At 37.9% G+C, this 52,871-nt stretch overlaps 2 protein-coding genes across 3 annotated transcripts; one reads left to right on the top strand and one right to left on the bottom strand.

Annotated features, from left to right (window-relative positions):
* Positions 1-10,231: 10,231 nt before the first annotated feature.
* On the top strand, positions 10,232-16,751 carry LOC133302894 (uncharacterized). Of its 2 annotated transcripts, XM_061502725.1 has the most exons (4): positions 10,232-10,696; positions 10,863-12,150; positions 12,190-12,662; positions 15,976-16,751. In XM_061502725.1, exons 2-4 carry the CDS (start codon positions 11,049-11,051, stop codon positions 16,312-16,314), a joined length of 1,914 nt encoding a protein of 637 aa, XP_061358709.1. In that variant the 5' UTR covers positions 10,232-10,696; positions 10,863-11,048; the 3' UTR covers positions 16,315-16,751. The 2 variants fall into 2 exon arrangements, with proteins under 2 accessions (XP_061358709.1, XP_061358700.1); XM_061502716.1 differs by having other exon boundaries at positions 10,234-10,696; positions 10,863-12,662.
* Positions 16,752-19,863: 3,112 nt separating this feature from the next.
* LOC133302914 (uncharacterized mitochondrial protein AtMg00860-like) lies at positions 19,864-21,071 on the bottom strand. The gene is made up of 2 exons (XM_061502746.1): positions 20,805-21,071; positions 19,864-20,211 (listed from the first exon to the last, which is right to left on the bottom strand). Exons 1-2 carry the CDS (start codon positions 21,069-21,071, stop codon positions 19,864-19,866), a joined length of 615 nt encoding a protein of 204 aa, XP_061358730.1.
* Positions 21,072-52,871: the final 31,800 nt, after the last annotated feature.

Here is a 52,871-nt window from a genome sequence, read left to right as displayed (position 1 = left end):
TTTTTCAGGAGTCCCAACTATATTTAAATCGTCAACATAGACTGCAATGATGTTAAATATAAGTATTGATCTTTTAATAAAAACATATAGACCTATAGAATCATTTTCAAGTTATTCTTTGATAATATATTCACTAAAATGATTGTATCATATTCGTCAGCTTTAATCTTATGGAATACAACTCTTGAGGTTTTGAATTATATGCTTCGGGAATTTTTAGTCCTTCTGGGACTTTTATGTATATATCGCTATCAAATTATTCATATAAATAAGCAATAACAATATTCATAAGCTGCCTTTCGAGTCTTTAAAAAATTTCCATATGTATATGTCATTACTCTATGATCCATTAAGTATGTTATCACTCCATCGATTAGATGTACGTAAAGTCCTTAAGGAACTACCAAACTAATTAAAAATAAATAAAAGATGTTGCACCATAATAAAGGAATAAATCTTTTATATAATTGAGATTTGTGAGATGTAACTCCCCGTTTGTAGCCAGTTAGTTAACATACATATGGTACAATAGCGTGTCACAAATTATGAATTAAGCAGAGGATTTAACATAAATATTACCTTTAATTATTGTAAAAAGGTTGATAATTTTTTTTATCCAAATACTATTTGATTACGTTATTTCAATGAATTAATGCATTATTATCATTCCCTGCATTGCCACATACAAAACCTAATTCCAATTATTGTAATATGTGCAGTCTGTATACCTGTAAAAACTTCTTGAACGATCTACCTGTGTCTATTAACTCATATTTGTACTTGATAGATATATTCCATTCAAACATGATCATATAGACCATCCTTAACAGAAACCTATGGACAACATAACGACTATAATTTCGATAAATCCAAATTCCTGCAATACAGAAAAATCTAGACAAAACATAAATATACATTATCAGGCTTAGAATTCATCCATGAATTCACATAGAATCTAGCTCAGTGCCAGTCCAGAACATAATTAAATCTGTGAATCTTAAACTTCCAGCAAACAAACACACAGATTTGAAATACCTCGTATATTGAACTATGGCTTAGAGCCAATACACAAATACATACTGAAATTCATAACTTCAATACAAATAATCAAAACAAAGGCTAAACATGCCTATCAAAATGATATCAACTATCAACATGCATGGATACTACACATGCCTCAAAATAAGTATATGCAATATACACATAAGTCAAAATACATAATCCAGGTCTAACTCTAGCCACTTTGCATAGGCTTTTTTTGCCCTGAGATGACTGATCAACAACTGTTGGAATACCTTAAATATATTCATACAACACGGGGTGAGAAATAAATCTCGTAAACTAAGGATTTATGGAGAAGTCTCCACAATGAGTTTGCTTCCTGCATGAAAGGTTAGATACATAGTATAACATACATCATACAAGCACAAAATAACATCAGACCACCTGTCTGTATAGATAACGCCGAGACCTAAGTCCCCAAGGAGCAACCAGAGCCAACCAGTCCAGGTGCATTCATATCCTATCTGATATGTTCCTTGTATAAGAACTAACATATATCACAACTAAATCCATATCAAATCATGTTATCACCTATATGAATGCAACTACACTATATATTCGACTATCACAAAACAAAAACATACAGATATACCTCCAAGATCATGAAATCATGGTAGAACAAACAAAGAGAAAGAATCCTCCTAAATTAAGAGCTTAACTCTTGTAGCTCCTAGCAAGCTTACTTGTACCACAAATAACTTAAGTCAAATCCTCTGAACACTGATAAGGAATCACTATATTTCCCGATTCACACCTATACCTAGATATACATTAGATTTGACATATACGCAATAACTTGTAACATAAGATTCACATCTTGTCCATTTCACATTACACTCTTAACAATTCATTTTCAACAATTCATGCACATACCACAAGTCAGACCTAAGCCTTTACACTTGGCATTAGGTTAAACCTATATTCAAACTTACTTGAACACCTTTGATTTAAGTTTCTAGGATTTAGTTATCAATTAACTTCAATTCCAACCACATAGAACCCTATATGGCCGAACCTTAACCAACATATTCACACACATTTTCATACTTTTTATTCATCCCACCTTAGTTGGTGTCCTTATGTAAAGAATGACTACGTAAAAGATAATATTGAAATGAATGTCGTAAACTAGTATATTTGCCAGTTGTCTTTACATCTTTGAAATAGGTTGTGATTTTTTGAGGGTCTATGATTGTTCTCCTTTGGATACTGAAAGTACATTGGAGTATGTTGCTGATAAAGATAAGCTTTTGATTCTCAGGGTTAATCCCTTGTATGATCCACCAAACTTCATGGGATGTTGATTTATATCCATGGTATGCTGTTTTGGAAATTAAATTGAGATATTGTTTAGTGTCTTCCTATGTATGTATGTGGGGTAATGTGCTCCACACCTGAGCAGGGTTCCTGAGCATGGTGGACTCCATGCAAGGGGTAGAACTCCAGCAGTGTGGGTATAAGTTGAACTCCTTATATTTTGATATGTAGCAGGACACTGTGTGAATCATATATTATTCTCTGGCTAGTAAGATTGTTATAGCACACCTGCATGATATACATATGATGATGCATTCTGTTGTTTTATATTGTTCGTACTTATATTATATGTAATAGCCCGTCGTAAACCGGTATTGTTAATATTAATTATGATATTAAGCGCAATTACAATCACAGGAATTCATATATAAAAATGCGAGTAAACTTTTTCCGTTTATTACGCGAGCATTTAAAACCGTAAAAAACGTAATAAATAAAAGCTGTGACCTTAACTATAAACTCTTGCAGAATACTTATTTAAACTATTCCTATATCTTATTTTACTTAATACAAGTCACTAAGGGGTTCCCATAAACCCACTTAGCTAATTTCTCAATTTTACGTTTTCTACCTATCCGAACATGGTTTGGTCTTTATTTTTCTGCTGACAAACTGCATTCTAAAAGCCTCCCATATTTTGATATATTATTCTACACTAAATTAAATTTCTAGGAAGCTATCACACGAGTTATTTCGATCTCGTTTGCTCCGAATATCGCCGTTTGAAGTTGGACAAGCAAAACTGCCAGCCAACCCCAAAATAACACCAAACATCCCTCACTCCATGAATTACTGCAGCAAATCCACTCAACCAATTGCTCTCACATTTTTATAAAACAAACTAGACACATCAATATTTCATTTGACATATCATACACTTAATTTGACTAAGAAACGAGGCAGGAATAAATTTCTCAAAACCGGTCCAGAACTGCCACAAGTGCAGTGAACAATTGGGCAGTCTACACTCTCTACCTTCTCTAGGCCGGATTTCAACCAAGAATTCTGTCAAAATTTATCACAAGATAGAGGATATCTCAAGCTTCAAAATGGCGTATGGCACGTCCCTATCGGACCTTTGTGGAGCGAGATATGCTCTCCCAAAGTTTGCCTAAATTCTGCCAATTCTACTGAGAATTCGCCAGAGTTTCCTTTGTTTTTACAAAAATCTCAAAGTTTGCAAATGATTTCTAATACCTCAAATATACCTAATAACCAATAGGTGGAACACACAAGGACCAACAATGCCTTGGGGCACTTACAACCCAACTCAGTTTATAGTTATTACACAATTCATATCATATTGCTCGCTTTATTAATCCTTGACTTATTCCAATCACCAAGGTCCATTTACATGCATTTTCTAAACATACACATAATCATAATCCTAAAATAGGCCTAAAGCCCTTCCATCATATTACATCAAGTATTCATTGTGTAACTACAACATCTCAATTACATATTACAACTTACAAATTCATAACTTTAAATTACAACTTGAAACATAAAGCTTAAAATGCCATATACAACATGTACCTAGACTTAGGCAAAAATAACACGAACAAATATGACATGAAACTCATCCTACATACATATGGGATGTTCATGCCCTAAGTCTATCCTAGGCCTAATGGCCATCAAAATGCAAAAAGTATAAATGCTCTCCAACACTCATCCTACGGGCCTCTTGCTCGCCGCTCCTGTGCCACTGCTACCTCCTGAAATAAAGCCCCCAAGAAGGGGTGAGATATACGAATATATCTCAGTAACCCAGAGGTTCTGGAGAAAACTCCGCCCAATGGCTCACTTCGATGCATATAAATAATATAAAACAACATCTTGAAAAACGGGATAAAACAAGGGATTTAGAGAAACTGGGGAATATAGGAATACAAAATACGACGAAGCTGGAATGGTAGCTACCAATACCACGCAACGCCCTGCCTAATGGCTTGGCATATAAGCCTACGGGTCTCATCTAAAGCGTGTTCCAAGAACAACTAACCAAGGTACCCCTCCCATCCGCATACACCCGAGACTTCCTAGTGTGCTCATATCCGGATCAGACACCACGCCCCTGGGTCAACTGGAACTCCCTCTCGGAGACCTATCCATTGAAAGTCCGAAACGCCCGAAGGCAAAAATTGTCTACTGGCCAGAGACTCGGTACATCTAGTGTACCACTAACATACATAATAAATGCATGATCATGTTATTCTACACTACTCATATACATTTCCTACCATCACCCTCAACGGGTATGGTGGAACACACAAGGGGAACAAGCCCCAGTACCAAGAGGTTACCTCAATAAGCCTCTTTACTTAGCTCCACAGCAGTATATTCTCCGAGCTCATTACTCAATAGAATGCCTACACAGAGGACATTCCCAATTACTCAAAACTCATACGTACACATGCCAATTAACAATCATACAAGCATGATTCAATCACTTACCTCAATCCCACTTGGTCCAAGACCAAGGGCAATCCACCGACTCACGGTTCGAGGTTCAAATCGACGTACAACAACCTACAACAACCATGTACGAATCGTCAGTACATGACAATTCTATCAAAACGCGAAAAATGTCAAAAACCTCCCCTACACCCTTGTAGGTTCGGCCAAAGTAGTGTAATTTGAGATTTATTTTTCTAAATTTTCTTTCTCATTTTATTAAGCATCCTTAGGTTACCAAAATGCCATATCAAGTGCCGTTTTTCATTTTACGTCTTTTAAACGTCGTTTTGCTTAATATTTCACTCTAGGGTCCTTTATGACTCTCAACACCGTTTATTATTTTTCATTGATTCTCCAATCTTCCAACCACCACACAACCCATCTAAATACCATTTAACACATGATTCATCATCCAAGCCATGCCAACAAGATCAAATCCCTACAATTCCCTAAATGGCCGAATTGTAGCGTAAGCAATTCCAAAGGATCTTTACTCAATTTTAACCATTCTACACCTCATACAATCCCATTAAATCAACATACAATCATAAAACAACTCACCAATACAATCCTAACACATTTCCAAAACTCAAAGTCATGATAACCTAAAAATTTTCTAAGTTAAAAGTCCACATTTTTCACCAATAATTTTTATTGCATTTATGGCTAATACACATCATTCTAAGACACATTCATGTACAAACATTTTCCATTTGAGCTCTCTAAACACATCAATCAACTAAGCCCTCTTTAGGGTTCATAAATCCAATCACATGATTCAACCGTTTAAATGCAAGGAAACTTACTCAAAAGCTTGGCATAAGGCTCCTCCTAAACATACTCCACCATTGGAGCATCTAGAAACTCCATGAGCACAAATCTCTCAAGGTGAGCCGCGGCCTTTGGGGAGAGATATCTCAAAATCTAGTGATTTTCATGGTTCAAGGGTACCACCAATGGCTTTAGAAGGTGATTTCCAATGAAATTCAAGTTAAGAATCAATGGATTTGATGAAGTTTTGTGTGAGTTAGAAGGAAAAGAAAAATCAAATGGTGATGCTCCAAGGGGAGGGGGGGGGGGGCTGTCGCGGTTTCTAGGTGAGAGAAGAGAGATGGGAGTGACAATGAATAGTACAAGCTTAGGTGTCTTAAGTGCTAAAGAAGGGGTGGGTCCCACCGCCACCTCACGCGTTTTCAAACTGATTTAACTCTCGTTTAATCCACTAAACGTCCGTAAATTCACAACCTATTTAGAAACTATAATTTTTAACATTAACCATTGTCCTTTACTTATACTTGATCAGATGAATCCTGAGTTTTCCGGTTATTCGGAAATACTGTAGTTTTAAGCTGTTGCGCGCGCCGTTGGCATGCTTTCCCAAACTAACTTAATTCCATCAAATTTTATCAAAATCATATTTCTTAGTTCTATAGACCATTTATAACTCATATTCAAAACCTAGAGCTCAAAACTCAATCGACACGCTTTACGGTGCAACTGTACCGCGATACTTTTACCCGGTAAAAACACTATTCACTAAATTTTCTGAAACTTGCCTATCCACTCAATTTTTCGTTTTGAATCCATCTCCAGGGTTACTTTTACCATCTGAGACCTTCTACTCAATTTTTATCTTCCTAGGGTTGCGTGTTGGCTAATTACTATTTTGCCCTTTCTTTGTATTTTGGCCTAATTTTCAGGATTTTCACTAATCCTTCCCTTTAATTCTAATTTAATATTTTAATATTTAAACTTAGAAATGTGAGGTGTTATATTATACCTGTAAGTGAACTTGAGGCAGAGTGATCCTTCGAGAACCCTAGTTTACAGATATTTTCATCTCATCCTGTTTGGGAAATTTTTTTTTCAGGTATTGAGATTATTGATGTTGATGCATCTCGTGGCATGAGGTCGGCGTAGTGATTTTAGCATGACATGATGCATGCATTGCTATCATTTGAGATTTATATATATTTATATGAGATATGGGTGCCAGTTTGATACATATTGTATATGTTTATATTTGATGTAAGCATAGTGGTTGTCTATGCCTTCTTGAATAAGCTTATATTATTGAGTAATTGTAGTTGGTCATATGATGTTATGACATGTTTCATTAAGTGATGATAATTGTAATAATGGTATGTATATGATAACCTATGCAATGAATTGCTAGGCATTATCAATTAGTATGTATGACTTGTATAATTGCCTTGAAATATAATGACATGACTATTACGAAATGTATGAATAAGACTAAGTAAGACATCTAGAATTCACATGTCTAAATTAATGAATAAGTAATGGATGAAATGGGTAAAAATTGTATAAAATGTAGAATATAAGTAATGAAGTGCTAAATATGGTTAAACATGAAAAATAAAAGGTAATTTGATAATATAGATATCAAGACTTGTATGTTTTAAAAGGGGACATTAAGTTTAAAGACGTCTTCTCATAAGATAAAGTTCATGAAATTTGTAAATAATCATGTATGTAAATTGTAAATAAAATAATTGGAAGAACAAGTAATATACATTGCAACTAACTTGACACCCAAGTAATTATTATAAGTTAATGTAGAATGGAAAAAGTTTAGTCACGTTCTTATATGAGATTAATCGATTAATTAATATGTTCAGCTTCCGCATTTATTTGATTAATTAACTACGCTTAATACCATAAAGTAAGATAAAAAATCGGCCGTGAACGGGGTGTTACACTACAAGATATTAGACATGAAATATTGTAGAGAAAAGGTAGAGCTACTGAACCAATTTTATGCCTAATGATCATCCTTGGATGATCAAAAAATTCCTCCAAGGCAACTCTATAAGGAGATGTATGTGTAAGCACAAACAGAGATGATTCTGTTATCAATTAGTAGATTTAGAACTCACAAAGAGGTTGTAACTAAGTAATATAGTTGTAACAAAATATTTGTTAGTAGAAGTTGTTGCTAATTTGGTTGTAGGTTAGGTCCTTTAAAATTGTAACTCTTTATATGATAAAAAAATAAAAATGATACTTATGACTAAATGTTTTTGTAGATTTTAAAGGGAGAAGAATTAGATGATAAAAAAGGGATAGGTTATTCTGCCTACTCTTATTTTGCCTACTCCTCTCAATATCGTTAGATTACAATCTCATCCAACGATGAATATTTACAATATAAAATAAACTCGTTTATCCCCTTCTCTCTTCCACTGTCTCTCACTCTTTCTTTTTCCTTCCCTTTCTCTTTCTTCAATGGCGCTTTTTTTCTCAATTCATCCAACTCAACCATTGTTACGAGCATTTACATAAAAAATTAAAACGGGGGTGTCAAGAAGAAATAAACCCAGATGCCCTATGTTATGGAACCAGGTAGGCCTATTGTTGGGCGTAACATAGAGAGAATAGAGATCCTTTTTCTTATAGTCAATTGAACCCTATTTTTCACAGTTTTTATTTTTTTTCCCTTTACCTATTCTCTAATTAAATGTTTGTGTAGAAAAAAATATCAAGAGAAGTTATTACTAAATAAGAGATTAAAAAAGACAAAATAAAAAATTCATCATTGTTATTCTTGACACTTGATTCCATAACATAAGGTATCTGAGTTTGTTTCTTTTTGACACCCTATTTTTATTTTTTTTTTATATAAATGCTCGTAACAATGATTGTGTTGAATGAATTGAAGAAAAAGCTTGCACCTTTTTTTTTGATATTGAAGCCCCACTGAAGAGAGAGAATGAGTGAGAGGTGGTTGGAGAGAAAAAAGGGGTAAAATGTTTATTTTATATTGTAAATCTCCACTATTGGATGAGATTGTAATGTAACAATATTGAGAAGAGTAGGTAGAGATAGGTAAAATAAGAGTAGACAAAATAACTTATTCCGATAAAAAATTAAAAATAATACCTTTTTAAAATATTTATATAAAATTGAAGGTAGCGAATGTCTTCGCTGGCCCTTCCTTCGTTCCACCATTGCCTACTATGTTTTCAATGGGTTTTGATTGAAAATTTTGTAAGCAGTGTGCTAAAAAGGGGTGTGTATTAGGCATGAAATTAATTATTAATTTTCGTAAAAAAATAAAATCAAGTAAAAAACAAGTATTTTGTAATGATTATTTTGTTACTAATAATTATATGACAAATGGAGAAGAATATGTCTACATTCAATTTAATTTTATTTCAAAATACATTTTGTTATGTTGTTATTTTACCGTCATGCAAGTACCTACTAATGAGTTAATTAGCCGGTCACATTTTTAATAAAGGCCGAGGATACTTAAATTTCCCCAAACTCATAAATGACAGTCAAACATAATCAAGTTATATTTTTAAGTGTGATTTGTATAACTGGCACAGCCTCTATTTTGTATACGGAGAAAAATAAAATATCAAACTTATAACAAATATTATGAAAATTAATAGAAGGAGTTAATTATTATAAGTATTTTGGAAGAATGAACTAATCACAAATAATATAATAAAGATATTATTTTTTGTATATATAATAAAAAAAATGGAAAAGGGACAACAGTCAATACTTACTGCATGATTTGTAGCATAATAAAACATTCCTATAAGTAGATTACCAAAAAAAAAAATAATATTCTTATTAGTATTTAAAAAAAAAAAATTCATATTGAATAATAATTATATCTAATAATAAGCGAGTATAAGTTAACTTGTAAATATAACTAAAATTCAAATTTAAAAAAAGAAAGAAAGAAAAAAAAGAAATCAAGTGACGACCGTATTTAAAGTGTGAATCTCGTGATAATAAGGTGGGGACATATTAATCAAATGATCGAATAATCTACCCCAGTGTAAAATTCAAGACAGGAATTAACATTAAAAATGAAAAGGAAATAGGAAAGCAGGTTCCTTCTTTTCTGGTTCACATGCACGCTGCCTTTTTCCATCATTTCTATCCAATGGACCCTTCCCTTCTCTGACTGACTTTTCCTCTGCCTTTTTCTCTCTCTTCTAAACACATTTTTCATAAAACTTGGTCAACAAAAATGTAAACTCTAAAATTAATATATCAATTAAATCAAAATATAATGACGTTAATTTTATAAGAGATAATTAATCTTAATCTTGATTCTAATTGTATCCAACAATTTTAATTTATTAATTACATAAATCATTAAATATAAGTGGAACTGATAATTAAAATTAAGAATATAACTCAACAAGTGATCTCTCTCATTTAATAATGCTTTAAACAAAGATATAAGACGATAAGTTTATTTAATGTTTTTTTTGAATTTTATTATTCTTAAAATAAAAAAATTAATTAATTTCGGAGATTAGAAATTTCTATTATCTTGTCTTACACCCAATCTTTAAGACCTTGACTCTGCATTATTCTTTTCTTTTCCTTGCAATTATCTCTTCTTTTTTAACTTCTCTCACTTTTTAGTCCTTTTATCCATTTTTAGCTATACTATACCTTTACAACATAAACAAGTTCCTCTTTCTTTGCTTGGGTGGTGGGGATATTCTTTTTCTTTATCCTTAGTTTTGTTATTCCTTCCTTCACTATTCTGTTAACAATTTCCCCCTTTTTTTAAAAAAATTTTTCAAGTGTTTTTTGATTTTTGATTTTTGATTTAAAAAAAAAATTAAATTTAATATTCATATATTTCTTTTTATTATAGGATTTTTGGTTCACGCACCCACATGTATGCTCTCTCTTGTTGCTTGTCTGATCTGGATTGGATCATAAGGATCTTTGCCATTTTTTCCTTTTTGTTTGCTACTTAGAGGGTAAGTGGTGGGGTTTGTTTGAGTAACCCTTTAATCCCTGAACTCTTGGGGCAATCATAGTACAAAGCAAAACACAGCAAGAAAGGAACGAGGTTAGTATAGCATCTTCCACCACCACCCCTTTTGAATGCTTGATCTGGGACCCCACAAGATGCTTTTCTTTGTTTTTGATTTTCTGTTGTGCTTTTATGTTTCTGATTCGAAATGGGTATTTTTAATTTTTGATTGATAGTGACATTTTTTTTTGTTGTATTGTAGAGGGAAATTGTGAACAAGGGTCTGTTTCATTTGTTTAATCAACAAACCGTTGTGGTTTGAGCGCTGGTTGGATTTTTGCTAGTTTGTGTTACCCAATTGAGAAAAGTCTTGATTTTTTATGGTGGCATGTGTTTAAACTCGTGATTGTTAGTGTGGGTTGGTGGTGGTCCCTTGTGCTCTTGAGCTATGGCGGGGATTGATGTTACGAGATATGCTCATAGTCCTGTGCACAAGGCCATAATTTTGAAGGATTATGCTGAACTTAAGAGGATACTTGGGGGCCTCCCACGATTGTGTGATGTGGCTGATATTCGTACTGAAGCAGTTTCAATTTTAGAGGAAGAGAAGGCTGATGCCATCTCTGCTGTGATTGATCGGCGTGATGTGCCGAACCGTGATACCCCTCTTCACTTGGCTGTGAAATTTGGGGATGGAGTTGCCACTGAGATGCTTATGGTTGCTGGGGCAGATTGGAGTTTACAGAATGAACAAGGGTGGAGTGCTCTTCAGGAAGCCATTTGCAGTAGAGAAGAGAGTATTGCCAAGATAATAATTAAGCATTATCAGCCTCTGGCTTGGGCAAAATGGTGTAGAAGGTTGCCTCGCTTGGTAGGGACCATGCGGAGGATGAGAGACTTCTACATGGAGATTACTTTCCATTTTGAGAGTTCTGTGATTCCTTTCATCTCAAGGATTGCGCCTTCGGATACTTACAAGATTTGGAAAAGGGGTGCAAATCTAAGGGCAGACATGACGTTGGCTGGTTTTGATGGTTTTAGAATTCAGAGATCAGATCAGAGCATTCTTTTTCTGGGTGATGGTTCAGAGGATGGGAAAGTCCAGCCCGGGTCACTCTGCATGATTTCGCACAAGGAAAAGGAGGTAATGAATGCTCTAGACGATGCCGGCTTTCCTGCAAATGATGAAGAGGTTCAGCAAGAAGTGGCTGCAATGTCGAAAACAAATATATTCAGGCCCGGTATTGATGTTACTCAGGCAGTTCTTTTGCCTCAGTTGACTTGGAGGCGACAGGAGAGAACAGAAATGGTAGGGTCTTGGAAAGCTAAGGTGTATGATATGCACAATGTAGTTGTTAGCATTAAATCTAGAGGAGTTCCTGGAGCTATGACAGATGATGAGCTCTTCTCATCTTGCAATGAAAACGAAACAGAGAGTGAAGAACTTAATGATATTTTGACTGAGGATGAAAGAAGGCAATTGGAAGATGCACTTAGGTTGGATTCGTCAGAATTGAACAATGAGAGTGATGAGGGGATAGTTGGGCATCGTCATAGCTGTTATCAACTTAGGGATATTCCTATTGAAGATGCAAATGGTAGCATAAGTGGAGAAAATAAGCAGGAAAAGAAAGGATGGTTTGGGGGATGGAGAAAAAAGGATTCTAAACATGAAGTGCCTAAGAACATTGCTCCACCAAGAAGTTCTCTCTGCATAGAAGAAAAGGTGAGTGATTTATTGGGGGATTCTCCTTCAAGGAATCAGAGTAAGCCAGGAAGACATTCTGTTGAGATATTTGTAAGGGGTGATGAGCAGAGAAAGAGAAAAGATGCCAAAGCTTCTTCTGCAAATTCTGATAGCAGAAGTCGTCACAAGGATGGAAATCGTGAAAATGAATATAAGAAAGGGTTGAGACCTATTCTTTGGCTTTCTCCAAACTTCCCACTAAAAACTGAAGAACTCTTGCCGTTGCTTGACATTGTTGCAAACAAAGTTAAAGCAATTCGCCGATTAAGAGAACTCCTTACAACAAAACTTCCAGCGGGAACTTTTCCTGTTAAGGTCTGTGCTCGTCCTCTTCAATTTAAGATCTGTAACTAGAAATATGAATATTCCGGACATGTATTTAATTCTTAAATTGTTTCCATTTTGTTTTCTTTTGTATATTCTCGATAGGATAGATTATATTGTTTCTTGTTTATTCTGCCTATGCTGTAGCGTGCATATCATGAATTGGCCTATGGATGTGGAACATGTAGGGAAAAGGGAAAGAAAGGAAGAAATTGAGGGAGAAATGGAGTAAGGGAGAAAAACCAGAGTACTATGGGGAAAGGAATAGAGGAATGTGAGTTACAAATAGATCTGAGCTAGAACAGAATAATGACTCAATTCCATCTCAAATTGATGTATATAAATCATCAATACTCAGTTATAGCAATATTTAAATAGGGAAACTGATGAAACTGTATTTCTATTAATGAAGAACAGAGGAGACTCGATCCTCACAGCAAGTCATACAGAAAAGTGATTTGCAGAAAACATGAAATTACAAAAAGAAGAAACAGAAAATTCAAAAGAAAACTGCAGAGGTCTGCCAGCTCAGAACCTCTATCCCTTTCCTAACCCATTTACTCAATTCATGCCTACCTTGCAATACCTATCTTTCGCTCTTACATTCTCATTTTTTTTCCTAACTGAATTCACACTTCCCTTTATTTCTTGCCCAACTCAGCGTTCAGTTACGCCTAGACTTAACAACCTGAATATTCTCTCTCTCTCTCTCTCTCTTTTTTTGTCCTTCTCAGTCTATCGACAACTTGATAACCAACTAATACTAATCACTAAAAATTTAAAACCCCAAGTAGCCCTATTTTATTAGAAAAAACCCTATAACAACAACAAGCCTTTTCTCACTTGGTGGGAAAAACTAAATAAGGTTTAAATGGGTGGAAAAGCCAGTAGCTTATTCCATTAGTAACGAAGAATCTAGTTTTTTATTTTATTGTCATCAAAATAATTGGATTTCAGAAGTCTTGGTTTCACTATGATATGGAAGAAACAATTTTAAGTTTATGCTCCTGGTTATAATGCTAGAACCCTGCCAGAGTACTGGCAGAATAGTCCTGTCTTAGTATTTTGTACAATCTTTGGAAGTGGTAACTATAGTTGCTGTTCCATTCTTCTATGTGTAATTTTTTTTCTTTGATTTATTAGCTTCTTGCTCTGCTGCTTATTACAGGATAATTAGTGAATTCCTAATGATTTGTACAACAAAGATAGCCTTCCTCTGTTCAATTAATACTACTCCTTAAGATATTTTATAATTATTTATTTTAAGTCAAAATTGCACATTTTGTCTCTTAAGTTTGGAACCAGTTTGAGTTTTGTTCTAAAACTTTTTTTTTCCATTCTTTCCTACATATTTCATGGAATACTGTTAATTTTGTCCCAAGCTGTAACTTCATTATAATTATTGACAGAAATTTCCTACATGGTAACATTTTCTTACGGTATTTGGAAAAGTGACCATACTAGCAACTGAGCCATTAAAATAGGGAAAAATAAGTCAGCTGTTTGGAATTTTAATACCTTAGGCTTAGATTATTACTTCAATTGGTCAACTAAGTGGTCACAAAATGCAGCTGGCTTTGCCACTGCTACATCCTGCCTCTATTTACTGGAAATTATCCTAAATGTGAAGAATCAATCATTTACAGTCAGTCACATGCAATGTAATAAGGTCATAAACTACAATAGTTCAGATCATGATCTAAAAATGTCATTAAATGTAAGAAATAGAGAGGTTCTCAGACTTGAGCTTGATGAAGCTATGGGACTTAGAGTGAAGGGAGATTGGATCTTGAAGATTGGTGTCCTAAAACATTGCTTTGGCGGCTAAATATCTAAAATGCTCTTCTCAGAGATTACTTCATTATAACACCATGTAATTCAGAACAAATATTGGTTAAATGATAATTGATTGGATACCAACCCAACATTCAATGCAACTTATGATACACCCTGGAAAGGATACGTTTAAGCCATCTTATTTTTTTAGGTTTGTGATGTTACTAATATCTGGTTTTGGGAGGGTGTTTGGGTGGGTGGGGAGTATTACTTTCTTTAAGGCTTTTCCTTGCCTTTATCAACTCTGCATAATATACCCATTAACAGCTTCCTTTCACTTCACATCCATTTCATTTTCGTATTGACTTGAATGATAGGTAAGCTAGTGATCTAGAGTAGACTCCCTTCTTAATAGATTCTGCTCAGTTTTCTACCAATCAAGAGAGAAAAACTTGGACTAATCATATTTGGAAGTCCAAAGCTCCCTTAAAAATGAAGCCCTTTGTTTTTTGGACTGCTTTACTCAGTAAGATCAAAGCAAACAACTTGTTGCAAATTAGTAGTTTCAAATTAATTGGCCTCAATGTTCTCTTTATCTGAATATGTGTTACATGTAGTTATAGTTTAGAAACAATTGGACACTTGTTTTTGCATTGTAAGGTAGCTACTTTCTTTAGGAACAATTTGCTCTGGGTTTCTGGGGGGCACTACTTTGTCCCACTTTGGAGCAATCTATGATGATTAGATACTGGATTTCAAGCCTTTGAGGGTGAACCTTGGAGCAGCAGTAAACTTGTTCTTCTTTTATCAAAAGGTCTGGGGTTTGAGTCTGCGAAACAATCACTTTGCAGAAATGTGAGAGTAAGGCTGTGCATACAATCGACTCTCACCCCTACCCTCGCAAGTCAGGGAGCCTTGTGCACCGGGATCTGCCTTTTATTCTAACAATGTTGATAAGAGCTGAGCTATTAATTATTTGACTAGAAAAATCCAGCTGCAAGAACTTGGATAGGATCATGGATCTTTGCATCTTTTTATTGTTACAATAATGGATCTTATTAACCTTTTCTTCATTTAGTTTAGATTTTAGAAGCATTGACAATAAATACCAGCCTTAAGGATTGTTATTGAACTCTTGAAGTTAGATTGACTGATTGACAGATAAAAAATCTTGTATGTCTTCAGATTCGTCACATGCATCTTTGTTGGTAGATCCTTTGATCGAGGTCATAGTGTTTTGCATTAGTTCATGTGATAAATCTTGGTATAAAGATGGGTCTTCCATAATAAAGGTCAATGCTTAAGTGGTGCAGTTGCCTTGCTGGCCAAGATCTGGAAAGCTCTTTTTATAACACTCTTGAGATGTGGAGTCAATTTTTGTCGATTATATATCGTTTGTATTGAAGGCTTTTCTTTTTAAAAATCAGAGAATTATTGTCATTGTTGGCATATTTTTTCTCTTGCATGTCTTTTTTTTTTCTCTCTTTCTTCTTATATGAATTTAAACCTATTACCCTTGCATGTTCAGGTTGCCATCCCTGTGGTTCCCACCATCAGAGTGTTGGTTACTTTTACAAAGTTTGAAGAATTACAGCCATTAGATGAATTTGCAACCCCACCATCAAGTCCATGTGCTACTGGCCAAGAGAGTCCTTCACTGACAAGCTTCTCAGCTTCTTCTTGGTTTCAGTGGATAAAGGCTCCTTACCGTGCTAGTTCATCTGCTGCAGGTTCCAGCAGTAGTAGGATTGAAAATATTCAAGACCCCTTTGCAATTCCCTCAGACTATACTTGGGTTACTGCTGCAGCAAAGAAAAAAAAGATGCAAGAGAAAAACAAATCAAAGAAAGGGAAAAGTCATAGCTAATGATGTCATTTCTCAAAGGGAATTACTTTGGTTATTTAGAGAACTCGGGCTATTAAATAGAAATTATATTTGTCTGGAAATTGAAGCTGTCTTTGATCCTCCAAGCATTTATGCTTTGATCATTTGGGGGAATGTGTCATAAGGAAAAGAAACATTGTGATTCTTATTGCTGGAGTTTTCAAGTTTGTTTCATTATATGTGGAAACCCCATTAACTCAAGAAAGTTGCAATCACAGTGGGGAACTTTCTTCGTCATGATTGGAGTTAAAATTCACCAGTGTTTGATTAAAATTCTTTCTCTTGATTTTATTAATGTTGTAAATAAATTGAAGAATTGATTTACTAGCTTTGGGCTTTATCACAATATGTTTCATCAGCATTGACATTGGTGAAATTTGGTATCATGTATTAGTTCACTGCTTCACTTGAGTATGCAACTTGCCTTGCGTTCTTGCTGTGCTTCACTTGAGGATGCAACTTGCCTTGTGTTCTTGATGTGCCATTGGGCTTGTGCCAATCTAGACGTACCGGTCTACGTGTAATTGAAATGTCATGAGTTTGAATTCGAGAAACAGTCTTTTTACAAATATGTAAGGATAATGTTGCATATAAAAATTGCTTTTATTCTTGTTCTCCCTAATTGGGATTTAATGGAGAATAACTTATTTGGGTTTTGAACTTGAATAAGAGTATTTTAACAAACAACATTATAAAAGTTTTGAATATGGCTGATAACCAAATTTGTTTTCAAAAATCACTTGGTAACAATTATGGTTACTCCATTATTAGTTTTGATGTGAAAAAAATGGCTATTACTTATTAATGGTGTTTTGAGTGTAGGGTTGAGTACAATCTACGAATTATATGGGTGGTGCTAAAGATAGCGTGCATCATTGATGGCAATTTATGTTTCCCCATTTGCTTTTATAACCAAATCAGGAAACATGACTTTTTTTGAGACCAAATCAACAACTCCAACATTAAGTATTTGAGCTTTTCATGACACTTCTTGAAGTGTATTATATATGATGAAAGAGCTATCTTGTTTTATCTATAAAAACATATATTTTTTAATGATTTAGATTTAAAAGCCCTGTAAAAATGATGAGATATGTTTTAATTTGAATTTAAATAAATAGTATTTTACTATTAATCTGGATCCATTCCACGCGGGATTATAGGCCCAACTAGTAAAAGGTCATAAGACCTAAAGACTTTTGCTTCCTCAGAAAGAAAACACGGTCGTTTCGTGTATCTTAACAATCCAACAACCTCCTCACACACAACATTAGCTGCTCAATCAATTGCGGCCATACAACATCAACTATTTAGAGTAATGAAACCTTTTATTGCCAATGGCCAGAGGATAGACACATGCTTACCACTGCGTCACAAGGCTTTAGCCTAAAATTAGGCATCCCGCACAAGGGATAGCCTGCGAAAACCACTTCTGTCCACCAATGAGAATGAATACCATCATGTAAAGATGACATAACTAGGACGTTCATCTACTATATATACTGTAACATCCCATTCCAGACCGGTTTATTATAATCAGAATGGTATTAAGCTTAATATATTTAATTAAGTAAATTGCAGAAGCTATACTCATTGATTCACAATTAAAAATATGAAAAGGTGAATAAAATTTCTATTTTTCATTATGTATTGTCATTTACCTAATTATTCAAATGATTATTCAGTGACATACGTTTTAACCATTAATCGCTTTAAGTCGTCCACTTAACATGTTTCTAAGCATCATGCCCTAGTCCATATCTTACTTCATATCTAATTACTAAAATTTCGTTCATACTTAGCTTATCTTATAATACTTATTAATTTGTTATCTAGGTCATTTACTTTCATACATCTTTACCAAATCCTTTCATGATTAACTCTTTATGATATTTACTATTTACCTCTTACATTCAATTATGTGAGTGTTCATTTCTATCATTGTTTTAATTATCCGTAAGACATTTTACAAATCTCGTGCAAGGCAAGCTGATAGGCCACTAATCCCACTCTTTTTATTATTTGATACGGCCCAATAAACTGAGGACTCAGCTTCCTCACACCCAATATACGGTTAACACCCGTAACTGGAGATAACCGCACAGTTACATGATCACCTTCTTCAAATTCCAGCGGTCTGTGTCTATTATCATAGTAACTTTTCTGCCGATTCTGTGCCTGTTTAAGTTTTTCTCTAATCATTTCAATCTGTGCTGTAGTTTCTTGCACAAAATCCGGCCCCAAATCTCTCTTTATCACCTACCTCAGTCTAACAAGTAGGAGTACGACATCTCCGTCTATACAATGCCTCATATGGTGCCATGCCCAGACTGGAATAAAAACTGTTATTATACGAGAATTCCACCAATGACAAGTACTTGTCCCAAGCATTACCCTGCTCCAGTGTGCAAGCTCTCAGCATATCCTCCAATGTTTGTATGGTCCTCTCAGTCTGACCATCAGCTTGCGGGTGATACGCAGTGCTCAGCCTGAGCTGAGTGCCAAAAGCCTGCTGTAAGGCTCCCCAAAAGCGAGAAGTAAATTTCGAGTCCCGATCACTGACAATGCTAACCAGTATCCCATGGAGCCTTACAATCTCCTTTACATATAATTTTGCTAATTTCTCCGTAGAGAAAACCACTCGCACTGGCAGAAAATGTGCAGACTTCGTAAGCCTGTCTACTATAACTCAAATTGAATCGTAACCATCCTGAAACTGAGGCAAACCAACAACGAAATCCATAGAGATGTTCTCCCATTTTCACTCTGGTATATCCAGTGGCTGAAGTAAACCAGCAGGTTTCTGATGTTCTATATTGACTTTCTGACAAACTAAGCACCTAGATACATAATCTGCCACATCCTTCTTCATCCCAGGCCACCAGAATTTTTCTTTCAGATCTTGATACATTTTTGTGGCACCTGGGTGGATAACATACTGACCCTTATGGGCCTCAACCATTACCTCATATGCTAACTCCTTGGGAACAACAATTCTGCCCTGATACAACAACAACCCCTGTTCATTTACAGATATGCCACTCTGGCCTTTTAAATATTTGATACTGTCATTCCGTATCTGAGCTTCTTTAATTTTCTCATGTAGTTCATTCTCAATTCGTACCATTTCAAAATCACAAATCCTACCCTCAAAGAAATCCCTTACCTTTAAATCACAGAACTTTTCGATTACTTCATTATCCCACATCATCAGCTGGGACACACTGACCGACTTCCTACTCAAGGCATCTGCTACCACATTAGCTTTACCCGGATGGTATTTCAGCTCGAAATCATAATCTTTTAAGAATTCTACCCATCTCTGCTGTCTCATGTTCAGCTCTTTCTGATCAAACAAATATTTCAAGCTCTTGTGATCACTGAACACAGCAAATTTCATCCCATACAGAAAATGCCTCCAGATTTTCAAGGCGAATACAATAGCAGCAAGCTCCAAGTCGTGCGTTGGATAATTCTCTTCACGAGGCTTCAATTTCCTAGACGCATAAGCAACCACCTTCCTATCTTGCATTAATTGATCCCCAGACCTTTCTTGGAAGCATCACAATACATCTCAAACTCACCTTCCAGATCGGGAAGGGTCAACACAAGAGCAGTAGTCAACTTCTCTTTGAGTGTCAGAAAACAATCTTCACATTCCTGGATCCACACAAAAGGAGTATCCTTTCGTGTCAATCGGGTCAATGGCAATCCCATAGTAGAAAACCCCTGTATAAACCTGCGATAATAACCAGCAAGACCCAGAAAGCTCCTGATCTCAGTCACAGTCTTAGGTCGTTCCCAGTCACTTATCGCTTCAATTTTACTTGGATCCACCGCAACACCACTAGCAGAAATTACGTGACCCAGAAATTGCACCTTAGATAGCCAGAATTCACACTTAGATGGCTTAACATACAACTTTTTATCTTTCAACACCTGTAATGCAATCCTTAGATGCTCTGTATGCTCCTCTTTACTTTTGGAATAAATCAGGATATCATCAATAAACACTATCACAAACTGGTCCAAATACGGTTTAAAAATACGATTCATATAGTCCATGAACACCGCAGGGGCATTAGTAAGCCCAAAAGGAATCACCTGATACTCAAAGTGTCCATATCTGGATTGGAACACCGTTTTAGGCACATCCTCCGGCTTAATCCGGATCTGGTGGTATCCGGACCGGAGGTCAATCTTAGAAAATACACAGGCACCCCTCAACTGATCCATCAAGTCATCAATACGTGGCAATGGGTACCTGTTCTTAATTGTAACTTTGTTCAATTGCCGATAATCCGTACACAACCTCATTATATCGTCCTTCTTTTTCACAAATATTACCGGTGCTCCCATGGAGACACACTCGGCCTAATAAAGTTCTTTATAGATAGCTCTTCAATATGTTTCCTCAACTCAGCCAGCTCTAGTGGCGACATCCGGTATGGAGCCAAAGAAATAGGCCCCACACCAGGTAACAAGTCAATTGAAAACTCAATCTCCCTCTTAGGTGGAAATTCCGGTATCTCATCAGGAAATACATCCGCAAATTCATTAACCATCGGAATACTAGAAATCTCCAACTCCATATCACCAACCAATCCATCCAAGAAGACATAGCCCAGATCACCAGCCTTCAAGGCTTTAATAGTTTGACAGACAGACAAATACGGAGACGGACAAACTGAGGGCTTCTCGTGAGATAATATCAACCTCTTGCCGCAACAATCAATCATTGCGTAGATTTAAGACAACCAGTCTATACCCAAAATCAAATTAACAGAGGCCAGGGGAAAGATAATTAAATCAATAGTGTAACCCCTGCCTTCGTAGACAAACCCAACCTCTTTACAAATAAAGGAGGAATTACTAATCTCTCCTGTAGCAGTCGTAATACGCATAGGAGGGAATCATCTGTGTTACTCTTAAACCCAACCCTTTAGCAATATATTCTGCCACGAACGAATGTGTCGCTCCCGAATCAAACAAAACAGATAAATCAGTATTAGAAATGAAAATTATACCATTAACTAGATCTGGTGCCTTTTTCGTCTGCTGCGCATTAGTAATATATACGCGTCCAACCGTAGGAGCAGAGGGCAAGGTTTGCAGATTCGCAGCCTGCCCAATATTGCTGTAACACTCTCTGGCAAAATGCCCAACTTTACCACATTTAAAACAAGAATTCAGAGCCATAGTACAAGGACCCCGATGATACCTCTTACATTTATCACACTGAGGAGCAGAATTTCTATCATTGAACCCACTCCTCTGACCACCACCTCTCTTGAATTGACCTGGAGGCTGCCTTACCTGCAACCCCCTACCTCTATTATTATTCTGATGTTAGCCACCTCTGTTATTATTTCCAGAAGGACCAGATGTCCTCCTAATTTCCTGCTCCCTCGAAGAACTAGACTTCAGATACTTGCCGTAAACAGTTTCAACCCTTTTACACTGGGTCACCAGATCAGCAAAAGTTCTCACAGCAGTATTAGACATCCTCTTGGAAATTTTCTCATTTAATTCTCTCTGAAATTTAGCAGATAAGAATTTCGGGGTAGGAAGAACACCCTCATAATTTGCGAACTTGACCAATTCATTAAACTTGGCCAGATATGCATCAACATACATGGTACCTTGTACCAATTTCTCAAACTCACCCTGTTTAGCATCCCGGACATTCCTGGAAAAATACTCCTCATGAAATAACCTCTCGAATAGAGTCCATGTCGATTCCTGTCCCTGAATAGTGAACGGGCGAGATGCACTGTGCCACCACTCGTGGGCATCTCCCTCAAGCATATAGACAAAGTACATCAGTCTCTGGGGATCCTAGCACCTCATAACTTGGAATATTTTCTCCATCCCCATCAACCATGTAGTAACTATCTTCGGGTCCCTTGACCCCTGAAATGCTGGTGGCTTGTGTTTCCTGAATGAAATGAGTCTCTGCTGTTTCCTGAATGAAATGAGTCTCTGCTCATCAGTACCAGCAAATAACTGCTCAGCAACCCCAGAGGACTGAGCTACAAATGTCAGATCAACAGAAGGCTCTGGGATATAAGTAGGATCAGTAGTATGGTGACTAGCCTCACCAGAATGACGATTAGCCCCACTCCCCTCGTGATAAGGTATACCAGAGGGCATAGGTGTAGGAGTCACCGTAGCCGTATGCGGAGGAGAATCATCCCTCCTCTGTCTAGCTCTTATAACAACCCTAAATATTGTATCATGATTAATGAAGAATTATGATAATTAATAAACGAGACATTTCAGATGAAATAGTTTATGATTAAGTAAATTAGAAGTATGGGTCCAATGGACCAAAGACATAAGCATTAGGGATCCAATGAATTCATGGATCAAAGTATAACCCAACAAAGGAAGTTTTAATTCCATTTAATGTGGACAAGTCCAAGTGATACAAAGAAAGCTCTATATGATAAAGTAAAGTCCAATAAGGTAAATGAAACCCAAATCAAGTTAAAGCCCAAAGTAAGGCCATGACATAATAAACCTAAAGAAGTACTATATGACTAGGAATTAAATTAGAATTCTTTCCCTACAAGCAAGAAGCCCACGGTTTTACTAGAGAAAACAAGCTCTAAGAAGTCAATTTAAAGTGTCATAAAATCATGGAAAAATAGGCACAAATTAGGTCAGGTTAATAGGTTAAAGGTCCATAATCTTAAGGAATAAATCATGGTCCAAAATTAAAGGAAATATTATCCTTCCAAGCATTTAAAATCCGCGGCCTAGGTGTAGGAAATGAATTTGATTTTATTTGATTTTCAAGCCATTAAATGCAAATCGAATTTCCTTAAGTCAAGCCAGTCAAATTCCTTTAAACAAGGAAGTTAGGATTATGATGATTAGTAGTCAATCACTTTCCCTAAATCAAGCAAATTGATGACAATATGTCAATCAATCAAATAATTCTGTTTCTTAAATCAAGGAAGCAACCTTTATGACGATTAGTCACACCTCATCAATCCCTTAAATCAAGGGAGCAACTTTTAATGACGATTAGTCACACATCATCAATTCCTTAAATCAAGCAATCAATAAATTTCCTTAATCAAGGAAATTGACATCATGTTCTTGTCCCTAAATTAAGCAATCTAACCTATGACAACAAATCACCACCTTACTCTCATTTAATGTGATCGAAACCTACCAGCAATCAAGTAATGGCAAGGCTTCTAGGTTGCCTATTTGAACAAGCTTTAGTCTCTCCTTTTTCCCTCTATAGCCGCGACACTACCAAAGGAAAGAACAAAGAGTTTAGTTCATTTTGTGAAGTCCATGAATGCTTCGAAATGGTGAGTGTGTTAGTGAGAAATACCTAATTGTTCCAAGATCAAATACAAGCCTGGATCTTAGCCCTTCTTCCTAACAATTCCACCGAAGAACCCTTCATCTCTAAGCAAGAAAATCCCTCTTCCCCTCTCTTTAAGCTTGCGGCCTTGTATGTTCAAGGAGGAAGGAAGTTCATTCAAGAAGATTCAAAGTAGTCAAAGGTCAAGAAGTGTTTCCTTAAGTCGTTGATCATCATCAAAGGTAAGCCTATGAACCTTCTTGGTTAGGAATGACATGTAAAAGCATGAAAGTGATATCCTAAGTATATGATCCCTAGAAGGCCGAACCATGTATGATAATTATAAGCATGAAGAGATGTTTAAATGATATGAAAGATGATGAAATGATGATGTTAGATTAGCATGTTTAGTAGCCTAGGTTCTAAATCAATTTTGCATGATCATAACCTTAGTTGGCCGAATATATAAGATGATGTTTTGAATGATGCTCTAGGATTTAAATATGATAAATTATCAATAATGTTAGAAGCATGTTTTAGAAGTAATCCCTTAGGTATTTTAGGGCAATAAGGCCGAATGGTATGTAGCTAAAAGAGGTTTTATTTGATTAATGTTGAAAGGATCTAACCATGTTAAGTTAATAATATAATTGAAAGCATGTCTTAAAAATTATATTCCTAGATGTTTATCTATGGTGGCCGAACCTATACATGCCTAGAATGAAATCTTTAATAATTCTATTAAGTGTTATGATGACCTAATAATGTCCTAAAACCTACACAAGTGGGTAAGTAAGCAAAACAACTCCTCTAGGTAATTAAACCTGCAAAGCCGAGACCTATACATGGATAAAACACAAATGTTGAATGTTATATAAGTTACTAAAAGATGATATGATGATGTTAGGGAGTCAAGGGAGCAAACAGGCAAGTAAAGAGATCAAAAGTTGAAAGTATACAAGTAAAGAACGACAAGTACTGTAAGTGTTTACAGTTGTTGAAGTAATCTCTCTATGTATGCCACCATTATGAAACTATGATAAGTTATGGTCTGACTGCAATATGTTTATAGTGCTTTGCATTATGTGATTATGATATTTTTGAAACTTAAAACCATGCTATTAAATGTTGGCCTGTGCACTGATACTCCAGTTGCAACCTGACGAGGACTCTGGGTATCTCCGTAAGTCCGTAAAAGCCGGCAGGAATATGATGATGATGATGATGGCATGATATTTTTATATGATGATGTTAAATGTTCCATTTTGTATTGTTATTATAAACTGTTGCAGGAGTAAGCGTCATAGTTGGAGAATGCTCCAGCTGTGAACCTTACTGAGATTTTCCCCAAAATCTCACCCCCCTTGACCACCCATTTCAGGAAAAGATGAAAGAAAGTAATAAGAAAGTTATGTGGGAAAGAAAGGGTAAGAGACTGGTACGTAAAGAAGAAGAAACTCCACCTACCTGGGAAGAGAAACTAAAGGATCTAACTGATAGAGGCCTATGGACTGAGGCTATGAAATTATTAATAGAAGCTTTTCCACATTATGATTTCGATGAAGCACTAAGTACACAATGGCTAGAGGAACCACAACCACATTATGACTGGGCTTATGATGCGGCATAAATTATGTTTTTATTTATGATTAGTTAATCTTTTTGGGATTACATTAAATAATGTTTAGTGTTATTTATTTTATATTGACGTTTTAACGCTTTTAATTTTATATGGAATAAGTATGGTTATGTGTTTCCATTCCGCACTCTGATATTTGCATTCGTAAAGTTAAATTTAGACTTCCGCGCGTTGAATGCATGATGAAGGTGCACCCTATATGTATTTACATTTGGGGTGTTACATTTATGGTATCAGAGCAAAATTTCGGATTAGGATGGAACACTAACCATTTGCTGTATCTATGTACAGCAAGATGCCTCCACGAAGAACCCTTACGCAAGATATACAAGGACAAATTAACACGTTGCGGGACACCATCACCCAATTACAAACCAACACGGGAGATATGTTTCAGAATATAATGAATGAGATCAGAAGGAACCCAAATGCTAATGCAAACAATAACGGAGCAAGCGGCTCGGGAACAGGAGCCTGGGGTCATGGTGAAGGACCCCGACCTCCTCTAGGAAACGGTGCGGCAGGTCAAGATAACCAAGGACTACTGTTGACGTTTAGAAAGCACAAACCACCCTCCTTTCAAGGAAGTCCTGACTCAATGGCAGCTGTACAATGGCTGCAAGCAATGGACAAGATTTTTCGAGTTATCCAATGCACCGACGATCAGAAGGTGCTATTCTCGACGTACATGCTGGAAGGAGATGCTCACCACTGGTGGGCGAATGCGTCCCAACCGTTGGAAATGCAGAATGCGGTTATAACTTGGGCCGTGTTCGAGGAAATGTTCTTGGAGAAATACTTTCCGATGTCAATCCGGGATAGTAAACAAGGAGAATTTGACAAACTGGTTCAAGGAACGATGACGGTGGACCAGTATCATGCTAAGTTTAATGAGTTACTAAGATTGGCAACGTACAGAGGAGCAATGCCTTTACCAGACTTTCTGATGGCGAAGTTTCAAAGGGGTCTGAATCCCAGAATTGCTGAGCTAGTAGCCGGCAACGACCCATGTGACTTTCCAACCCTAATCAATCGATGCAGAAGAGTGGAAGCTATTGGCCAACAGAAGAAACCCGTGGAAGCTAGCGGGAATGGTTATAAAGGAAAGGATGGACCATGGCGAGGAAACAACGGAGGAAAGCCCTGGCAGCCCAGGCGAGATGAGAACAAGTTCAAGAGACCCGGAAACTACCGGGGAAACAACAGCCACAACAACAAACCTCCGAACTGTCCAAAATGCAAGAAGCCCCATTACGGTAACTGTCTAAGTGGAACCCCAAACTGCTACAAGTGTGGAAAAGAAGGACACTATGTCAAGAACTGTCCACTATGGGGAAACCAACAAGCAACAGAAGAAGCACCAAGGATGGGCAGAGTTTACACCCTCGATCAACACACGGCAGACCAGGCAGCTGAACTGGTCAAAGGTTCGATCTATATTTGCCATGAAAATTTAGATGTACTATTTGATTCTGGTGCTACGAATTCTTTTGTCGCCAATTATGTGGCGAAAGCGTACGATTTATTTACTGATAGACTGCAAGTACCTATGCGGATCATGACCGCGACGGGAAAAGTTGCTAAGGCGTACCTACTATGTAGAGACGTCGCATTTATCTATGAAGGAAAGAAGTACAAACAGGACTTCATAGTCCTCCCACTAGAGAAGATCAATGTGATTCTAGGGATGGACTGGCTCGCCAAGCAGCGAGTGGTGATTGACTGCAGCAATCGCAGTTTGATTATCGGCAAAGAAGGAGCGGAAGAAAACTCAGCGCCTGAAACAGGAGAATGCTCCATGATGATGATGGGAACTCTTGTAGGAGAAGAAGAGATACCACTGTCCAACATTCTAGTGGTTAAGGAGTTTGAGGATGTTTTTCCCGATGATATCACCAATTTCCCTCCAGAACGAGAGGTACAATTTTCAATTGAGCTAGTACCGGGAACTGGGCCAATTTCAATTGCGCCCTACCGTATGTCACCACTTGAACTTGTGGAATTAAAGAAGCAATTGGAAGACTTAATAAAGAAAAATTTTATCAGACCCAGTGTGTCTCCATGGGGAGCGCCAATATTATTTGTGAAGAAGAAGGACGGGTCAATGAGACTATGCACGGATTACCGACAGCTCAACAAGGTTACTGTGAAGAACAAGTACCCACTGCCTCGTATTGAGGACTTAATTGATCAGCTAAGAGGTGCAAGAGTATTTTCAAAGATCGATCTCCGATCAGGATATCATCAGATCTGGATCAAGCCGGAAGACGTTCCGAAGACAGCATTCAGATCAAGATATGGGCACTACGAGTACCTGGTCATTCCTTTCGGACTGACAAATGCCCCAGCAGTGTTCATGAGGTATATGAATCAAATATTCAAACCTTATCTGGATCAATTTGTTGTCGTGTTTATCGATGACATATTGATATACTCAAAGAGCAAGGAGGAGCATGAGGAGCATCTGAGAATCGTGCTGCAAATATTACGGGACAAACAGCTATACGCCAAACCCTCCAAATGTGAATTTTGGCTGCCCGAGATTCAATTCCTTGGGCATGTGATATCAGATAAAGGAGTAGCGGTGGACCCCAGTAAAATCAAAGCAGTAGTTGACTGGGAGCGACCCAAGACGGTCACAGAGATAAGAAGCTTTCTTGGATTGGCAGGGTATTATAGAAGATTTATTGAAGGATTCTCGAAGCGGGTGTTACCACTCACCCGATTGACAAGGAAGGAAGTCCCTTTTGTGTGGACTGATGAATGCGAAGTTTGCTTTCAGGAGTTAAAGAAGATGCTGACGACAGCCCCAGTGCTGACATTACCAAACCCTGAAGAACCATTTGAAGTTTATTGTGATGCCTCAAAGATGGGTTTGGGATGTGTGCTTATGCAAAATGGCAGACCAGTCGCGTACGCATCTCGACAGTTGAAGTCACATGAAGAGAATTATCCCACTCATGATCTTGAGTTGGCAGCAATCGTATTTGCTTTGAAGATATGGCGTCATCACTTATACGGTGCTACTACGACAGTATATAGTGACCACAAAAGCCTCAAGTACTTATTTGATCAGAAGGAGCTGAACATGAGATAGCGCCGATGGATGGAATTCCTGAAAGATTATGACTTTGAACTAAAGTATCATCCCGGCAAGGCGAATGTAGTTGCTGATGCCTTGAGCAGAAAAGTCAGAGGAATTGCAAGTATGATGATAGCCGAACAACAATTGATTGAAGATTTCCGAGATTTAAATCTCGCAGTGGTAAACAGTGAATGCGGACAGGAATATTACGCAGTACAAATCCAAGATGAACTCTTAGAGAGGATCAAGGAAGCCCAACAAGCCGTAGATTGTTTGAAACGGTTAAGAAATCAACCTGGAGTTAGTTTAAATCAACAAGGTATAATTACCTTTCAAGGGAAAATTGTCGTCCCTACACGACTCTTGATAGATGAAGTGATGGAAATAGCCCACAAGAGTCAGTACTCGATTCACCCAGGAGCCACCAAAATGTACGCAGACATGAAGAATAATTTCTGGTGGAAAGGAATGAAGAGAGATGTTGGAAGATTCGTAAGCAAATGTATGGTGTGCCAGAAAGTAAAGATAGAGCATCAACGACCAGCGGGCACCCTACAGTCCTTGCATATTCCCGAATGGAAATGGCAAAGTATTTCTATGGACTTTGTAACCAGTCTACCCAGAACTCAAGCAGGCTACGATGCCATCTGGGTAGTGGTCGACAGATTGACCAAGTCAGCACACTTTATACCGGTGAAAGGAACGTACACGGCAGAGAAGCTGGCTCAAATTTATGTGAAGGAGATTGTAAGACTGCAAGGAGTACCAGAAAGTATAATCAGTGATCGGGATCCTAAGTTTACATCCCGATTCTGGTATTCATTACAGCAGGCGTTGGGAACTCAATTACGATTGAGTACGGCGTACCATCCGCAGACAGACGGACAGACTGAAAGAACAATACAGACACTGGAAGACATGTTAAGAGCTTGCGCTTTAGAAAGAGAAGGTTGTTGGGATCAGTATCTGCCTTTGGCAGAATTTTCTTACAACAACAGTCATCATGCAAGTATAGGAATGGCCCCGTATGAAGCTCTGTATGGAAGAAGGTGTCGAACACCTGTATGCTGGGAAGAAGTGGGCGATAAAGAAATGTTTGGGCCAGATATGGTGAACGAAACAACTAAGCAGATAAAGATGATTCGTGACAGGATGCAGGAGGCTCAGGACAGACAAAAGAGTTATTATGATTTGAAGCACCGACCCCTAGACTTTGAAGTAGGGGAACATGTATTTGTTAAGCTCTCTCCTATTACAGGTATTGGAAGAGCACTCGGTGTAAGAAAGTTAAGTCCGCGTTATATCGGTCCTTATCAGATTCTGAAAAGGGTGGGGCCGGTAGCTTATCAGTTGGCATTACCTCCAAATTTGGCAAATCTTCACGATGTATTTCATGTTAGCCAATTGAAGAAATATGTAGCCGATCCCTCACATGTTGTATTACCGGATGAAGTGGAAGTACGACCTAATTTGAAGATCCCGGTGGTACCAATCAAGATTCTGGATAGAGAAGATAAGCAGCTTCGCAGCAAGGTGATACCCATGGTAAAAGTGCAATGGCAAGGAAGGACTCCCGAAGAAGGAACTTGGGAGCGAGAAGATGAGATTAGACAGAAGTACCCCGAGTTATAGTAATTTTCGGGACGAAAATTTTATTAGTGGGGGAGGATATAACAACCCTAAATATTGTATCATGATTAATGAAGAATTATGATAATTAATAAACGAGACATTTCAGATGAAATAGTTTATGATTAAGTAAATTAGAAGTATGGGTCCAATGGACCAAAGACATAAGCATTAGGGATCCAATGAATTCATGGATCAAAGTATAACCCAACAAAGGAAGTTTTAATTCCATTTAATGTGGACAAGTCCAAGTGATACAAAGAAAGCTCTATATGATAAAGTAAAGTCCAATAAGGTAAATGAAACCCAAATCAAGTTAAAGCCCAAAGTAAGGCCATGACATAATAAACCTAAAGAAGTACTATATGACTAGGAATTAAATTAGAATTCTTTCCCTACAAGCAAGAAGCCCACGGTTTTACTAGAGAAAACAAGCTCTAAGAAGTCAATTTAAAGTGTCATAAAATCATGGAAAAATAGGCACAAATTAGGTCAGGTTAATAGGTTAAAGGTCCATAATCTTAAGGAATAAATCATGGTCCAAAATTAAAGGAAATCTTTTCCTTCCAAGCATTTAAAATCCGCGGCCTAGGTGTAGGAAATGAATTTGATTTTATTTGATTTTCAAGCCATTAAATGCAAATCGAATTTCCTTAAGTCAAGCCAGTCAAATTCCTTTAAACAAGGAAGTTAGGATTATGATGATTAGTAGTCAATCACTTTCCCTAAATCAAGCAAATTGATGACAATATGTCAATCAATCAAATAATTCTGTTTCTTAAATCAAGGAAGCAACCTTTATGACGATTAGTCACACCTCATCAATCCCTTAAATCAAGGGAGCAACTTTTAATGACGATTAGTCACAAATCATCAATTCCTTAAATCAAGCAATCACTAAATTTCCTTAATCAAGGAAATTGACATCATGTTCTTGTCCCTAAATTAAGCAATCTAACCTATGACAACAAATCACCACCTTACTCTCATTTAATGTGATCGAAACCTACCAGCAATCAAGTAATGGCAAGGCTTCTAGGTTGCCTATTTGAACAAGCTTTAGTCTCTCCTTTTTCCCTCTATAGCCGCGACACTACCAAAGGAAAGAACAAAGAGTTTAGTTCATTTTGTGAAGTCCATGAATGCTTCGAAATGGTGAGTGTGTTAGTGAGAAATACCTAATTGTTCCAAGATCAAATACAAGCCTGGATCTTAGCCCTTCTTCCTAACAATTCCACCGAAGAACCCTTCATCTCTAAGCAAGAAAATCCCTCTTCCCCTCTCTTTAAGCTTGCGGCCTTGTATGTTCAAGGAGGAAGGAAGTTCATTCAAGAAGATTCAAAGTAGTCAAAGGTCAAGAAGTGTTTCCTTAAGTCGTTGATCATCATCAAAGGTAAGCCTATGAACCTTCTTGGTTAGGAATGACATGTAAAAGCATGAAAGTGATATCCTAAGTATATGATCCCTAGAAGGCCGAACCATGTATGATAATTATAAGCATGAAGAGATGTTTAAATGATATGAAAGATGATGAAATGATGATGTTAGATTAGCATGTTTAGTAGCCTAGGTTCTAAATCAATTTTGCATGATCATAACCTTAGTTGGCCGAATATATAAGATGATGTTTTGAATGATGCTCTAGGATTTAAATATGATAAATTATCAATAATGTTAGAAGCATGTTTTAGAAGTAATCCCTTAGGTATTTTAGGGCAATAAGGCCGAATGGTATGTAGCTAAAAGAGGTTTTATTTGATTAATGTTGAAAGGATCTAACCATGTTAAGTTAATAATATAATTGAAAGCATGTTTTAAAAATTATATTCCTAGATGTTTATCTATGGTGGCCGAACCTATACATGCCTAGAATGAAATCTTTAATAATTCTATTAAGTGTTATGATGACCTAATAATGTCCTAAAACCTACACAAGTGGGTAAGTAAGCAAAACAACTCCTCTAGGTAATTAAACCTGCAAAGCCGAGACCTATACATGGATAAAACACAAATGTTGAATGTTATATAAGTTACTAAAAGATGATATGATGATGTTAGGGAGTCAAGGGAGCAAACAGGCAAGTAAGAGATCAAAAGTTGAAAGTATACAAGTAAAGAACGACAAGTACTGTAAGTGTTTACAGTTGTTGAAGTAATCTCTCTATGTATGCCACCATTATGAAACTATGATAAGTTATGGTCTGACTGCAATATGTTTATAGTGCTTTACATTATGTGATTATGATATTTTTGAAACTTAAAACCATGCTATTAAATGTTGGCCTGTGCACTGATACTCCAGTTGCAACCTGACGAGGACTCTGGGTATCTCCGTAAGTCCGTAAAAGCCGGCAGGAATATGATGATGATGATGATGGCATGATATTTTTATATGATGATGTTAAATGTTCCATTTTGTATTGTTATTATAAACTGTTGCAGGAGTAAGCGTCATAGTTGGAGAATGCTCCAGCTGTGAACCTTACTGAGATTTTCCCCAAAATCTCACCCCCCTTGACCACCCATTTCAGGAAAAGATGAAAGAAAGTAATAAGAAAGTTATGTGGGAAAGAAAGGGTAAGAGACTGGTACGTAAAGAAGAAGAAACTCCACCTACCTGGGAAGAGAAACTAAAGGATCTAACAGATAGAGGCCTATGGACTGAGGCTATGAAATTATTAATAGAAGCTTTTCCACATTATGATTTCGATGAAGCACTAAGTACACAATGGCTAGAGGAACCACAACCACATTATGATTGGGCTTATGATGCGGCATAAATTATGTTTTTATTTACGATTAGTTAATCTTTTTGGGATTACATTAAATAATGTTTAGTGTTATTTATTTTGTATTGACGTTTTAACGCTTTTAATTTTATATGGAATAAGTATGGTTATGTGTTTCCATTCCGCACTCTGATATTTGCATTCGTAAAGTTTAAATTTAGACTTCCGCGCGTTGAATGCATGATGAAGGTGCACCCTATATGTATTTACATTTGGGGTGTTACAGCTCTACCAGCCCTCATCTTAATCATGAAGGCATGCATCATATCCTGATTATTTTTCATCAGGTTTTCAGTCATTGTCCTATTCGCAGCAGTCTCCGCCTACAGAGCATTCAGAACTACAATAATCGGATCTGGTGCTAGAAGACCTGCACCTCAAGTTCCACGGCGACCTCGAGCCCTACTCATTATATCTGTACATGTAACACAAAGGAATGAGTTGATCAGACCCACACTGAGGAATCACATATACATTAATCATAAATAGTTCACAGACAGCTATGCAACACAAAATACAATTATACATCATCAGAGTTCCCTAGTAAAACTGCTCTGATACCATAAAATGTAACAGCCCATTGTACACCGGTACTGTTAACATTAATTATGATATTAAGCGCAGCTACAATCACAACAATTCATTTATAAAAATGCGAGTAAACTTTTTCCATTTTATTATGCGAGCATTTAAAACAATAATAAAGCGTAATAAATAAAAGCTATCGCCGTAACTGTAAAATCTTTGTGAAATAATTATTTAAAATACTTTTATATCATATATTACTTCTCTCAAGTCACTAAAGGGTTCCCATAAACCCACTTAGCTAAAATATCATTTTTACGTTTTCTACCTATCCGAACATGGTTCGGTCTTTTAATTTCAGCGGACAAACCGCATTCTACAAGCCTCTCATCTTTCAGTATGTTATTCTTGACTTAATTACCTTTTTAGGAAGCTATCACATGAGTCATAAAGTTCTCTTTTTCTCCGGATATCGCCGTTTGAAGTTGAAAAAGCAGATCTGCCAGCCAATCTCAAACCGACTCCAAACAGCCTTCACTCAATCAATTATTTTGGAAAATACACTAAACCAATTGATCTCAAAATTTTAGACAGTAAACTAGACACCTCAAGATTCAATTTGACATATCATACACCTAATTTGACCAGGAAACGAAGCGGGAATAAATTTCCCAAACTCGCCCCAGAACAGCCACAAGTGCAGTGGCCATATGAGCAGTCCGTGCTCTCTGCCTTCTACAGGCCGACTTCCAACCCATAATTTTTGAAAATTTTAACATAAGATAGAGAACATCACAAGCGTATGGCATGTCCCTATCGGACTTCTGTGGAGGGAGACATGCTCTCCCAAAGTTCACCTAAATTCTGCCAATTTCTAAAAATTTTGCCAAAGTTTACTTTGTTTTTCCAATAAATCCCATATTTGCAAATGTATTCTCTAACCTTAATTTGTACCTAATAATCATGGGTGCCACGCAAGGATCAGCAATGCCTTGGTGCTCTAATAACCCTTCACAGTTTATATTCAATTTGCTCAAAATACATAATCAATGATTACTTTTTTCAAGTTAACTAATTTCAATCACAAAGGTCCAATTGCATGCATTCTTTGAATCATAAATCATCATTCACATCCTAGAATAGGCCTATTGCCCTTTCATCATATTACATATTTCAAAGTTACACCAGTTCTTCATATTACAATTTACAACTTCTCAAATAGACATATTACAATTTACATTGCCATAATTTCAAATGAACATAATAATCAACCACTAAACTTAGCCAAAAGAGACATGAACAAAATGACAATATGAATGGTCCTAGCTCACCATAATGTTCATGTCCTAAGTCTAGCCTAGGCCCAATGGCCACCAAAATGCAAAATTAGAAAGAGTCATCGTGCTTAACCTATGGGCTTCTTGCCCGCCGCCCCAACACCACTGCTACCACCTGAAATAAAGTCCCCAAAGCGGGGTGAGATATACAGATATATCTCAGTAACCCAGAGGTTTTGGAGAAAACTCCATCCCATGGCTCACTTCGATGCATATAAACAATATAACATAACATTTGAAAACGAGATAAAGCAAGGGATTTAGTGAAGTAGGGAAGCATAGGGAAACAAAATACGATGAAGCTGTAATGGTCAATGCCATAACCATGCAACGTCCAGCCTATTGGCCTCGGCATATAGCCTACGGGTTTCAAACCAAGGAGTGTTCCCAGAACATCAACCAAGGCACCCTCCATCCATAACCACCCGAGACTTCCTAGTGTGCTCCTCTACGGATCACACACCACGACCCCAGGTCAACTGGAACTCCCTCACGGAGACCTATCCAGTGGAAGTCCGTAACGCCCGAGGGCAAACTGTGTACTGGCCAGAGACACGGTACATCCTATGTACCACAACACATACAATATGCATGAATATGTTATCCTATATTATTCACATACATTTCCTACCATTACCCTCAACGGGCATGGTGGAACACACACGGGGATTAAACCCTAGTACCAAGGGATTACCTTAATAATCACCTTTCACAGCTCCAATGCAATAAGTCTCCGAGCTAGGTACAATAGAAATGCCTATACATAGGACATTCCCAATTTACTTTCCATTCACCAACCCATGAAAGTTATCAAGCATATATACATGGTTCACGAGTACTTACCACAATCCCTTTGGTCCGGGACCAAGGGCAACCCACCGAGCTCACGGTTCAGTGTTCAAATTCGCGGGAGGCAACCTACAATGATCACACGAGGATCATCAGTACACAGTGCAATCAACCAAGATTACAAAACGTCAAAATCCTCCCATCCCACTAGCTAGGATCAATCTGATACATACCAAAATACTTTAATACACATTGAAAATCCAACAAAACAACTTCTACCTATTTAACCAAGACAAGGTCGAAGCATAGGCATAACCAAGGATTTACACATTTCATCAATTTTCTACCAACTCACTCATGACTTCACCACTTAGATCACTTAATATACACTTCATAACATCATCTATACAATTAGAAACCAAAGTCCACTTAATTATACATTATACAGCTGAAATGGCCTATTTCAAGGTTCATGATTTTCTTTCAAAGTATAACCATGTTTTTATGACTTGAACCATCAACAAATCATCCAACAACTTTAATTCCATTTAGACATATTCACAAACACTTAGACTACCACTTATAGATCACATGACCGATGCACTCTTTGCATTTTAAGTCAATCCATAATTTGTTTTTCAACTTCAATCCAAAGGATTCATCAACAACAATCATTGAAGACTTGAATGTCGTCAATAAAACATCAAGCCACAACATATTTAAATGACAAAACTCCATCCAAAGTCAGCCCCTAACATGCTTGACCTAAATTTAAAATTAAAGAAATAAACCATTAAATAATAGGTTTAGTACCTTATATGACTTTTAGAAGAATAATGGATCATTTCCCATCAATTAAACACTCAAAACAGTCCACTCATGGTCATGGGCAGCAGCTAGGTCGCAAGGAAAAGAAGGAAGAATCAGCCACATCGCATCCCTCTCTAGGTGAAAAGAGACTAGGTTATATTCCTAAGGTCAAGGGCATTAATTTTAATGAAGATAACTTAAGTGTTTCATGGACTAAAACTAGATTAAATGGGCTTGACAAATCCTCACATGGAGTCTCTCCTTTCCTCTATTATAAGCTACTGGTCGATAGAGGTAGAAAAGAAAATGGACCGACTTTTTTGTTTAAAACAAATAAGGACTTTACTTTATTCTTTTCTTTTGATTCCACCACCCTGTTACTTAATTTATATTGATTATAAAAATCACTTATCAATCTAATGAAGCAAAGGCTAGCGGGATTTGTCACAGCATCACCGACTTGGGAACCAAAAGGGATTTCCATTTAGTTTATGTTTTCTTCTAAATAACTTAATGTATACATTATTTTTATTTAATTGTTTTTCTTTAACTTTTCAACGCCTTTTTTTTTTTTTTTTGCTTAATTCACATTTGTCAATTCCTATCAATCTTCATCAATTAATTTAAAGATAGGGACGTGGGCAGCAAGCACAAAATAGCCAATCAAGTAAAATTAATTGGTAAAGAGGTTAACAACAATTTGTTAATTTACCGTTTTACGTATTTTGACCCCTTTAGTCCTCATTTAATATATTAATATATATTTTAGAAATGTGAGGTGTTATAGTACAAGACATTCTAGATGCCATCAATTATCGTTCATTTCCCACCACACTAAAAGAAGTAGCTTTGAGGTGGTATTCAACTCTACCACAAACTCCATCCACAATGAGAAAGACCTTTCAAACCACTTTTTAGTACAATTCGCTACAAGTAAGGCACAGTATAAATCCACACATGCCTTGAAAGTAGTCAAACAAGGTTCCCGAGAATCTCTACGGGACTATTGAACATATTTTTTGATTAAGTCCTAATAGTTAGAGACTTGGACCCACAAGTTTGACTGCATCACATCACTAACAATTTTTAAGATGGATCATTTTCCACTTCTTTGGCAAAACAAAAACCAAAGACTGTTGAAGAGCTTATGGCGAGATCAGAAAAGTACATTAATCTTGAAGACTATAGGCAACCCCGTGCTGATCATGGACAGAAACCAGAGATAAATGATCACAAAAAAGACTTTAGAGAAGATTTCAAAAACCCCAAGAAGTTTAAGGATTACACTCCATTGAACATATTTTAATCCCACGTACTCAAGGAAGTACTACGTACAACATTCTTGAACGTCGTAAAACCTTCACCCATTCAAAAAAGTGATAACTCAGATAGATCCAAGTATTGTGATTTCTATGAAGATTATGGCCATGTAACAAAAGAATACTTTGATCTCAGAAATACCATTGAATCCCTAATCCAAGATGGGAAACTGAAGCAATTCACCTAGAGCTGCAAAAAATAGCCCGAATATTAAAAGCGAGATAGAAGTCTTGACTAGGATAAGAACCCTACTAGGAGGTATCATAATGAAAGGAGAAATTACATGCCTACGAACTACATATGAGATGGTTGTTACTGCGAGAGATCTTCCTTCACGAGATGAGATGCTAAGAACAACAAATAGTGCAACAAGAACATCTTGCATAACAACAACTTCCCAACAATGCCAAAGGAGTTTTGGGAATGATTTCAAGAGGATCAGCTAGAGGAGGAGAATCTTACTCCCAAAGAAAAAAGGTATCTAAATTCTATCATGATGGTATCAAGCCATGAACCACATCAAAGAAAGACCTCACCAATAACCTTTGATGAGGATGACTTTGGCAACATTGTCCGATGATCCCCTAGTAGTTACAACATTCATAGAGAATCTTCAAGTGAAAGGAGTATCCATTGATAACGGAAGCTCGGCCAATATCATATTTTTGTAGAAGCTTTCAAAGGCATCAGCATCTTAGAGGAAGACATAACTCAATGCCTGACAGGATTGCTAGGATTCTTAGAAGAATACGTGTAGGCCAAAGGCACGATGGAATTTCAGGTCATTTTCGGGATCATCCCAGGGCAAAAATATTAGAATTGAATATCCATACAGATGCAAGAGACAACCATACTTGTGTATCTACAAAAAAAATTTCTTTTCTATTCTTGCTTTCTTGCTCTTTTTCTTTTTCTCTTGATCTACATTTCATACAAACTATCAAAGGCTACTTATAAGCTATAAAAATGACAAACATAACTCCACACATAACACCCTCATTACTTTATAACTGACATAACTGACACAAGAAACTAAAAAACCAAAACTGCTAAAAAACGAACATTTAAAATTTATCCCAAGAAAACTCCCCCATAAATTTTAAATTCTTCTTCATCAATCAGATCAAACCGTCCAGGTAGATATTTCGCTATAAAGGCTATTTGAAAATTCTTCCACATGTTATTAAAAAAATGTGGTGTGAGCTCACTTATTGTGGTTTATCGCTTGGTCCATGGATGTATCCCTTGCAATGGGTTTTGGGCTCCTCCCGTACCATTCTTAACAGTGGTATCAGAGCCAAAGGTTTGGCTGGGCCGAGTATTTAGAGATGGTGATGTTTCAAGGCCTCCGCAGAAGGCTAGTGTGACTCCAATAGTTAAAAGAAAAAAAAAAAGACTTCCGCAAAAGTTGTCCTTAAGGGGGAACATGATGTTGAGTCTCATACTTGAGGGGAAGATGTTGGAAGTATTCAAGTATGAGTTATAAAGAAGTACCACATCGACTAGACATAGAGCAAGTGATGACTATATAAGTACAAAAGACCCATAAACCTACAACCTTAAGGTTTTGGGTTAAAATGTGGTGTCAGCTCACTTATTGTGGTTTATCGCTTGGTCCATGGATGTATCCCTTGCAATGAGTTTTGGGCTCCTCCCGTACCATTCTTAACAGTGGTATCAATTTGTAGGATCGCTCAAATACAAAACCAACAAATAAAACAACTATTCAAGAATGTCGTGAGGACTTGTGGAGAAAGAGAACAAACTTCTGTGAAATATTTTACTAAACTTCGTTGCTTCTCAATTCTATGTTTCTCAAACAATATACTAGACTATAAAACTGCAACACTAAATAGCCATAAACCACAATTAAAGCCAAACTTAATAACAAAACATAACGACTGACTCTTAACTTTCAAAACTCCTAAAATTAAATGCTAAACTTATGACTCATAAACTATCCATAACTGACAAATTTAAAACCATTAAAAATTAAACTGACTGCTTAATTAAACCCATTAAAATCTAAACTGACATTTAACGTTTATTCTTAACAAAACTCCCCCATAAACTTAAATGCTTCTGCCATCTTTCATGCCAATCATTCTTTTGCAGTTTCCAGTAGTAACGTCGGCAGTGGTTTTGTGAAAATATCTCTGACTTGGTCTTGACTTGCCACATGTAATAACTCCACATTTCCTTCCTTTACTTGATCCCGGATGAAGTGAAAACGGACGTCAATATGCTTGCTTCTTTCATGATTCACCGAGTTCTTGGCTAACTCTATAGCCGACTTGTTATCAATACGGATCTCGGTTGGGCCGACTTGTTTCTCCTCCAGCTTGCTTAGTAAGTTCCTGAGCCATATTGCGTGACAAACACATCAAGACGCAGCTACATATTCAGCTTCACAGGTCGACAAAGTCACAATGGGTTGTTTCTTCGAGATCCAAGTGAATGCCGTGTTGCCCATGAAGAATACATATCCCGACGTACTTTTCCGATCGTCTACATCTCCACACCAGTCACTATCAGTGTACCCAATTAACTTATAATTTTCGAACCTCGAGTAGTGAAGTCCCAATGAAGCTGTCCCTTGTATATACCTCAAGATTCTTTTTGCCGCCTTCCAGTGTGAATAACTCGGCTCCTCCATGAACCGACTTACAATCCCAACACTCAGTGAGAGATCCGGTCTTGTGCATGTCAGATAACGAAGACATCCTACCAAACTTTGGTAGTTGCTTGCGTCAACTCGATCTCCACCATCATACTTTGAGAGTTTTGAACCGGGTTCCATAGGGGTTGAAACCGGGTTGCAATCTGTCATCTTAAATCTTTTGAGAATCTCCTTTGCATATGCTTCCTGAGAGACAAAAATACCCAAGTTGTCTTGTCTGACTTCCAGACCAAGAAAATATCTCATCAGACCGAGATCTGTCATCTCAAACTCCCTTGTCATTGTTCTTTTGAGTTCTTGTATCATTCCATCATTGTTCCCCCATAAAGATGAGGTCATCCACATAAAGAGTCACAAACAAAACATCATCTCCAATTTTCTTTATATAAAGTGCATGTTCATAGGGGCACTGCTCAAAACAATTTTCCTTGAAATAAGTGTCAATACGAGTATTCCACGCCCGTGGTGCCTGCTTCAACCCGTAAAGTGCCTTCTTCAACCTCAGCACTTTCTTCTCTTCTCCACCTTTCATGTATCCCGGTGGCTGTTCGAGATAGACTTCTTCTTCAAGTACTCCATTCAAGAATGCTGACTTGACATCCATTTGAAATATCTGCCACATATGTTGAGCTGCTTGTGAGATCAATAGCCGAATTGTCTCCATCCTTGCGACGGGAGCAAATACCTCGTCATAATCAATTCTTGCCCTTTGCTTGTAACCCTTTGCAACTAGCCGAGCTTTATATCGTTTTATCTCCCCTTGAGCATTCATTTTCTTCTTGAATACCCACTTTACCCCAATGGGCTGACTCCCTCCAGGTAGCTCGGCTAACTCCCACGTGTTATTTCGATCAATGGCTTCTATCTCCTCATCCATGGCGTCTTGCCATTTCTTATCTCGGATGGCTTCTTCAAAGCTTATATTTTCAGAATCTGTAAGAAGACAAACAAAATGTACCTCACTTGTTGACTCATATATGTCTTGTATGCTCCGCATCCTGGGTTGTCGTACCTCGTCTTCATCATCAGAAGCTTCAGGACTTGCCGGGTTGATAATTTGTGTTGTGATTCCGTCTTCAAAGTTTATCTCAGATGAATTGCTCCAGTCCCACTCATTTGCTTCATTGAGCTTTACATCTCTGCTCACTTGACTTTCTTGTTGACGGGGTCAAACAACTTATACCCCTTTGTTTTTTCATCATATCCAATAAAAACATATTTCTTGCTTTTATCCTCGAGCTTGGTTCTGAGCTGGTCCGATATGTGTGCATAGGCCACACTACCAAAAACTCTGAGATGAGCCACTGAAGGCTTTAGACCGCTCCATGCTTCCTGTGGTGTTTTGTCATCCAAGCTTGAATGTGGATATCGGTTATGCACATACACAACACACTACACAGCTTCTGCCCAAAACTCCTTCGGCATCCTTTTGTTCTTCAGCATTGACCGAACCATGTCAAGAATAGTCCGGTTCTTCCTTTCAGCCACGCCATTCTGTTGTGGTGAGTATGGTGCTGTTAGAAACCTCCTTATCCCCTGTTCCTCACAGAACGACATAAACGCTGTTGAGGTATATTCCCCACCTCTGTCAGACTGCACCGATTTGATATAGCTTTCTGTTACTTTCTCAATCATCACCTTGAACTTTTTGAACACATCAAACACCTCGGACTTCTCCTTCAGAAAGTAAACCCAAGTTTTCCGTGAGAAATCATCAATAAAGGAAATAAAATACTTCTTACCGTTGAAGGAACCCGGATTGATGGGTCCACACAAGTCGGTATGTATTAGTTCCAGAGGTTTCTTAGCCTGGAATCTTGCCATCTTCTGAAACGTGGTCTTGGCATGCTTGCCAAGTACACAACTCTCACAAAACTTTCCTTCAAAGTTTATGTCAGGTAACCCGTCCACCATCTTTTTCTCTGCCAACTTGGTTAGACCACCATAATGTAGGTGACCAAACCGGAGATGCCAAAGTGACGCCTTTTCTTCTACCTCGGCTTGTAAACATTCAACCTGTACACATTTCAAATTCAGTTTATACATACGATTCTTACCCATTTGAACTCGGACTATCATCCGACCTTGCTCATCTTTCAAATACAATACCCGGTCTTTCATAATAACCGAGTAACCTTTCTCCATCAGTTGACCCATGCTTAAAATATTGCTTTTTAGGTCGGGTACATAGTACACATCTCGAATTGAGCCAATTAACCCGTCCTTTTGTAGGAAACCGATCGTACCTCGGCCTTTTACCTCAACCTTTGAGGCATCCTCGAACGAAACATGTCCGGTTTCCACTTTTATCATCTCCTTGAAGAAATGTTTATGTTCGCACATGTGGTTGCTCGCACCCGTGTCAAGATACCACTCCATGTCATCGTCAGGACTTCCTTCACTGTGTGTCATTAACAAGACACCATCCTTCATCTCGCCTTCTGTGGCTAGGTTGGACATCTCCTCAACCTTTTTCTCCTCTCTGCATTATCTTGCGAAATGTCCGACTTTGCCACAGTTGTAACACTTGTCCGAGTTACAATCTTTCGCATAGTGACCAAACTTTCCACATTTGTGACACTCGATGTTTGAATAATGTGACCGACCTCCTTGTCGACCTCGTCCTCGTCCTCTCCAGTTTTGTTGATTTGACTGTCCTACCTCATCACTATACACTTCTTGACTTCGGCCTCGACCTCTACCACCACGGCTAGTACCTCGTCTACTGCGGCCACGTCCTCTACCTCGAAAATTTTGAGAATAAAGCATCTTCTCATCTTTAATTGTTGCTTTGGTCTGAAGTGCCTGCTCAAGAGTTTCCTCTTTCTTCTTCTTTCTTTGTTCATGCGCTTCAAGGGAACCCGCCAACTCGTCAATGGTGAGTGTAGACAGATCCTTGGACTCCTCTATCGCACAAACCACGTTTTCGAACTGGTTTGTCAAAGATCTCAAGATTTTCTCCACCACTCTGGTGTCAGGTATATCTTCTCCATTCCGTTTCAACTGGTTCACAATTCCTTGAACTCGGGCAACGAACCCGGATACTCCTTTCGTGTCTTTCATCTTCATTCCCTCCAACTCGGCACAAAGGGTTTGAAGCCGGACTTGTTTAACCCGGTTAGCTCCTCTATAGACATTTGCCCAGATGTCCCAGGCTGCCTTTGAGGTCTCACAATTTGCTATCTTCTCGAACCCGAATTCGTCTACAGCTCGGAAGAGCATGAATAACGCCAGCTTGTCTTTTGCAACGCGTCTCTTCAAATGCACATTCCATTTTAGTGGGCCATATATGAGTTTTTTTCTTTCCGAAAATGTTCCTTCAAACAGAGAAGCCAATCTAATGCTTCATCCTTATCTCCATGGAAGAGTGGCACCTCTAACTTGCTCTTTTTCTCCATAGCTCTGATACCAATGTTGAATCTGAAAAGAACGAGATGGAAGTGCCACTCTTTTATGGAGATAAAGATGAAGCATTGGTCTTCTTACTTTGTCTTAAAAAAAAAAAATTTATCCCAACAAAACTCCCCCATAAATTTTAAATTCATCTTTCTTTCTTCGCGTTGCTTCTACTTTTCTTCAACTTTTTGATAGCGCCTGTTTTCTTCAATCTTGATCACTGACAAAAAACATCTAACACCTTCCAACTTAATTAACACAAAAAAAATATCTCCCCTGCAATTATTTTTCTGAACATATTTTATTTTATCCGGTGGCTTCTTCAATTTGATATTTTCAGTTTCGTTAGCAGGACTTTCCTTGTTTCCATTCGCTGTATCTTCTTCACCTGCAAGTTTCTCGTCACCCAAATTCTTCTCAGTTTCATTTGCAACTTCATCAGTTGTGATCACAATTTTATTTCCTCGTCCAATCCCAATTTCTGCATCATTGGTATTGTCAACAAAACCTCTTTTTCTCTTCAAGACCACATCCTTTTCTTCAAATGCACTTTCCATTTTTTCGCCGTTCTCGGCTCCTTCATTGCCATCTTCCTCGCACCTCCTCAATGGCATCTCGGACCAGCGACCTATGCCGGTCGCCGACGTCGACCTCGTCACGCCGGGGTCGAAGTCTCTTCCAAAACATGAACTCGGTGATTTAGCCGGGATCTCCCCCATCCCGATTATCAACATGGAACTCGGATTCGCAGTCTCCTCCATGCCGGTCTCCATCAAGCACCTCGGATTCCACGCTTCTCATTCCTTTGCTGGATTCTCAAGCTTCTTCGACATCTCGTCTTCTTCCTTATCCTCTCTATCTGTCTTCTGAATTGACTCGTCGCTCTAAGCGTCTTCGATCACGGCTCCCATAGCTGTAGTCATCGTCTTTTTCTCTGATTCATCTCTCTCACGCTCCAACGCATCGATCTTCTCCGCGGATACGTTGCCATTGGCAACCTCGGATTCCACCATCTCGGTCTCTTCTTCATCCGCATCATTCTCCTCATCTTCATCATCATCATTGAAGATATCATCTTCTTCATTAATCAGATCAAAACGTCCAGACAAGTAATTTGTTATGAAGGCCATTAGAAAATCCTTCCACATATTATTAAAGTCGCGACAGTTCCATGTACGGAACCATTTGATTGCGCTTCCTCTGAGTCTTCTCATGGCTACGTGCCATTTGTCCTCCGTCCAGTTTTTTTCTTTCCGAAAATGTTCCTTCAAACAGAGAAGCCAATCTAATGCTTCATCCTTATCTCCATGGAAGAGTGGCACCTCTAACTCGCTCTTTTTCTCCATAGCTCTGATACCAATGTTGAATCTGAAAAGAACGAGATGGAAGTGCCACTCTTTTATGGAGATAAAGATGAAGCATTGGTCTTCTTACTTTGTCTTAAAAAAAAAAAAAATTTATCCCAACAAAACTCCCCCATAAATTTTAAATTCTTCTTTCTCTCTTCGCGTTGCTTCTACTTTTCTTCAACTTTTTGATAGCGCCTGTTTTCTTCAATCTTGATCACTGACAAAAAACATCTAACACCTTCCAACTTAATTAACACAAAAAAAATATCTCCCCTGCAATTATTTTTCTGAACATATTTTATTTTATCCGGTGGCTTCTTCAATTTGATATTTTCAGTTTCATTAGCAGGACTTTCCTTGTTTCCATTCGCTGTATCTTCTTCACCTGCAAGTTTCTCGTCACCCAAATTCTTCTCAGTTTCATTTGCCACTTCATCAGTTGTGATCACAATTTTATTTCCTTGTCCAATCCCAATTTCTGCATCATTGGTATTGTCAACAAAACCTCTTTTTCTCTTCAAGACCACATCCTTTTCTTCAAATGCACCTTCCATTTTTTCGCCGTTTTCGGCTCCTTCATTGTCGTCTTCCTCGCACCTCCTCAATGGCATCTCGGACCAGCGACCTATGCCGGTCGCCGACGTCGACCTTGTCACGCTGGGGTCGAAGTCTCTTCCAAAACATGAACTCGGTGATTTAGCCGGGATCTCCCCCATCTCGGTTATCAACATGGAACTCGGATTCGTAGTCTCCTCCATGCCGGTCTCCATCAAGCACCTCGGATTCCATGCTTCTCGTTCCTTTGCTGGCTTCTCAAGCTTCTTCGACATCTCGTCTTCTTCCTTATCCTCTCTATCTGTCTTCTGAATTGACTCGTCGCTCTGAGCGTCTTCGATCACGGCTCCCATAGCTGTAGTCATCGTCTTTTTCTCTGATTCATCTCTCTCACGCTCCAACGCATCGATCTTCTCCGCGGATATGTTGCCGTTGGCAACCTCGAATTCCGCCATCTCGGTCTCTTATTCATCCGCATCATTCTCCTCATCTTCATCATCATCATTGAAGATTTCATCTTCTTCATTAATCAGATCAAAACGTCCAGACAAGTATTTTGTTATGAAGGCCATTAGAAAATCCTTCCACATATTATTAAAGTCGCGGCAGTTCCATGTACGGAACCATTTGATTGCGCTTCCTCTGAGTCTTCTCATGGCTACGTGCCATTTGTCCTCCGTCCAGTTTTTTCTTTCTGAAAATGTTCCTTCAAACAGAGAAGCCAATCTAATGCTTCATCCTTATCTCCATGGAAGAATGGCACCTCTTGTTAGTATATAGATGTCCTAGAGACAATCTTTTGATTAGATTAGGACATAAGTTGACTTTGTTTTGTCGCAAATAAATAAAAGCATTATTTATGTTGTTTCATATTTTGTCTCGTTATTACTGTTAATATTATATATGAGTAACTGGATAAACCTCTTGGAATAAAATAGGTATCTCTTGAGTATCTGTGATGAGATCACGATCATGAGGATTCAAGGATACTGGATGTTTATTCCTTATTTTATGTTCCTAGTCTAGAGACACTGAGAATGGGGATCAGTGATCTCGGGTAAGACTAGCACGACTTATCTACTTGTATTCGGATGCAAGGTAAAGACCTCATGAGCTACAGATATGGAGATGTCTTAGCTAAAGTCGTGGGTGGACCTATAAGGGTATAGTTCGCACTGAACAGACCCACAAAAGAGACTCTATGAGGAAATCTCATAGAGAGTATCATTAGAGTAGTCTCTTTATATTTGGGTATGTCTTTCCTTAGACCAGAAGTTATTACCTAGACTGTGTTCTAGAAGGCATGCTTTGACTGTATACCTCGTCTGCCTGAAACATGGAGACTCATAGGTATACTGTTGGGCTTGTCCTGAAAGAGCACAGGGCTAGGGTGATAAGCTGAAGGAATTCGTCAAATCTCTGTGAGAGATTAGGTTATCTGTAAACCGGAGAAATCGGGATGACATTTACAGGGACTCGGGAATCTATGCATAGTAAAAGAGATCATGAGATGATCTACTTTTAGTGTCAGTAAATTCAAGATTCCCTATTTCGAATAAAGCTTACCCTAAACCGCAAGGGATGATACATTTCCTTACCCTAGGTTTTATGGGAAGGTAATCGAGACGAAAGAAAATACATACGACAACCAAATATGTGTAATAGGATGATCAAGTCATTAATCTAACTAGTTCTGGGGCAACAAAGCATTGTTAGTGCTCTGTGTTGTCATTAGATGGGTTTGTTGCGATATTCAAGTGTGATGAGGTCCCACATTGGTTGGTAATGAGCTAAGTGAAGAGTATATAAGTGAAAGGACCCATGAACCCAATGCCTTAAGGTTTTGGGTTGAGACATGGTGTCGGATCCACTTGCTACGGTTGGTGTAGCCTTAGCTCATTGGTGGTGGTTCCCCGCCACGGGCTTCCCCTGGACCCGCTTGACATTGGAGTTTGAGGGAACGAATTTCTCAAAAGTGGTATCAGAGCCCGGTTGCTTTACCATCGGCGGGTGATGGTACCTTGTGTGTAAAAACTTGTTCTTTACGGTCAAAATTCTTTAAAGAATTAAAACTTGAATCATAGCATATGGATTTCGAAATACTATGCTTTAAATCGTTAAAGTTTTTATTTTATGAACATGTTAATATGATTGCTATGTTCATATGTCTGTATGTGATCATGGTTTTGTTTCTTTTCTTTTTGAAAGTTTTAAAAGAAACACCTTTTTGAAAGGGATAAAATCGGCCATGAGAGGTACTATGAGTACCTTGATTGTTTTCTTAATTTTCGCTGTGAATTGTTCCATGAGAAAGACATGAAATTTTGTTAAAAATTTAATCACATATGTGATATGTGATTCGGCCATACCATGTGTGGTGTCTGCATGTGTGGTTTAATTTTGTGTTCTTTGAGAAAGAGTTATCAAAATTTAAATTATATTAATTGTTATATAATTCGGCCATTAAGAAAATTTGAATCATGATTCTTGTGTTGATATTTTAAATGTTAAAATGATCTGACGAATGGATGAACATGTTATATGTGATATTATGTGCTTGCAAGTTATTTGTATTTACAGGTACAAATTGGAAGGGGATGGTCATGGTGCCCGAGTTTAAATTTTAAATTTTATATTTTAAATTAAAGGTGTAATTTTGTTCGATTTGAATTAAAATGTAATTTTGAATTTTGAATTTTGTATTTGTCCCTCCAAAGATGTTTTGGAGTTTCTTCAATTATATGTAATTAGAGAAATAGGCTAGTGGCGTTTAGACGAAAAGGAGCCATGGCTTGAGAAGCGGAAGGACGAATGCACGAGCACCATGACCGTCTCAAATAAAACTGTTTTATTAGCATGTATGCTTTTATGTTTTAAACGACTAGTATGCATGAATTGGACAAAGCGCGCTTGTATGTATTATTATGCACGTCCAATTTCGACTAGTCTAAACCGATAGATGTATGACATAGGTTACGACTAGCATGATAATATGTTAATACGTTTGATGAGACCTAATAAAATCCCTAAATAAAAGGGACCCTTAAAAGAAATAAATTATTAAGCATATGATTACCTCCCACCACCAATATTACTCGAACCTCCTCTACATGGTGGTGCTCCACAACTCAGTTGGGACCCACTGTTTCGTTGAGTAAGAGTAGTATTAGAAGTGTTAGACACTTAGGGTGCTGGTTGATGCTTAACTAAGGCATAAGTTGCAGGCTCAGCCGGGCTTATGGGCTTAGGGTAATAATGCTAGGTTGGTTGCATGAGATGCACCACTAAGTGACAAAGAGTTGTCAACCTAATGTTAAGAGAGGGTATGAGATACTGTTGATCAACCCATTATTTAAATTAATCTTGCGGTCTCAGACGAGGGTTAAAATAAATAATCGCACTCTTAATCTCACAAAGGTAAAATCTAAAAGTAGATTAACCCTAAGTCAAATGGTAAGGGTCATTGACTGAGATAAAATAGTGGGAGGGGCAATTTATTTAAAGTCTTTAATAAATTGTAACACGACAATATATTAATTAATCTTTCTTTACATTTTTCAGTTTTTAGTATGACTAATCCACTGTCACTCCGCTCAATACTTGATACGAATAAACTGACCGGTTCAAACTTTATGGACTGGTATCGGAACCTGAGAATTGTTCTTAAGGCCGAAAAGATTGCCTACGTCCTTGATGGTCCATTACCCGTAGCTCCTAGGGAAGGGGAAGATGGGTTCGCGGAATATGATTTCGAGGCCCACAAACAACACATGGATGACGATACGATGGCAGTATGCATCATGTTGGCATCCATGTCACCTGAACTGCAAAAGCAGCATGAGCATATGGATGCTCCCTCTATTGTCTTACATCTCAAGGAGTTGTATGACGTTAAAGGCAGACATGAGAGGTATGAGGCCTCTAGAGAACTGTTCTCTTGCAGGATGTCTGAGAACATGTCTGTTAGCAGTCATGTTCTTAAGATAATCGGGCTGATTGAGAAGCTAGGAAATCTAGGCTTCTTGATGGATGCCGAACTGAGTAATGACTTAGTCCTGGCCTCACTTCCACCTTCCTTCAATCAATTCATAATGAATTATAACATGCATGAGATGCTTGTGAGCTTGCCTGAATTATTAAGCATGTTAACAACTGCTGAAGTGTCTATCAAGAAGGATAGGACACAAGCTCTTCTGATTGGTGGGCCTAGCAAGGCCAAGGGTAAGGGTAAGGGTAAGGAGCCTGCTAAAGGTGACTCCCTTAAGCCCAAAGGAAAATCCAAGAAGAAGAAGGGAAACAAGAAGGGTAAGAAAGCATCCAAGGACAAAGGCGATGCTGAGTGCTTCCATTGTGGCAAGAAAGGCCGTTGGAAGAGGAATTGACCAGACTACCTGAAGAGTGTGAAGGACAAGAAGCATGGTGATGCTTCTGCCTCAGGTACTTTCATGATTGAGATAAATTATTCTTGTGCTAATCCGACTTCATGGGTATTGGATACCGGTTGTGGTTCTCATATCTGCAATATGTTGCAGGTGCTTAGGAGCCCAAGGAGATTGGAGAGAAACGAGGTGGATCTTCGCGTTGGCAATGGAGCAAGGGTTGCTGCTCATTCTGTTGGAGATGCCGACCTTATTTTGCCTACGGGCCTTTTACTGCATTTGAATCATTGTCTTTATGTTCCGAACATTTCTAGAAACATTATTTCTATTTCTTGTTTAGAACAAGATGGTTTTACTTTTAGTATTAAGAATGGTACATTTTCTATCATTTTGAATGATATTGTTTATGGTACTGCTTCATTAATAAATGGATTGTATGTTTTGGAAATAGGAACTGAAGTGCTCAATGTAGCTGTGAAACGACCTAGGATAGATAATCAATCTTATCTTTGGCATTGTAGACTAGGGCACATAAACGAAACAAGATTGTCTAGGATGCATGCAGATGGATACCTAGATTCCATGGATTTGGAATCCTATGGACAATGTGAATCTTGTCTAGCTGGGAAAATGACTTGTCACAAGCCCAAGGGGCTTGAGAGTCATAGGGCTAGTGAGTTATCATAACTCATTCACACTGATGTTTGTGGGCCAATGTCTATAGAGGCTAGAGGAGGATACTTCTATTTCATTACCTTTACATATGACAAATCAAGATTTGGGTACGTGTACCTAATGAGATATAAATCCGAAGCCTTTGAAAAGTTCAAGGAGTTTAGGAATGAAGTAGAGAAACAGCGTGGCAAGATGATTAAGACATTACGGTCAGATCGTGGTGGTGAATATCTGAGCCATGAGTTTCAGGATTATCTGAGAGAAAATGGAATTCTCTCGCAGTTTACTGCACCTTACACACCACACCAAAATGGTGTCTCCGAAAGGAGAAACAGGACCTTGTTAGACATGGTCAGGTCTATGATGAATGAGACTCAACTTCCAAAATCGTTTTGGGGATATGCCTTAGACACAGCGGCATACCTTCTAAATAGGGTACCGTCTAAATCTGTTCAGACCACACCATATGAGATATGGAATGGTAAGAGACCCAACCTGAGTTACCTCAGGGTATGGGGATCGCCGGCTTACGTCAAAGCGTTGGCATCAGACAAGCTTAGTGCTAAGAGTACTAAATGTCTATTTGTGGGGTATCCCAAAGGTACTAAGGGATACTACTTTTACTCCATGGATGAACACAAAGTGTTTGTGTCAAAGAATGCTGAGTTCCTTGAGAAGGATTTGATCTCTCAAGGAGCTAGAAGGAGTAAGATTGATCTTGAAGAAGTTCAAGAACCACATGAACAGATTGAGGAACCCAAGTCTGCTCCGCAGGCGACGTTCTCCAATGGAGAAGTAAACACACAACTTCATAGGTCAACGAGGGGCATCCATCCACCTGAGAGGTATGGGTTTGTGATTGAGAATCAGCAAACCGTCGAGGATGATGAACCAAGTAACTACGAAGAGACAGTCAAGGATGTTGACTCTTCTAGATGGCTTGAAACCATGGAATCTGAAATGGATTCGATGTATCGAAACAAGGTATGGACCTTGGTTCCTAAACCGCAAGGAATAGTTCCTATTGGTAACAAATGGGTCTTTAAAAGAAAGACTGATGCAGATGGCAACGTTCAGACCTACAAAGCTAGGTTGGTTGCAAAAGGGTATCGTCAAAGACAAGGAGTTGACTATGATGAGACTTTCTCACCTGTTGCCATGATCAAATCTATTAGGATCATGCTTGCAATAGTGGCATATCACGACTATGAAATTTGGCAAATGGATGTCAAGACCGCCTTCTTGAATGGGTTCTTGAAGGAGGATGTGTACATGACACAACCTGAAGGCTTTGAAATCAAAGAACATGAGCATATGGTATGCAAACTTCAAAGGTCGATATATGGGCTAAAGCAAGCATCAAGGAGTTGGAATATTCGTTTTGATGAAGTCGTTAAGAGTAACCGTTTTATCAAGAACGAGGATGAACCTTGTGTTTACAAGAAGGTTAGTGGGAGTGATGTCGTCTTCCTAGTACTTTATGTAGATGACATATTGTTAATAGGAAATGACATCCCCACATTACAAACGACGAAAGAGTGGCTTTCAAAAGCTTCACCGTGAAGGATTTGGGAGAGGCGGCCTTTATACTTGGTATAAAAATCTATAGAGATAGATCAAACAGGCTGCTGGTTTTATCTCAATCCAAGTATATTGACAAGATGCTAAAGAGGTTTAGCATGGAAGGGTCGAAAATGGGTTTTCTTCCCGTCAGTCATGGGGTACATCTTTCAAAGGCCATGTGTCCTAAGTCACAAGCTGAGAAGGATCGCATGAGTGGAATTCCATACGCTTCGACTATTGGATCCATCATGTATGCCATGATATGTACGAGACCAGATGTCTCATATGCTTTAAGCATTACGAGCAGATACCAGTCGGACCTTGGAGAGGGTCACTGGACGGCAGTCAAGACCATCCTTAAGTACTTAAGAAGAACTAAGGATGTGTTTCTGGTCTATGGTGGGGTTGATGAGCTAACAGTGAAAGGGTTCACTGATGCCAGCTTTCAGAGTGACAAAGATGACTGCAAGTCACAGTCAGGGTTCGTATTCACCTTAAAAGGTGGGGCAGTATCTTGGAAGAGTTCCAAGCAGGAGACAACAGCAGATTCAACGACAGAAGCTGAATATATAGCTGCTTCAGAAGCGGCTAAGGAGGTCGTGTGGATCAAGAAGTTCATATCTGAACTTAGGGTGGTTCTATGCGTGGATGAGCCCATATAGTTGCTGTGCGAAAACACTGGAGCCATTGCGCAG

Source organism: Gastrolobium bilobum, unplaced genomic scaffold (assembly GCF_033153095.1).
Source record: "Gastrolobium bilobum isolate Gb01-03AN ecotype WA unplaced genomic scaffold, APGP_CSIRO_Gbil_v1 utg14888, whole genome shotgun sequence".
Taxonomy (NCBI): Eukaryota; Viridiplantae; Streptophyta; class Magnoliopsida; order Fabales; family Fabaceae; genus Gastrolobium; species Gastrolobium bilobum.
Note: the sequence above shows the minus strand (reverse complement) of the source record. Positions and strands in the feature narration are given on the sequence as shown.

Bases quoted from the DNA above. Each gene is read 5' to 3' on its own strand.
- LOC133302894 (XM_061502716.1), top strand. From the start codon at position 11,049: ATGGCGGGGATTGATGTTACGAGATATGCTCATAGTCCTGTGCACAAG. The intron at 12,663-15,975 runs GTCTGTGCTCGT...TTGCATGTTCAG, and splicing joins CGGGAACTTTTCCTGTTAAG to GTTGCCATCCCTGTGGTTCC.
- LOC133302914 (XM_061502746.1), bottom strand. From the start codon at position 21,071: ATGATTGATTGTTGCGGCAAGAGGTTGATATTATCTCACGAGAAGCCC. The intron at 20,212-20,804 runs GTGGGGCCTATT...TGGCTATCTAAG, and splicing joins CAATTGACTTGTTACCTGGT to GTGCAATTTCTGGGTCACGT.